Raw genomic sequence first — 72,089 nt, forward strand, 5'->3', positions numbered from 1 at the left:
GCTCCCGGCAAGGGGGCGTGGCCTCGTTAAAATGGGCGTGGTTTTGTTAAGACGGGCGTGGCCTCATCTGATCTCATCATCATGGCCACCACAGGATAAAAAAAAAAAGTCCTCATTTTACACATTACAGCAGGCACGCGACCCCATTTTACACAGCACGGCAGGCAAGTGTCCCCATTTTACACAGCACGGTAGGCAAGTGTCCCCATTTTACACATTGCGGCAGGAAAGTGTCCCCATTTTACACATTGCGGCAGGCACGTGCCCCCATTTTACACATTGCGGCAGGAAAGTGTCCCAATTTTACACATTGCGGCAGGCACGTGCCTCCATTTTACACAGTACGGCAGGCAAGTGTCCCCATTTTACACATTGTGGCAGGCACGTGCCCCGATTTTACACAGTACGGCAGGCACGTGCCCCCATTTTACACAGTACGGCAGGGAAGAGTCCCCATTTTACACAGTACGACAGTTACGCGTCCCCATTTTACACAGTACGCAGGCAGGTGTCCCTATTTTACACAGTACGCAGACAGGTGTCCCCATTTTACACAGTACGCAGACAGGTGTCCCCATTTTACACAGTACGCAGACAGGTGTCCCCATTTTACACAGTACGCAGGCAGGTGTCCCCATTTTACACAGTACGCAGGCAGGTGTCCCCATTTTACACAGTACGCAGACAGGTGTCCCCATTTTACACAGTATGCAGGCAGGTGTCCCCATTTTACACAGTACGCAGGCAGGTGTGCCCATTTTACACAGTACGCAGACAGGTGTCCCCATTTTACACAGTACGCAGGCAGGTGTCCCCATTTTACACAGTACACAGGCAGGTGTGCCCATTTTACACAGTACGCAGACAGGTGTCCCCATTTTACACAGTACGCAGGCAGGTGTGCCCATTTTACACAGTACGCAGACAGGTGTCCCCATTTTACACAGTGCGGCAGGCAGATATCCCCATTTTACACAGTACGCAGACAGGTGTCCCCATTTTACACAGTATGCAGGCAGGTGTCCCCATTTTACACAGTACGCAGGCAGGGGTCCCCATTTTACACAGTACGCAGACAGGTGTCCCCATTTTACACAGTACGCAGACAGGTGTCCCCATTTTACACAGTACGCAGGCAGGTGTCCCCATTTTACACAGTACGCAGGCAGGTGTCCCCATTTTACACAGTACGCAGGCAGGTGTCCCCATTTAACACATTATGGCAGGCAAGTGTCCCCATTTAACATATTATGGCAGGCAAGTGTCCCCATTTAACATATTACGGCAGGCAAGTGTCCCCTTTGTATACATGATGGCAGGTGGCAGAGGGGGGGTAGAGAGAGAGAGAGGGAGAGGCTGACTTACAGTTGAAGCGATTCTTCCCGCTCTTCGCCGCCTCTCCCTCCTCTTCGCGGCGCCGCCGGCTTGGCTCCCCCTCCTCCGTCCTCCCGAGTACCCAGCTCGGGGGGCGGAGTTTTGTGGAATGACGCGATTGCGTCGTGACGTCACGACGCACCGTGTCATTCCACGAAACTCCGCCCCCCAAGCTGGGTACTCGGGAGGACGGAGGAGGTGGGAATGGATTTTAAAGTGTTCAAGAAGTGCCGCGGCGGGCGCCCCGTGCGGTTGCACGGCTCGCCCGCCGCAAGAAACGGCACTGCCCTCAACGTCAATTTCCTCATCAGTCAGGAATGGAAGTAGCCCTGCAGGCCATGTCACTGGCATGACTGATGAATTCTCTCCTATCCGGGATTAATGCAGAGGATCCTTGAGTGGTACACCTACTGCTGCTGCCGCTGCTGTTGTTGCTGCTCGGAGTCGATTGTCATCTCAGAGAGGAAGTCGGAATACCATTTGTACTACTTCAACTAAGCTATTGACTTTGCAAGGAAGATGAAATATGACAGCAGTCACCCTGTTGCAAAGTTGATTACTGAGGCCATAACAACTATGCTGGTGTGTTATACGTGCATCCCTGCAATTAGTGCAGTGGGATTTAGACAGTTGATGGACTTACTGTGTCCCCGGCACCAAATCCCATCTAGATTCCACTTCACTAGGCAAGCGATTCCCGGACTGTACAGGGACATTAAGAAAAGTGTCCTCAGTATCCTGAAAAATGCGGTCGTACCCACTGTCCACTTAACCACGGACATGTGGGCAAACTAAGGACTACCTGACTGTGACATCCCACTGGGTACATATATTTCCTTCCACAGCAACAACAGCAGCCGCACCAGCAGCAGCATCTCACAAACACCAACTCATTCCTAGGCAGGCTATGCTGTATATCACTGGTTTCCGTAAGAGGCACACCACTGACAACCTCTTACGGAAACTATAGGACATCATCGCACAATGGCTTACCCCATTTAGACTCTCCTGGGGATTTGTGATATCGGACAATGCCACCAATATTGTGCGTGCACTGGGCAAATTCCAGCACGTCCCATGTGTCAGGAATCGACTCACCAAGCTGACATCTGTCCGCCGCTGCGGACTCCGTCCTGGGTCCCTGCGTTCATCTGTCATCCGCGTCTCTGCCATCAGACGCCATCCTGGGCCTGGGAGCGCTCCTGTGATAGCGGGCGTGTAGCACGCCGCGTTCCCGCTAGGCCGCGGCATGGGCGCCGCCATGACAGCCTCCAGCAGTCAGCATACGGCGGCCAATCCGGTGCTTGGCCGCACCCACTTTTCCTCACTCCACCAATGACTGTTTAACAAGGGGTATATATGAAGCTGCAGGATCAGTCTGCAGGCATCCTGAACTTTGTGTCACTCCTGCGACTCATGTGTAAGGATCTGGTTCCTGTTTCCTCCGTGTACCTGGATACCTACCTGCTGTTCCGTGTTCCTGGCTTTCTACCTGAGACTTTGTACTCCTGGTTACTTTTCACAGCTCCGTGGAACTTCAAGCCCCAGCAATACCTGCATCCATCTACAGGCTTCACACTCATCACCATCTCTGTGTGCTTCAGCCTAGCAGTAGAGACTGACTCCAGGTGTGTTCCATCTCCCCACCTGTGATGCAGCTTGCTCGCTGCCAGTGCCTCATCACCTGCACTGTGGACATAGTCAGACTCCTGCCTCTGCTACCAGGTTTGCCATACAACACCATCTCTGCTGGTTCCATGTTTTAATCTGTTCTGGTTTCCATACCAGAATATTCTCTGCCAAATTATCACTCATCTGTTATCATCACTACCGGTTATTATTTCATCAGTCACCATTCATTCTGTTACCATAGACTCTCAGCTATTACGCTGTACAATTGACATTTGCATTTCTACTGTTATTTTCTGCTGCCGTTTGTGAATCATCTGTATAATAAATATCATTGCGCTCATGCGCAGAAACATAATCCAGCCTCCTCGTTTTCTCCCATCCACCTCCACTGACCCACTAGCGCCCCCTCCGGGGACACAGACAAAACCAAGTCTGACAGTAAGTTCAGGATCGATGGACTCGGATGGTGGACGGAGTGTGGGGTCAGAGGCCTTGCAAAATCTGGTCTCCCGTCTGGATGGTCAAGAGGCTGCGCAGCAGCAGATGTTCCAGTTCCTGCAAGGGATGTCCTCCCGGATAGATACACTACAGCAATCCCTGCCTAGTGTACACACTTCTACAGTTCCTGTTACTCCAGCACCTGCCAGTACTGTGAGTTCCTCTATGCCGGCTGCATCAGCTCCAGTGTCACGTCTGCACCTGCCCGTGCCAAGCAAGTATGATGGCAGCCCAAAGTTATGTCGCGGGTTTCTCAACCAATGTGAAATCCAGTTTGAATTGTTGTCACATAATTTCCCCACGTCAAGATCCAAGGTTGCCTACATCATCTCTCTACTTTCTGGATCTGCTTTGAGTTGGGTGTCTCCTCTGTGGGAACGTGCCGATCCTCTGATTAACAACTATACAGAATTCGTGTCAACCTTCAGACGGATCTTTGACGAGCCTGGTCGTGCAACATCAGCTTCTGCAGACCTAATCCAACTTCGTCAAGGTACCCGTAGTATGGGACAATATGTCATCCAGTTCCAGACGTTGGCCGCAGAGATTCAGTGGAACAATCAAGCCCTGGTAGCAGCTTTCTGGCATGGACTCTCTGATCGGATCAAGGACGAACTGGCAACCCGCGATCTTCCTGTACAATTGTCTGATTTAATTTCCCTGTGCATCAAGTTGGACTCTCGCATCCGCGAACGCAACAATGAACGTGCTCGGAGTGAGCCACGCAGATCAAGGATGATACCTTCCGTACAGTTCCAGTCTCCACCTTCTGATGAGCCTATGCAAATAAATAGGTCCCGCCTAACTCCTGAGGAACGGTCAAGAAGACTTCGTGAGAGACTTTGTCTTTATTGTGCGGCTGCAGGTCACCAGATTAATTCCTGCACAGTGCGTTCGGGAAACGCCAGATCCTGACTTGTAAAGGAGGAGTCAAGTTGGGATCTTCTAGACAAGCTCCTTCTAATCAAGACCTTATCCTTCCTGTGACTTTAGAGACTTCAGTTGGGCTTCAGTCTGCATCAGCATTAGTGGACTGTGGAGCCGCAGGAAATTTCATCACCCAAGCTGCGGTAAATAAATTTTGCTTGCCTGTATGTGAACTTTCTTACCCAGTCTACATTACCGCCGTGGATGGTAGCCGAATCTCCAAGGGGAATATTTCTCACCAAACTGCACCAGTGGTTTTGGGAGTTGGGTTCCTACACTCAGAATTAATAAAGTTCTTAGTCATTCCTCAAGCCACCCAGGAGATCGTTTTGGGCATGCCCTGGCTCCAGCTACACAATCCACAGTTTGACTGGTCAACGTTACAACTTACTTCATGGGGTTCACATTGCCATCAGTCCTGTTTAGCCCAAGTTTGTCCAATCAAGTCTACTGAAGTAAAAACCCAGTCAAGTCTTCCTGGGGCTTATCAAGATTTCTCTGATGTCTTCAGTGAAAAAGCCGCGGATGTCCTGCCGCCCCATAGAGAATGGGATTGTCCCATCGATCTCCTTCCTGGCAAGAAGCCACCTAGGGGGCGTACCTACCCGTTATCTGTTCCCGAAACTGAAGCGATGAGCGACTACATCAGGGAGAATTTACAGAAGGGATTCATTCGTCCTTCATCATCACCCGCTGGTGCAGGCTTCTTCTTTGTTAAAAAGAAGGATGGAGGACTGCGTCCATGCATTGACTACCGGGGTCTCAATGACATTACCATTAAAAATAGTTATCCATTACCACTCATTACCGAATTATTTGACAGAGTTAAAGGAGCCCGCATCTTCACCAAGCTAGATCTCCGCGGTGCCTACAACCTCATCAGAATCCGGAGTGGTGACGAATGGAAGACAGCTTTTAACACTCGAGATGGTCATTACGAGTACCTGGTAATGCCATTCGGGTTGAGTAATGCCCCAGCAGTGTTCCAACACTTTGTGAACGAAATCTTCCGTGACGTTCTGTATAAATACCTCGTTGTTTATCTGGATGATATCCTCATCTTCTCCCAAGATCTTCCCTCTCATCGTCTACAAGTCCGTGAAGTCCTCCGACGTCTTCGTGAGAACCGGCTCTACGGTAAACTATCCAAGTGTACCTTTGAAGTTTCCTCTATAGCCTTCCTGGGTTATATAATTTCCGGATCGGATCTCCAGATGGACCCGACAAAGTTGGAAGCCATTGCCAATTGGTCCATTCCAAATTCTCTCAAGTCTATTCAGCGGTTCCTGGGATTTGCCAACTACTATAGGAAATTTATTCGGGGATTCTCCACTCTCATCGCTCCTATTACCAACTTAACTCGGAAAGGGGCAGACCATTCCAACTGGTCAGAAGAGGCTTTAGCGGCCTTCCAGAAGATCAAGCTGGCCTTTATGTCTGCTCCAGTTCTGTCCCAGCCAGATGTAAACAGACCGTTCGAGTTGGAGGTGGATGCCTCTACAGTTGGAGTTGGAGCTGTTCTCTCCCAGAAGGGAACCGATGGGAAAATCCACCCCTGTGGATTTTATTCTCGTAAATTCCTCCCTGCAGAAGCTAACTACTCCGTTGGAGATCAAGAACTACTGGCGATTAAGCTGGCCCTCGAGGAATGGAGGTATCTCCTGGAAGGGGCCAAACATCCGTTCAACATCTACACGGATCATAAAAATCTGCTATATTTAAAGGCAGCCCAGTGCCTTAATCCTCGCCAGTCCAGGTGGGCTATGTTTTTCTCACGTTTTAACTTTAAGCTTCATTTCCGCCCAGGTTCGCAGAATGTTAAAGCTGACGCCTTATCCCGATCTATGGAATCCGAAGAGGAAACGCCTGACTCAGTTCCACATTCCATCCTGAGTCCAGTGGTATTTGCTGCATCTCAAGTCTCCCCAGCTCCTCCTCCTGGTAAGACTTTTGTTTCCCCAGAACTCCGTCCCAAGTTGCTGTCTTGGGCCCATCAATCCAAGTTCACTGGTCATCCCGGTGTCCTGAAAACCTTCAAGTTCCTCTCTGAGACATACTGGTGGCCAAAGATGAAAGCTGACATCAAGGATTTCGTAGCATCCTGTCCTAAGTGTGTGCAGCACAAGACTCCTCGTCAGTCTCCAGCAGGTCAGTTACAACCATTGTCTATTCCTAGTCGCCCTTGGTCACACCTGTCCATGGACTTTATCTCCGACCTTCCTCCTTCTCAAGGATACAATACCATCTGGGTTGTAGTGGACAGATTTACCAAGATGGCCCATTTTGTTCCTCTCCAGGGTCTCCCTTCTGCCCCAAAACTCGCCCAAATCTTCCTACGGGAGATTTTCCGCTTACATGGTCTACCCTCAGAAATAATATCCGACCGAGGTGTACAGTTTGTAGCGAGGTTTTGGAGGGCTCTCTGTTCTGCCATGCAGGTTAAACTGAAGTTCTCGTCATCTTACCACCCTCAGACGAATGGGCAGACAGAGAGGGTAAATCAAGAACTAGAGACATTTTTAAGATTGTATGTTTCATCTTCTCAGGATGACTGGTTTGATCTGCTCCCATGGGCCGAGTTTGCCCACAACTTCCGCTACCACACTGCTACTGAGACAACTCCATTCTTTGCAGTATATGGGCAACATCCTCGTGTTCCAGACTTCCAAGAACTCCCTCACATGGATGTTCCTGCCGCCACTACTGCCCTGAGTCAGTTTTCTTCAATCTGGAGGAAGATTCACATTTCTCTCAAAAAGGCCTCCAGCCGGTATAAATACTTTGCTGATCGCAAAAGACGCGCAGTTCCTAGCCTGAAACCTGGGGACAAGGTTTGGCTGTCTACCCGGAACCTCCGTCTTAGGGTCCCGTCTATGAAATTTGCACCACGTTTCATTGGCCCCTTCCCTGTCGAAAGAGTCATCAACCCTGTGGCCTACAAGCTGAAGTTACCACCTTCTCTGCGAATTCCTAATGCTTTTCATGTTTCTCTCCTCAGACCTTTAGTCCTGAATCATTTCCAAAGAGCTCTTCCAGTTGGCCCCAAAGTTCGAACTCAGCGGGGCGTGGAGTTCGAGATTGGCAAGATTCTGGATTCCCGTTGCCGGTATGGACGTCTTCAATACCTTGTCGATTGGTCCGGTTATGGCCCAGAGGAGAGAAGTTGGGTAAATTCGTTGGATGTCCATGCTCCAAGGTTGGTCCGTGTCTTCCATAACACTCATCCTTCCAAGCCACGTGGGTGTTCGGTGCCCACCCTTAAAGGGGGGGGTACTGTCAGGAATCGACTCACCAAGCTGACATCTGTCCGCCGCTGCGGACTCCGTCCTGGGTCCCTGCGTTCATCTGTCATCCGCGTCTCTGCCATCAGACGCCATCCTGGGCCTGGGAGCGCTCCTGTGATAGCGGGCGTGTAGCACGCCGCGTTCCCGCTAGGCCACGGCATGGGCGCCGCCATGACAGCCTCCAGCAGTCAGCATACGGCGGCCAATCCGGTGCTTGGCCGCACCCACTTTTCCTCACTCCACCAATGACTGTTTAACAAGGGGTATATATGAAGCTGCAGGATCAGTCTGCAGGCATCCTGAACTTTGTGTCACTCCTGCGACTCATGTGTAAGGATCTGGTTCCTGTTTCCTCCGTGTACCTGGATACCTACCTGCTGTTCCGTGTTCCTGGCTTTCTACCTGAGACTTTGTACTCCTGGTTACTTTTCACAGCTCCGTGGAACTTCAAGCCCCAGCAATACCTGCATCCATCTACAGGCTTCACACTCATCACCATCTCTGTGTGCTTCAGCCTAGCAGTAGAGACTGACTCCAGGTGTGTTCCATCTCCCCACCTGTGATGCAGCTTGCTCGCTGCCAGTGCCTCATCACCTGCACTGTGGACATAGTCAGACTCCTGCCTCTGCTACCAGGTTTGCCATACAACACCATCTCTGCTGGTTCCATGTTTTAATCTGTTCTGGTTTCCATACCAGAATATTCTCTGCCAAATTATCACTCATCTGTTATCATCACTACCGGTTATTATTTCATCAGTCACCATTCATTCTGTTACCATAGACTCTCAGCTATTACGCTGTACAATTGACATTTGCATTTCTACTGTTATTTTCTGCTGCCGTTTGTGAATCATCTGTATAATAAATATCATTGCGCTCATGCGCAGAAACATAATCCAGCCTCCTCGTTTTCTCCCATCCACCTCCACTGACCCACTAGCGCCCCCTCCGGGGACACAGACAAAACCAAGTCTGACACCATGTTTTGTACATACAATTAATTTGGTGGTGCAGCCTTTTTTGAAAAACTACAGGGGCATGCAGGAGATGCTGTCGGTGACCCGAAAAATTGCGGCCCACTTTTGACATTCAAGGACTGCGTGCCGAAGACTGGAGCGCCAGCAAACACTCCTGAACCTGCCCTGCCATCACCTGAAGTAAGAGGTGGTAATGAGGTTGAATACAACACTCTATATGCTTCAGAGGATGGAGGAGCAGCAAAAGGCCATTCAAGCCTATACATCCACCTATGATATAGGCAAAGGAGGGGGAATGCACCTGACTCAAGTGCAGTGGAGAATGATTTCCGTGTTGTGCAAAGTTCTCCAACCCTACGAACTTGCCACACATGTTCAGACACTGCCAGCTTGAGTCAGGTCATTCCCCTCATCAGGCTTTTGCAGAAGCAGCTGGAGAAATTGAAGGAGGAGCTAAGACAAAGCGATTCTGCTATGTATATAGGACTTGTGGATGGAGCCCTTCATTCACTTTGCCAGGATCAAGGGTGGTCAATCTGTTGAAATCAGAGCACTACATTTTGGCCACCGTGCTCGATCCTAGGTTTAAAGCCTATGTTGTATCTCTTTCTGGCGGACACAAATCTGCAGAGGTGTAAAGATATTAAAATTTCCTAACACACCTGCTGGCGGTGATGCAGGGCAGTCAGGAGCAAGTGTTGACATCTGGTCCGGAATGAAGGAGATGCCAACGATTACTGACAAGTCTACTGTCACTGCATATGATGCTGTCACCATTGAAAGAAAGGTGGAGGATTATATCGATGACAGCATCCAATTAGGCATGTCAGACACTCCGTGTGTATACTGGCAGAAAAAAGAGGCAATTTGGAGGCTCTTGCACACACTGGCTTTATTTTACAGTGTGTACTCCGAAAGAGTGTTTAGTGCAGCCGGTAATCTTGTCAGCGATCGGCGTAGGAGGTTACTTCCACAAAATGTGTAGAAGATGATCTTCATCAAAATGAATGATAAATTCCTCCAGGAAGACGTTTACAAGCAATCAGAGGATGAGGACGACATCTTGCCTCTGTAGAGCCAGTTTGTGCAAGGAGAGATCAATTGCTTCTTTTTTGTGGGGGGATTAATTGCTTATTTTTTCGTGGGGGCCCAAACAAACCAATCATTTCAGCCACAGTTGTGTGGCAGACCCTGTTGCTGAAATGATTGATTTGTTAAAGTGTGCATTTTTTGTTTATACAACATAAGGGTGGGCCCAAGGACAATTCCATCTTGTACCTCCTTTTTTTATTTGCATTATGTGCTCTTTTGGTCTTAGTTTTTAAAACTGCCACTGCAGTGCCACTCCTAGATGGGCTACGTGTTTGTGCCACCCACTTGTGTCGCTTAGCTTAGTCATCCAGCAACCTCGGTGCAACCTTTTGGTCTAAAAACAATATTGTTAGGTGTGAAGCGTTCAGAATAGTTTGGAAATGAGTGGAAATGAATGATTTTGAGGTTAATAATACCATAGGATCGAAATTACCACCAAATTCTGTGATTTTAGCTATATGTGTTTTTCAAAAAACATCCAGATCCAAAACCAAAATCCCGAAAGGGTGGTTTTGGCAAAACCAATCCAGATCCAAAACACGAGATCCAGATCTAAAATCAAAGCACAAACCGAAAAATGTCCGCCACACATCTCTAGTAATAATACAAATCTCAAAAAATCTGAAACAGTCAAAAAACTTCAGTTTTTAATATAATATTTGGACCAAAACACAATTTTTTGCCATTTTTTCAACCTTCAACAAATTGCCAAACATTGGGCCTAATTCATATCTGATCGCTCCTCTGCAATCAAATAGCCACCGCCCATAAAGAGTGAAACCGCCCCCCCCAGTGTAAGTGTGCGAATGTATGCGTACACTATGCGAAAAATTTGCCAGACAGCAGACATCTGCAAATCCCTTTGCAACTCACTCACCATTGATTGATTTTTCCAGTCTGTGCCGTCTGGGTGTAGCCCAAGACTTACTCCTACAGTGCGATACAAACAGGCTGATTGGACTCTGAGCTGATGTCACACATCCTCCCTGAAAACGCTTGGGAACGCCTGCGTTTTTCCTGACACTCCCATACGCATGTGCAGTCATTCGATAATCGCCCGTCATGCGAAATCGCACAACAGGGATCAGGTCTGAATTAGGCCCATTGACAGCAATTTAATAATACACCATCCAAATCACAGTAAAGAATCTAACATTTTCAGTATCAAAATCTCCAACGCTGGTTAGAGTTTTACAGGTGCACTTCAAGAAGCCAAAAGGTGCCCTTTTCATGATTACTGTAGTTTATATCTCGCTCTGTCATATCATTTTATTTTATTTCATTTTGGTTTCTCTTATCTATGGAATTTTGCAGCTATTATTCCTATTAATCAACAGTTTATCAACCATTGATTCTGTGTCATGAATACCAAAGCAGGGAATACATATGTGATCCTGGCAGACGGGATGTCAGCTCTCAGTATACCAACAGCGCCATCCATCCAGCCTGAATCCAAGCAGCGAGTACTTCAGGTTATATTTCAAGTGGAAATAGCGGGATGCGGTTGGTATTCCAGCCGCCACCATTTTACCAGCTGTTGGGATTCCGGCGTCAGTATCCTGAACGCCGGAATCCTGACAGACGGTATATTAACTGCATCCCCAAAGCAGGGCATAGAGAACCAATCAGTGGTCGAAGTGGGGCGGTATACGGCGGTATGGTATACCGCTACTTCTTCCACTGACCCGGAAATGAAATTGCAGCAGGAGGCGAGAGAAGTGGCCATCCTGCTGCACATTGTGCTCCCGTCCCTGCTCGGCGGCCGGTGGCTGTGTAGAGCGCTGTACTAGCTCACAGCCGCCCAGCCGCCAGCTGCCCACCGCCGCCAGCCGCCCAATGCCGCCAGCCCAGCCGCCCACAACTCACCGCCGCCAGCCACCAGCCGCCCGCCGCTCACCGCCACCAGCTGCCCGCCGCTCACTGCCGCCAGCCGCTCACCCGCAACATATGACGGTCAGAGGGACCTCACCGCACCAAAGGCCTCCTTATCACCGCCGCTGCCCATGGGTGCCTCCGACGACCACAGTCAGGTAATGTTCCCCTGCTGTCACCCTCTCTCCCTGTCATTACTGTCCCTGTCCCTACTGTCACTCTCTCTCCCTGCTGTCACTGTCGTCACTCTCTCTCTCCCTGCTGTCACTGTCGTCACTGTCGTCACTCTCTCTCTCCCTGCTGTCACTGTCGTCACTGTCGTCACTCTCTCTCTCCCTGCTGTCACCGTCGTCACTCTCTCTCTCCCTGCTGTCACTGTCGTCACTCTCTCTCTAACTGGTGTCACTGTCATCACTCTCTCCCTGTCATTACTCTCTCTCCCTGTCGTCACTCTCTCTCCCTGTCATCTCTCTCTCTCTCCCTGTCCCTGCTGTCACTCTGGCTGTCCCTGCTGTCACAATTTCAGCTCATTCAGTGTGATATAATGTGAATTTCGGCTCATACAGTGTGCTATAATGTGAATTTTGGCTCATTCAGTGTGCTATAATGTGAATTTCGGCTTATTCAGTGTGCTATAATGTGAATTTTGGCTCACTCAATGTGCTATAATGTGAATTTCGGCTCACTCAGTGTGCTATAATGTGAATTTCGGCTCATTCAGTGTGCTATAATGTGAATTTCGGATCGGATCGTGTGCTGTAATGTGAATTTCGGCTCATACCGTGTGCTATAATGTGAATTTTGGCTCATACCGTGTGCTATAATGACCATGCCCCCCATGATGACCATGCCCCCTTTTCTAAAGGCACGCGCATAATTGCATCCTTGACTTTTGCATACCCCACTTCAAAATTTTCACTTCGACCACTGGAACCAATCTCGAAGAAAGTGCATTCATTTTTCTCAACAAATTCTGTGCACTGATGAAATGATATTGAGTATTTTGTTATAGTTCATAAGTTGAACATTTCTTGAATAATATTAAAATGGCAATATCAAAAAATATATATTTTGGTCTTAAATATATTATTATATTAAATAAGAGCAGGTTTTAACTTTTCAGATGTGATGATACAAAGCTTGTGTATTCACTTAGTATTCAACTTAATACTCAGCCCCTCTGAATCTTTGGCTGTAGATACAGTAGGAGTAGCTGGCAGGGACATATAAACATAGCAGAGCCCCAGCATCCAGCGTTGGCACTGATTATAGCTTATCAATTTCCCGATCAAGAAAATCAATATTTGTAAAAAATATATAGGTATTACTATGAAAGCTAATCTCATAGATCATTTTCATTATAGTGATATATTTGAATGACACCGACATCCCAATGCAGAGGGTGTCAGGGCTCGGGTAAGTATGTTTATCTTTACCCCCTTATCCCTAACCCTACCTTGCCGCAGCCTAACCCTAAACTCCCCCCCCCCTTCCCCTGCAGCCTAACACTAATCCTCCCCGATGGTGCCTAAACCTAAGCCCTACCAGCAGCCGAACCCCAACCCTCCCTTGTACGCAGCCTATCCCTAACCGTCCCTCCGCACCCTAAGCTTAACCCCCCTCTGCGGCTAAAATGTAGGAGACCCCGGCATACTAACGTTCAGGATGCCGGTGGTTGGGATAACGGCGTCGGTATTCTAAGTGTTGTCAGAGTTTCCACACCAGGATTTTGCCTGTGTGTTGGGATTCCGGTGCTGATATTTTGAGCCTGACTGCATCCCTTTTAAACACATAAGAATTTGGTTAATTGGGTGCAAAAAATAGTAGTTGGCTAGTAAATTTTTTTTAGATAAATGAAAAACAATGTAAAAATAGTTTTTGTAGTTGCAAAAATGTAATTTGTTTCTTAGCCATGCTTGTCAAGCTGTGTCTTATCAAGGTTAATCATGTATGCTTTTGCAACTCAGAACCAATTTTGTAGCTGGAAAACAATTTACTGTATGTCAAATCAATCTGTTACTACAAAACTTGTAGAGCACTGTTTAAAAAAAATAATAATTCTAAAATAAAAATAATTTGTTGTGTTTACCAGTTTCAAAAAAAGAGGTGTTTGGTTGCTGTATAGAAAATCAGGAGGTATGGGCATACAGATGTAAGATGCCAGCTGACATTAATAATCCTGGCTGCAAACTGCTTCACACTCACAGACAGTCCAGAGAATGAAAGTAGACTCACAATGCGTCAGTGTCCGGTACTTACTGACTGGCAGTGCCGGTGTAAGGTCTCTCTGCACCATACTTGCCTACTCTCTCAGAATGACCGGGAGGCTCCCGAAAATCAGGTGACCCTCCCGGCCTCCCCCTTCCCCCGGAAGAGCAGGCAAGTCTACCGATTTCAGGGGTCCGCACTGCCCGGCCGCCCACTTAGCGAGTAAAGTGGGCGGTCCGGGCAGGCGCGATGATGCGATTCTTGTTGAATCGCGTCATCATAGCCGCACCCCCTGCTGCATAATGCCGGTAATGCGGCATTACACAGCAGGGGGTGTGGCTTACATGACGCGATCCCACAGCCACACCCCGATCCGCCTCTGCTATGCCCCTGTTCCGCCTCTGGCCCGCCCCTCTCTGCACGTCACGTCACTGCCCGCCCCCTGCTGAGCCGACCTGGCTGCTCTCTCCCGGAGAGAGCAGCCATAAAGTCGGCAAGTATGCTCTGTACCCAAGACAAAGCTTCAGCCTAGTGCCCTCTGACCTGCAAACCCCATTACCTCTCGGAGGGAAGATGCAGGTGGCCACTAGATGAGCTGGGGTGAATTTAATCATTATACATATACGGAGAAAAGGGATAACACTCGACTTTTAAAGTGAAAAAGTATATTGTAAACAAAGTCAAACATTTTGTGACATTGTTCATAATATGCTCTCACTTTCAAATTCTTGAGTGACGAGTGCAACCATTCTTTCTAGAGATAGTTCTAGAGCTGTATTACTGCTGTCGGAAACTCCCGCTAGCTAGCATCAATAGAAATAATGACTGCACTGATGATGAAAACAATACTGCTGTCTTCCAGGTGTTCAGGATTGTTTTGCACTGATTGCTGTAATCAGACTGCAACAAGGGCTACTGAAGGGTACTTTTAAAAAGTTAATATGTTGGGGTTTTACGACTCTCATTTGATGAACATTATTTGTTTATATGTTTGATTTTTTCACTACAAATGTGTTCCAGTGATCTATCAAGCACTGGTATTTACGGGTGGTCTTCAGTATGCCGGCGGTCGGGCTCCCGGCGACCAGCATACCGGCGCCGGGAGCCCGACAGCCGGCATACCGACACTTATTCTCCCTCGTGGGGGTCCACGACCCCCCTGGAGGGAGAATAAAATAGTGTGGCGCGCGTAGCGAGCGCAGCGAGCCCGCAAGGGGCTCATTTGCGCTTGCCACACTGTCGGTAAGCCGGCGGCCGGCCTCCCGGCGCCGGTATGCTGGTCGCCGGGAGGCCGGCCGCCGGCAGATCGTAGTGAACCCGTATTTACTGTGCACTGCTGAAGTTTTGCGGTAAACTTCTGTACTACTTGTTTAATACAGCTACTCTATACAGCTCTCTAAAATCAAACAGCAGTTAAAGGAGAGCTCTTTGGAACTGTTGCACTGAGACCCAGAAATCTCTCCAATCTTTTACTATAAACTTTGAATGATTTATACACATGCATAAGCTTGTACTTTCATTATCCTAAGGGTTATTTAACAACTGGGCCACTGAGCATCTAAAAGGCTTTGCAGTAAGAACATTGCAAATTTCTGGCTAGATCTCCAGTGAAGAGAATATTTGAGAGAAAACACATTATAGTGTCTTGTTTCAGTAATTTATTGGAAGTCTTCTGACTCTTGACGTACTTGTACCTGACCTACATGTCTTGCACGTGTTAATTGATGCACTTCTGCTGTTGTGCCTGTGTTTCCACTTGATTTATCTTGTTCCACTTTTTCTTGTGCTCCTATATTTTCTCTGCTTTGATTTCCTGCTCTGGTCATTAGAAAGTATAGCAGATATGCCCAGTTTTGTACCCAAATGGGTAATCGTTAAAGAGTTAGTAACCTTGTAATGAAAATAGTTCTCTGAAACATCACAACACGCATAGCTTGTGGTTTACAGTGAAGCCTCTTAGCTGGCACTGTTCCTAGTGCTTATGATGGAATTGTATCAAACTGGTTAGAAAGTCCTGGAGATGTATGAAATGATTACTATCCAATATAAACATCTATAAAATGGCACATTCTTGTTGATATCTACTTTGGCTGATAGTGTTTTAAATGCAACTGTTTAATTGATTTTATTGAAGTGAACGATACAGCAATTTGCAGCTTTCTCCAGAAGCTCTATCACAGACAACACAGACAAGTACTGTGCCCCTCCTTGATTCCTTGTGTGGCGTAATCTCTTTTCATTTTAGCACTAATTTTAGAAAAACAAAACCTCTTCCTCTGACAATTAATTTAATGCTGGTGGGTGGATGCCTACCACATAATGTCATTCATCTAGAGATTTTAATGCCCTCAGGAGAAGCAGCCAGTAGCTTCTTCCATGGAAAGTTGCTGGCTACTGCTTCTCCATGTTACAGTGGGAGTGAGGTGTTAGCTTTGATGTCACAGCCAAGCGACTACTGGTCTGAGGAGCCCAGGAGCGTGGGTCCCACTTTGGAATGTAAGGGGGCACCTCCGAGTCTTACACCATTAAGAACAATTTTACTGTGTGAGCCAACTTTTATTAAATATTCCTACCATATGATGCCTTCAGCCAGGGGCGTAACTATAGTGGGTTCAGATTGTGCCATTGTTATGGGACCCAGAGTCTTATTGGACCCTCTTCCCATGCACTCAGCTCATGCCTTGTATCAGTGCTTATTCCGAATGTTGCTGGGAGAGACCATGATGTTCCATGAGGTGACATCTGCTGACAGCTCCTCCTATTTGCCTCTACACTGAGTCTCAAGTGGTTATGTCAGCAGCAGTGAGGAGATGGACAGAGGAGCCGCTAGCTGTAGAGGCAGCCCCCTCTAGGCAGATGTGTGTAACAGTGTGTGTGTGTGTGTGTGTGTTTTGGACTGAGAACCGGCTTGCTCACCCGACTCATGGATAAATTAATGACCAGGTGAAAAAGGAAAAATAGAAGCATTTTTTGGCAGCATACCCTTCTGTTTCAGATGCTTCTTCTCCATTTGTTAGAGGCTAAAAAAATGTAAGATACTGCTATCAACAGAAATACTCAAGTTATTGTGATCCTGATAATGCATACACACTGTCACAAAATAGAGCTCTGCTCTGCCTTACCGGGTCCAGTGGTGTTGGGGTCTACCCCTGTCGCATCTCCTGCTGCCTTCATCTGATCCACCTAGCCTGTTTGTGACAACCTCATTGTAAACAAGAGCAGAGCCACTGACACACTTATAAATAATGATCAAGTTCAAACTTGCAGAAAGTGATATTTTAAATATTGAAGTCATGGGGGGATATTCAATTGTTTGAAAATTCAGTTGGGCGTCTGTTTTTTCCTATCTAATAGACAGACACCCAACCGACTTTTCAAACATTTGAGTTACCCCCTCGAAATGTATATTTAATGCGGTAAACCATCTTGGAAAACCAGGATTGCCCCTGAAACTAATGAGTCGTTCTAAAATCATAACAACAGGAGAATTATCTTACTGTTATCTCATTATGATGTCTCATTAAAAAATTACTTTGAATCACATGTTTACTGTAGGTCTAAAACAAGAGGCGGACTGACTGCCCCTAAATTGGGATTTCATCAATTTGCCAGTCTATTGGCCCAACTCTCTTACTTGTTTGATTTTCCCTCACCTAAACCCTGGGTGGATATTGAACATTGCTTGTCCCCTGGTGGATTCTATATGTTTGATCATAAACAAAGGGCGTTCTCCCGTCTTATTTTTACTAAGCTAGTAAAGGTAAAGGCCTCTGGGGATATTGCTCTTAAATTGGCTTGGTTCTTATTGAAAGCGGTTTCTAAGTTAATACCAGATTTATCACTGTCAAAGTGGTTAGGTATTATTAGAATTATGTATTATCACATTCCAAGACTTATTTCAGACTACTACTTTTAAATGATTTACCAGTTACAGAATAAATTCAGTTACAGAATAAATTTGAAGTGCTATGCAAGACTTTTCTAAGAATTTAAATGTGATATACTGGTTTCACTCAATATAGGTTCTCAGGTTCTTCTCCCTACTAGTTTCTAAGTACTCCTCTCCTTCTTTAAGGAGTAGTATTTCGCTATGGTGTAAAAAGCTCATGTCCCAGTTTGAAAACAATAAGTGGTTTAATATAAATGGGAAATGTAACTGTATGTCTCCTTATAACTTACCCCAGATCATCCTCATAAGATGTGGCCTGATGTTTCCCAGCTATGTTGGAAGACTTATGGTGAGGTTGGTACGTTGCTCCATATTTTTTGGTCCTGTCCCATCATATAGAATGTGTCAGAGGACATTTGTTTTTGCTTCTAGGGTTATTGGAATTAATCTTTTTTTACTCCCAGAGTTAGCACTCTTCCATCACTACCCTGCCTTTCTACAATCATATTGCAGATATGTAACGAGTCACATGCTTGTTGCCCGATTTTGGAAGAATTTGTGCACTCCGTCACTCTCTAGGATCATTTCCAATATTCAAAAGAGTTACTATTGGTTTTAGAGTTTCCTTTTTAACCCCCTCACCTCTAGTACAATGTAGTTTCTGGTCTATTACTGCTCAGCTCCCCTGTTCTCACTGAGTTCCTTCTCCAGGATCCATAGTCAGTAACTATTTGGTGTATTTGACATTACATTAGATGTTTTGTTGCCTTTTCTATCTCCCAGTTTCTTATGTTTTACTTTATCGCTATGTTATTGACTACATATATATTTATTTTTTCATTTTTAAAATGTACCATTGTCTCTGGATATTGCCTCTTCCCTTTTCTACCCCTGTTCCCTCTTGTATGTTTCCCCATGTCCATATGTTTTAGTCTGCTTAATTATTACCTAAAAATGCATCTTGTATATCTGCCAATGTTGGTTGTATTCTAATAATCCCAAAATAAATATATATATATATATATATATATATATATACAGGTTGAGTATCCCTTATCCAAAATGCTTGGGACCAGAGGTATTTTGGATATGGGATTTTTCCGTATTTTGGAATTATTGCGTACCATGATGAGATATCATGGCGATGGGACCTAAGTCTAAGCACAGAATGCATTTATGTTTAATATACACCTTATACACACAAGGTCATTTTAGCTAACATTTTTAATAAATTTGTGCAATAAAACAAAGTGTGTGTACATTCACACAATTCATTTATGTTTCATACACATCTTATACACACAGCCTGAAGGTCATTTAATACAATATTTTTAATAACTTTGTGTATTAAATAAAGTTTGTAAACATTGAGCCATCAGAAAACAAAGGTTTTACTATCTCACTCTCACTCAAAAAATTCCATATTTCGGAATATTCCGTATTTTGGAATATTTGGATATGGGATACTCAACCTGTATACATATCAAGTTTTAAAAAAAAATACTTTGAACATTGTATTCAAGAGAGTGAAAAAAAGAAAAAATGTTTGCAAGAAACTGGAAAACAGGCACTTAGCCAAGGAAGTCTAATGACCTCTTTATCATTCAAGACCGTAAATTGGGTATGGCAATTGTTTCTCATAATAAGTAAATAATAATGTTGGAAAATGATGCAAAGAGATTAAGTATACAAATTGATTCCACACAAGATTGTGGAATAGTAGACCAAGACACAGTTGTCATTATGTGTATGAAAAAAACAGAAGAGAATCAAGAATGAGTCATCTCTGTTGTCCCAGTTACTGAAGATGCATCAGGTCAAACATTCAATGAGCTATTGATGGCTACATTTGGAGTGCATGGGCTTGTCTATCATAAAACTGCTGGTGAGTCATTTTATGATGAGGCAAATATGAGGTGTTCATAAGTAGGCTTACAAGCACAAATTGCTAAAGAATTGTTTGATTTCATCTGTTTTTGGTGTTATAGTCATATCCTCTCAATTTATGTATCTCTGATTGTTGTCAAGTGTTGAAGTAAAAAAAAACTTCCATTTAATTTCCTGGCATCCTTTATTGGCGATTCCTGTAAATGTATAAACATATGAACAGAACAACTTCAGAAAAGAAAGGGACAAGAAAAACTTGTTGAGACAAGGTGGTAGGCAAAGGACAGTGGCAAACGCAGGATTTGCATGGGGGGGGGGGGGTTCCAGAAATGGGAGGAGCCAAGCACGAGGGTGGGGACTGAGGTGACCCAGTATATGATGGGTCCGTAAAAACTACTGTGTCCCTGTGTATGTATGTATACATATATCTACACACATATATATACTGTATATACACCGCTCTCTCTCTCTCTCTATATATATATATATATACATATACATAGCATATTAAACATGCATATATATACAGTACACATATATATACACACATGTATATATATCATATGTGTGTGTGTTTATATGTATGTATATACATGTGTATATATGTATGCACATGGATATATATGTACTATAATTAAAGTAAAGTAAACTTTTTGTAAGTACTTATAAGTACCACCAGGAAGACAGCAGGCATAATAATAGTCAAGGACAAAAAACTAAAAAATAAAATAAAAAATTGTTTTCGTTTTTTTTTTAGTGAGGGGGGGTTTCTGGGTGCTCGGAACCCCCCCCCCCCCTGCGTGCGCCACTGAAGGAGAAGCCCTAAATTGGTTATTTTGAGAAAAGCAATCTCTGTATTTATATACTATTGAGATTTAAATTTTAATCTCGCCATTGGGCAACTGGAGTTCAAGGACCACTTCTGAGGCTGGTGTATGAAAAGCTGTGTGATTTCACAACCATTCTAATATCAAATATATTCAGTTTCATTCTTGATGTGATTGGTCCAGTTTCAAAATATTTACAAACTAGCAGTCTTGACATTCTCATGGCAAGGAAAATGGTTAAGAATGCCATTGAAAATGAAGTTTGATCACATTAAAAATAAATGATCTGATATCCAACAATGAAAACATTTCTTTCCTGGAGAAACTAAGGTCCCAGTTAGAAGAGTTGCCAGAAAGAAATGAATGGCAGGTCAGTGCTCTGTTTTTTGGAAAGTATTCCATGATTCACAACTACTTGATAAGGACACTCTTAAAAGGATTTTTGGAATAGTAAATAAATAAAAAATTAGGGAAGTTTTTTATTAGTAAACTTTTACTCGTTTTGAAAACCTTTTCTTTCCTAAACTGACAGGACACTTTCTATGAACTAAGAAGACAGAATTTACTTCCAGCTGGTAAGGATAAGGATAAATGGGGTGTAATCTGCTGAAATCAAGGATGACAAAACAAAGTGAAAATCATATAAAAATGCTTCCTCTGCTGTCACAAATTACTTTTGAAGTCAGATGCTTAGTTATCTGTGTCATACAAGTATCTACTATCTTTTACACAACTGATATATGAAAGAGCATTCAGCGAACTGGTACTCCTAATTACAAGATTGCGTGTTGCGATGGGACAAGACATGCTATATAGTGGCCCTCATTCCGAGTTGTTCGCTCGCTAGCTGCTTTTAGCAGCATTGCACACGCTAGGCCGCCGCCCCCCTGGAAGTGTATCTTAGCTTAGCAGAATAGCGAACGAAAGATTAGCAGAACTGCTACTAAATAATTCTTTGCAGTTTCTGAGTAGCTCCAGACCTACTCACAGACTGCGATCAGCTCAGTCCGTTTAGTTCCTGGTTTGACGTCACAAACACGCCCTGCGTTCGGCCAGCCACTCCCCCGTTTCTCCAGACACTCCCGCGTTTTTCCCTGACACGCCTGCGTTTTTTAGCACACTCCCGGAAAACGCTCAGTTACCACCCACAAACGCCCCTTTCCTGTCAATCATTCACGATCAGCAGTGCGACTGAAAAGCGTTGCAGGATCCACAGCAAAACTGCTAAGTTTTTAGTTAAATAACTAAGCGCATGCGCCCTGCGTGCCTTGCACATGCGCAATTAGCAACAAATTGCAGCATAGCGAAAATCGGCAACGAGCGAACAACTCGGAATGTAGTTCAGCTTCAAGATGTGCTGAAAATTATCCGTGAAAGTTCTCCACCAATGAGATCTTTATTAACCGTGTGAGCAATCTTCACTGTTTTAGGATATTTAATTTGGCTGCAGTTTCCCTCCTTCTTTTAGATTGTTGTTTTTCACAGGATAAAATGGAAAAAGCTGCAGTTTTCTAATGTTTTTGATAGTGATGAGCGGGTTCGGTTTCTCGGAAACCGAACCCCCCGAACTTCACCCTTTTTACACGGGTCCGAGGCATACTCGGATTCTACCGTATGGCTCGGTTAACCCGAGCGCGCCCGAACGTCATCATCCCGCTGTCGGATTCTCGCGAGATTCGGATTCTATATAAGCAGCCGTATGTCGCCGCCATTTTCACTCGTGCATTGGCTTGCTTAGTTATATCTTAATTGTGGGGACTGGGGAGCAGCTGTATATTAATATAGGAGGAGTACAGTGCAGAGTTTTGCTGATCAGTGACCACCAGTTTTATCCGTTCTCTGCCTGAAAAAAATGCTCCTTATCTGTGCTCAGTGTGCTGCATATATCTGTGCTCACACTGCTTAATTGTGGGGACTGGGGAGCAGCTGTATTATATAGCAGGAGTACAGTGCAGAGTTTTGCTGACAGTGACCACCAGTATACGTTGTCTGCCTGAAAAACACTCCATATCTGTGCTCAGTGTGCTGCTTTATTGTGGGGACTGGGGACCACCAGTATAGTATTATATAGGAGGAGTACAGTGCAGAGTTTTGCTGACCAGTGACCACCAGTATACGTTGTCTGCCTGAAAAATAATCCATATCTGTGCTGCATTGTAGACAGTATATAGTAGGAGTACAGTGCATAATTTTGCTGACCACCAGTATATAATATATAGGAGTACGGTACAGAAGGCCACTGCTGTACCTACCTCTGTGTCGTCAAGTATATTATCCATCCATACCTGTGGTGCATTTCAGTTTTGCACAGTTTGCTGACCACCAGTATATAATATATAGCAGTACGGTACAGTAGGCCACTGCTGTACCTACCTCTGTGTCATCAAGTGTACTATCCATCCATACCTGTGGTGCATTTCAGTTTTGCACAGTTTGCTGACAACCAGTATATTATATATAGCATTACGGTACAGTAGGCCACTGCTGTACCTACCTCTGTGTCGTCAAGTATACTATTCATCCATACCTGTGGTGCATTTCAGTTTTGCACAGTTTGCTGACCACCAGTATATAATATCTAGCAGTACGGTACAGTAGGCCACTGCTGTACCCACCTCTGTGTCATCAAGTATACTATCCATCCATACCTGTGGCGCATTTCAGTTTTGCACAGTTTGCTGACCACCAGTATATAATATATAGCAGTACGGTACAGTAGGCCACTGCTGTACCTACCTCTGTGTCGTCAAGTATACTATCCATCCATACCTGTGGTGCATTTCAGATTTGCACAGTTTGCTGACCACCAGTATATAATATATAGCAGTACGGTACAGTAGGCCACTGCTGTACCTACCTCTGTGTCGTCAAGTATACTATCCATCCATACCTGTGGTGCATTTCAGTTTTGCACAGTTTGCTGACCACCAGTATATAATATATAGCATTACGGTACAGTAGGCCACTGCTGTACCTACCTCTGTGTCATCAAGTATACTATCCATCCATACTTGTGGTGCATTTCATTTGTGCGCAGTATATATAGTAGTAGGCCATTGCTATTGATACTGTCATATAATTCCACACATTAAAAAATGGAGAACAACAATGTGGAGGTTAAAATAGGGAAAGATCAAGATCCACTTCCACCTCGTGCTGAAGCTACTGCCACTAGTCATGGCCGAGGCGATGAAATGCCATCAACGTCGTCTGCCAAGGCCGATGCCCAATGTCATAGTAGAGAGCATGTAAAATCCAAAAAACAAAAGTTCAGTAAAATGACCCAAAAATCAAAATTGAAAGCGTCTGATGAGAAGCGTAAACTTGCCAATATGCCATTTACGGCACAGAGTGGCAAGGAACGGCTGAGGCCCTGGCCTATGTTCATGGCTAGTGGTTCAGCTTCACATGAGGATGGAAGCACTCATCCTGTCGCTAGAAAAATGAAAAGACTTAAGCTGGCAAAAGCACAGCAAAGAACTGTGTTCTTCTAAATCACAAATCCCCAAGGAGAGTCCAATTGTGTCGGTTGCGATGCCTGACCTTCCCAACACTGGACGGGAAGAGCTTGCGCCTTCCACCATTTGCACGCCCCCTGCAAGTGCTGGAAGGAGCACCCGCAGTCCGGTTCCTGATAGTCAAATTGAAGATGTCACTGTTGAAGTACACCAGGATGAGGATATGGGTGTTGCTGGCGCTGGGGAGGAAATTGACAAGGAGGATTCTGATGGTGAGGTGGTTTGTTTAAGTCAGGCACCCGGGGAGACACCTGTTGTCCGTGGGATGAATATGGCCAATGACATGCCTGGTCAAAATACAAAAAAAATCAGCTCTTCGTTTGGAATTATTTCAACACAAATGCGGACAACAGGTGTCAAGCCGTGTGTTGCCTTTGTCAAGCTGTAATAAGTAGGGGTAAGGACGTTAACCAGCTAGGAACATCCTCCCTTATACGTCACCTGGACCGCATTCATCAGAAGTCAGTGACAAGTTCAAAAACTTTGGGTGATAGCGGAAGGAGTCCACTGACAACTAAATCCCTTCCTCTTGTAACCAAGCTCCTGCAAACCACACCACCAACTCCCTCAGTGTCAATTTTCTCCTTACACAGGAAAGCCAATAGTTCTGCAGGCCATGTCACTGGCAAGTCTGACGAGTCCTCTCCTGCCTGGGATTCCTCCGATGCATCCTTGAGTGTAACGCCTACTGCTGCTGGCGCTGCTGTTGTTGCTGCTGGGAGTCGATCGTCATCCCAGAGGGGAAGTTGGAAGCCACTTGTACTACTTCCAGTAAGCAATTGACTGTCCAACAGTCCTTTGCGAGGAAGATGAAATATCACAGCAGTCATTCTGCTGCAAAGCGGATAACTCAGGCCTTGGCAGCCTGGGTGGTGAGAAACGTGGTTCCGGTATCCACCGTTAATTCAGAGGCAACTAGAAACTTGATTGAGGTACTGTGTCCCCGGTACCAAATACCATCTAGGTTCCATTTCTCTAGGCAGGCGATACCAAAAATGTACACAGACCTCAGAAAAAGAGTCACCAGTGTCCTAAATAATGCAGTTGTACCCAATGTCCACTTAACCATGGACATGTGGACAAGTGGAGCAGGGCAGACTCAGGACTATATGACTGTGACAGCCCACTGGGTAGATGTATTGCCTCCCGCAGCAAGAAGAGCAGCGGCGGCACTAGTAGCAGCATCTCGCAAACGCCATCTCGTTCCTAGGCAGGCTACGCTTTGTATTACCGCTTTCCAGAAGAGGCACACAGCTGACAACCTCTTACGGAAACTGAGGAACATCATTGCAGAATGGCTTACCCCAATTGGACTCTCCTGGGGATTTGTGACATCGGACAACGCCACCAATATTGTGCGTGCATTACATCTGGGCAAATTCCAGCACGTCCCATGTTTTGCACATACATTGAATTTGGTGGTGCAAAATTATTTAAAAAACGACAGGGGCGTGCAAGAGATGCTGTCAGTGGCCCGAAGAATTGCGGGCCACTTTCGGCATTCAGACACCGCGTGCCGAAGACTGAAGCACCACCAAACATTCCTGAACCTGCCCTGCCATCATCTGAAGCAAGAGGTGGTAACGAGGTGGAATTCAACCCTCTATATGCTTCAGAGGATGGAGGAGCAGCAAAAGGCCATTCAAGCCTATACATCTGCCCATGATATAGGCAAAGGAGGGGGAATGCACCTGACTCAAGCGCAGTGGAGAATGATTTCAACGTTGTGCAAGGTTCTGCAACCCTTTGAACTTGCCACACGTGAAGTCAGTTCAGACACTGCCAGCCTGAGTCAGGTCATTCCCCTCATCAGGCTTTTGCAGAAGAAGCTGGAGACATTGAAGGAGGAGCTAAAACAGAGCGATTCCGCTAGGTATGTGGGACTTGTGGATGGAGCCCTTAATTCGCTTAACCAGGATTCACGGGTGGTCAATCTGTTGAAATCAGAGCACTACATTTTGGCCACCGTGCTCGATCCTAGATTTAAAACCTACGTTGTATCTCTCTTTCCGGCAGACACAAGTCTGCAGAGGTTCAAAGACCTGCTGGTGAGAAAATTGTCAAGTCAAGCGGAACGTGACCCGTCAACAGCTCCTCCTTCACATTCTCCCGCAACTGGGGGTGCAAGGAAAAGGCTAAGAATTCCGAGCCCACCCGCTGGCGGTGATGCAGGGCAGTCTGGAGCGAGTGCTGACATCTGGTCCGGACTGAAGGACCTGCCAACGATTACTGACATGTTGTCTACTGTCACTGCATATGATTCTCTCACCATTGAAAGAATGGTGGAGGATTATATGAGTGACCGCATCCAAGTAGGCACGTCAGACAGTCCGTACGTATACTGGCAGGAAAAAGAGGCAATTTGGAGGCCCTTGCACAAACTGGCTTTATTCTACCTAAGTTGCCCTCCCTCCAGTGTGTACTCCGAAAGAGTGTTTAGTGCAGTCGCTCACCTTGTCAGCAATCGGCGTACGAGGTTACTTCCAGAAAATGTGGAGAAGATGATGTTCATCAAAATGAATTGTAATCAAATCCTCCGTGGAGACATTCACCAGCAGCAATTGCCTCCAGAAAGTACACAGGGACCTGAGATGGTGGATTCCAGTGGGGACGAATTAATAATCTGTGAGGAGGGGGATGTACACAGTGAAAGGGGTGAGGAATCGGACGATGATGATGAGGTGGACATCTTGCCTCTGTAGAGCCAGTTTGTGCAAGGAGAGATTGATTGGTTCTTTTTTTGGTGAGGGCCCAAACCAACCAGTCATTTCAGTCACAGTCGTGTGGCAGACCCTGTCACTGAAATGATGGGTTCGTTAAAGTGTGCATGTCCTGTTTATACAACATAAGGGTGGGTGGGAGGGCCCAAGGACAATTCCATCTTGCACCTCTTTTTTCTTTCATTTTTCTTTGCATCATGTGCTGTTTGGGGACTATTTTTTTGAAGTGCCATCCTGCCTGACACTGCAGTGCCACTCCTAGATGGGCCAGGTGCTTGTGTCGGCCACTTGTGTCACTTAGCTTAGTCACACAGCGACCTTGGTGCGCCTCTTTTTTTCTTTGCATCATGTGCTGTTTGGGGAGTATTTTTTTGAAGTGCCATCCTGCCTGATACTGCAGTGCCACTCCTAGATGGGCCAGGTGTTTGTGTCGGCCACTTGGGTCGCTTAGCTTAGTCACACAGCGACCTTGGTGCGCCTCTTTTTTTCTTTGCATCATGTGCTGTTTGGGGACAATTTTTTTGAAGTGCCATCCTGCCTGACACTGCAGTGCCACTCCTAGATGGGCCAGGTGTTTGTGTCGGCCACTTGTGTTGCTTAGCTTAGTCACACAGCGACCTTGGTGCGCCTCTTTTTTTCTTTGCATCATGTGCTGTTTGGGGACAATTTTTTTTGAAGTGCCATCCTGCCTGACACTGCAGTGCCACTCCTAGATGGGCCAGGTGTTTGTGTAGGCCACTTGGGTCGCTTAGCTTAGTCACACAGCGACCTTGGTGCGCCTCTTTTTTTCTTTGCATCATGTGCTGTTTGGGGACAATTTTTTTGAAGTGCCATCCTGCCTGACACTGCAGTGCCACTCCTAGATGGGCCAGGTGTTTGTGTCGGCCACTTGGGTCGCTTAGCTTAGTCACACAGCGACCTTGGTGCGCCTCTTTTTTTCTTTGCATCATGTGCTGTTTGGGGACAATTTTTTTGAAGTGCCATCCTGCCTGACACTGCAGTGCCACTCCTAGATGGGCCAGGTGTTTGTGTCGGCCACTTATGTCGCTTAGCTTAGTCACACAGCGACCTTGGTGCGCCTCTTTTTTTCTTTGCATCATGTGCTGTTTGGGGACTAATTTTTTGAAGTTCCATCCTGCCTGACACTGCAGTGCCACTCCTAGATGGGCCAAGTGTTTGTGTCGGCCACTTGGGTCGCTTAGCTTAGTCACACAGCGACCTTGGTGCGCCTCTTTTTTTCTTTGCATCATGTGCTGTTTGGGGACTATTTTTTTGAAGTGCCATCCTGCCTGACACTGCAGTGCCACTCCTAGATGGGCCAGGTGCTTGTGTCGGCCACTTGTGTCACTTAGCTTAGTCACACAGCGACCTTGGTGCGCCTCTTTTTTTCTTTGCATCATGTGCTGTTTGGGGACTATTTTTTTGAAGTGCCATCCTGCCTGACACTGCAGTGCCACTCCTAGATGGGCCAGGTGTTTGTGTCGGCCACTTGGGTCGCTTAGCTTAGTCACACAGCGACCTTGGTGCGCCTCTTTTTTTCTTTGCATCATGTGCTGTTTGGGGACAATTTTTTTGAAGTGCCATCCTGCCTGACACTGCAGTGCCACTCCTAGATGGGCCAGGTGTTTGTGTCGGCCACTTGTGTTGCTTAGCTTAGTCACACAGCGACCTTGGTGCGCCTCTTTTTTTCTTTGCATCATGTGCTGTTTGGGGACAATTTTTTTGAAGTGCCATCCTGCCTGACACTGCAGTGCCACTCCTAGATGGGCCAGGTGTTTGTGTAGGCCACTTGGGTCGCTTAGCTTAGTCACACAGCGACCTTGGTGCGCCTCTTTTTTTCTTTGCATCATGTGCTGTTTGGGGACAATTTTTTTGAAGTGCCATCCTGCCTGACACTGCAGTGCCAGCCCTAGATGGGCCAGGTGTTTGTGTCGGCCACTTGGGTCGCTTAGCTTAGTCACACAGCGACCTTGGTGCGCCTCTTTTTTTCTTTGCATCATGTGCTGTTTGGGGACAATTTTTTTGAAGTGCCATCCTTCCTGACACTGCAGTGCCACTCCTAGATGGGCCAGGTGTTTGTGTCGGCCACTTATGTCGCTTAGCTTAGTCACACAGCAACCTTGGTGCGCCTCTTTTTTTCTTTGCATCATGTGCTGTTTGGGGACTAATTTTTTGAAGTTCCATCCTGCCTGACACTGCAGTGCCACTCCTAGATGGGCCAGGTGTTTGTGTCGGCCACTTGGGTCGCTTAGCTTAGTCACACAGCGACCTTGGTGCGCCTCTTTTTTTCTTTGCATCATGTGCTATTTGGGGACTATTTTTTTGAAGTGCCATCCTGCCTGATACTGCAGTGCCACTCCTAGATGGGCCAGGTATTTGTGTCGGCCACTTGTGTCGCTTAGCTTAGCCATCCAGCGACCTCGGTGCAAATTTTAGGACTAAAAATAATATTGTGAGGTGTGAGGTGTTCAGAATAGACTGAAAATTAGTGTAAATTATGGTTATTGAGGTTAATAATACTATGGGATCAAAATGACCCCCAAATTCTATGATTTAAGCTGTTTTTGAGGGTTTTTTGTAAAAAAAACACCCAAATCCAAAACACACCCGAATCCGACAAAAAAATTTCAGGGAGGTTTTGCCAAAACGCGTCCGATTCCAAAACACGGCCGCGGAACCGAATCCAAAACCAAAACACAAAACCCAAAAAATATCCAGTGCACATTTTTTTATCATTCTGTCTGAAGTTATTTTATTGTATTAATTTTTGTAAAGGTTATTTATTCTTTTCTTTTAATTATGGTTCAATATTTTAAAATATGACAATTTATAATAAAGTATGTTTAGGGTAAGCAACACCAAAATAGACTTCATATCATTGATAAACATTTATAGCAGTGGTTCCCAAACTTTTTTGAGTCACTGCGCCCCAGAGTAACAGAATTTTTTTCACAGCACCCCTAGGCCAATAGTCCCTAACTGAGAAATTCTGAAAAAAATATAAAATTAAGTACATTTGTTTGTATGGCACACAGTTTGGGAACCACTGATTTATAGTATCAAAATTTTCACTTTAAAGATGACTTGCTACTTTTGTGTCTCTCAGGGTTAAACTTGCCTGTCGCCCAGTCATATAATATTGGTTAGTTAAGTTTTGCTAGGTAACAGAAATTGTAATGCAGCTTTAGAATTGTTTGGCCTACCCATTACCACCCCTAAATGGCTGCTGTAACAGCAAGATTGTTGCTAACAGCACAGGGGAGAGGTGTGTGGTATGAAATGTCGACGTGGGTGTTATTTCGACATGCACAATGTTGACATGGTAATAATATAGACATTGCACATGTCAACAGTCAGTCTGCTGACATATCATTTTTGCAGTGTTAGAACCCTAATCACAGCCTAACCCTAAACCTAAATCTAACACTGATATGTACTGTTAGTTAACATACAGAGGGGTCTATTTACTAAGCCTTGGATGTAGATAAAGTGAACGGAGATAAAGTACCAGCCAATCAGCTCCTAACTGTCATGTCACAGGCTGGGTTTGAAAAATGGCAGTTAGGAGCTGGTTGGCTGGTACTTTATCTCCGTCCAAGGCTTAGTAAATAGACCCCACAGTATTGATGTAATGATATTACGTCCATGTTGACATTTTTTCTGTCGACATTACAGCCATGATGACATTCAGAATGTTGCCATAGTAGGTGTAGTTTCCTTTCCACCATGCTCAGCTCAGGTGATGTCACTGCAGACTGCATTTCCCTCAACAATATATCAACAATATAGAGTTTTGAAAAGAAAAATGTTATAACACCATCACTGGTATTCATAAAAGCATCTTCGATACTGCATTTCTGTTTTGTTTTTGTAACAAAATTTTTATTGAGACATCATGGACATCACAGTATAGGATAAAACGTACATAGAAATATATGTAATAATACAAGGGGGTTATGACTGGAAGTTGTACATCAAATTGCTTGTTTTCTAACAATAAAGACTTTAGCATTGTGAGTAATCAATCATTCAGTACATTAATGATATTATACAAAGTATAGGTGACCGTGAGGGAAGCCGCCACAATCGTCCGTTCTTAGACCAAAGATATAGGTTGTAGCCAATCTAGTTAGGTACCACGTTGAGTTCTTGAGACTGTTATGAATGTGTAGTCGCGTATTAAGGGGCAAAGTGGAGATATAGGATTCCCAGAGATTAAAAAATCGATCCACTTGTTTACCTCTATCTACAATAGCCTCCACCCATTCCATCCTGAAAATATGATGTAGTTTATTCAAAAATAATGGTATCTGTGGTGGCGTACTATCTATCCATCCCTGTAGTATCGTCTTTTTTTCCTGCCGCACTTAAGGCTATCAGCACTTTTTTACATTCTGATGGCATGTGAAGAGTAGGATTAGTGATACCCAAAACTGCCCATTCGGGGGTAAAGGGCACATAGGTTATTAAGTTAGCCTCCGCGTATCTCCTAATGAGATGCCAAAAATATTGCACAATCGGACATGCCCACAAGCAATGGAAAGTATCAGCCTCACTCTGGTGGCATTTTGGGCAAGAATGTATTTCCGTTGCTCCCACATGGAAGCGTCGCAATGGGGATAGATAAGTGTTATGATACACATTAAGAAATAATTCAGTATACATGCTTGCTGGGAGGACCTTTTGGGAGTAAAGTAGTGCATTTTCCATAGTTGGTATGGTCAGTTCAGGAAAATGAGCTAACCATGTGGACATGCCACCTGTCACAGTAGCGTGATCTAATATTTTTCTCAAGAAAGTATAGTGTATGGAAATGGCCTTGTGGCTCGATATAGGGTGTAGTAAGAGGCTATCTAGAGGGTTGGTCCAGTCCCCTTCCGCAAAATGTGTAAGAACATGCCTGACGTAGAATTGTGTTTGCAGAAATGGAAGGGGAGACGAAGAGACCATTGCATGTCTCGTTGAAACTTCTGAAAGAGTGAGCAGACGGTCGTCTTCCACAGATACCAGTAAATGAATCGATGTTATACCATCCTCCCTCCACATTTTGAAGGGGTGGGCAGCCATGCCATCTAAAAATTCTGGGTTTTTAATTAGGGGTAGGTGTAAGGAGTGGTATGGATTAAATTTCGTACCATGATGCAGTATGTGCCACATTTCCCTAGTAGACCACAGGAGAGGGTTAGACCTAACATGCTCAGGTATTTCCCAGTCATGTTGGTGAAGAAAACACGTCAAAGCTACAGTCGATAGGAAGCCGTGTTCGAGGGATGTATTCGTATAGATAGAACTGTTTTGCAGCCAATCTCTTAAATGTCTCAGAAGTGCAGCATGATTATAGACTACTACATCTGGAAAGTTGATACCTCCATTAGATTTAGGTTGAGCAAGTTTACGCAAAGCAATACATGCTCGGCCCCCCTTCCATATAAAGGTTCTAATAAGTTTGTTAATCTGTTGTGTGTCCTGCTTAGTCAGCAGTATGGGAAGCGTTTGCAATGGGTATAGTATTCGTGGTATAGCCACCATTTTTAGCAGGTTAGCCCTGCCTAGATATGACAGTGGAAGACGTTCTCATCTCTTAATATCATCAATTAAAGTGTGTATGGCCTTATTTACGTTGAGTTTATATAGTTCAGAAATATAGCGTGGCACCATAATACCCAAATATATAATATATGTGGACACCCAGTGTAGGGGAAAGTGTGAGGTCCAGCTCGGAGACGTCACATTGCCATATAGTAATAAAGCTTTAGATTTGTCCATATTAATACTAAAACCCAAAATGTGGCCAAATAATTGGATCTTGTCTAGTATCAAAGTAAGGGAATGTTCGGGGTCAGATATATAAAGGAGGATATCGTCAGTGAAAGCAGATAATTTGATTTCCCGACCACCCACTTTTATACCCCTAAAAACAGACCAACCCTGTAGTGTCCTAAGCAACGGGTCGAGGGCCAAATGAAATAGCAGTGGCGATAGAGGGCATCCTTGATGGGTGCCCCTTTCTAAAAAGAACCGTTGGCCCCTGATCCCATTAATTAACAGAGAGGCAGATGGATTATTGTAGATATATCGTATATAGTTGTGACAGGACGGTACCGTACGAAAGCACTCGCCGCTTTCGCGTCCCGTTTGCTGCGCACAGAATGGAAGGTCAAGCCGCACGAGGCCTGAGCACATAGGGGATTCCCGCTTACCGTCAGTAACCGCCTGTTACTGACTCCACCCACTGCGCTGTGGGCGGGTTCTCGCTGCCACCACCAAACTCCTAACCTGCCATGGCGTTTGGAACCACGGTTCTGCTCTGTATGTGCCGACGCACTGCCTTACCACAGCTGTGTGGTGCTGACGAATCCCCACTAGCCACTTGCTAGGCCTCTACCGGTAGCTGGCGGAAGGCGGAGCTTGGAGACGTTAGGTGCTTCCCTGGACAGCCGGAGGACGGGGCTAGGTTTGGCCTAACCCTGTTGGTCACAAGATGAAGCAGTCTTCTTGAGGCAAAGATGTTTATTGCTCAATAACCTTTAAAAAGGCTCCTCCCTATTGCTAGGGGTAACAGCATACAATCAGATGTTTTCAGCAGAATAAGATAGAATAATACTATTCCTATGGGCCAACTGCCCTCCTTTTATCCCTCTCCAAGACCCATTACCACAGGGGGTAAGCCCGCCCTGTGGTGCACAGCCAATCAATGTTTACCCATGAGCTGTGCATGCCTTGGTCTCATGCACAGCTAACATTGTCCCCTATGGACAGTGGGGAGTGGTCAGTCTCCTTTGACTCTCCCATCTTGGAGAATCAGGATACTCCCCGGTGCCGTTCAGTCTGGCTGGGGGAAAGTTTTCCCTCCTAAACTGACTTCCAGAAACCTGCCCGGGACCCAGCCCACTGGCTGCAGCCTGGATTTGGGCTCCAGAGCTGGGCAGCCTGGCTCCCCGGTCCAGGTTTCTAGGCCACTACGGCTGATCTCCATGGAGCTCCAAGAAACCACTCAGCTTGTTTCATAGCTGAGCTGCTTCTCTCTCTCCCTGTGCCCCTTGGAAGTGTGAGGCTGGATGGGAAAGCATTCCGTTTTTGGGGAAAAGGTCTGGGAGAATCCATTAGCCTGCACAGCCATGGATTCCCCCCTCCTGGGACACACAACCAAGTAAGTGCAATTTACCTTGAAATACATTACATTTAAATCACACTGTACATGTTATACATTTAAATACACTCTGAGCCTGCACAGGCTCCACATACCTAGGCACTGCAGTGCCTTACAACACACTGTACTTTCTACATTTAAACAATGTCTGGTTTGTGGAATACTGTGTCCTTGTCCTGCAGCCTGGCTGCTAGGACCCTGTCTGTGCTGGCTCCCCTAGCCCTGCAGCCTGGCTGCTAGGGCTCTCTCAGTGCTGGAGGTATGGGGCTGGCTTCCCCCACCCTCCAGCCTGCCTGCCTGCCTGCCACTGGGGTCCAGGGAGCTGGCTCTCCCTGTCCCCCCAGTGTGGCACTAACTTCGTGGCCTCGCCGCACGCAGCAGCGCACCCCCCTGTACTGAAGCCCGGCGGCCCGGGACACTTGTCCCGGCCGCCGTGACTCTGGCTCTTTTGTAGCACTGAGGCGCCGGGAGCGTAGCTCCCGGACCCCAGCGCTCATCAGCCTAACTGCACCCACGCCGCTAGGGAGCCGGCTAGCCCGGTCCCCCATGAGCGGCGCCTGTCTTGTAGCCTCGCCGCAGCGTCCGGCGGGGAGCCGGGGCTGCGGTGCACCCCCCTCGCTGCCCAGCAGCCCGGGACGTTCGTCCCGGCTGCCGCGTCTGGCCACCTCCGACGGGCTGAGGCGCCGGGAGCAGAGCTCCCGGCCCCCAGCGGTGGCTCTCCCTTCTCCCCGGCGCGCACACTCCAGTGCGCCCGGGGCTGCACCGACCGCTGCCGGGAGCGGAGCTCCCGGACTCCGGCGGTCAGCGGCTGCCCCCTCCCCCGGCGCGCACACTCTGCTGAGCGCGCCGGGGGCTGTACTCACTGCCGTGGTCTCCGGAGGGGTCCGGGACCACGGCACAGTTAAAAATAAATTTTTTAACATTAATAAAACACGGCGCCTAGCGCCCACAATATGTTTTTAAATCTGGTGCCAAGCGCCCATTGTCTTTTGAAATGGCGCCGGGCACTAGGGGTTAACCCCTTCAGTGCTACGGCGGCCATTTCCCTCGTGGCTGGGGCTCTCCGGCCACAATAGTTAATAAAGCCTGTGTCAAACCCCCTTCTCCCCAACACAGCAAACAAATGTGGCCACAAGACCATATCAAAGGCCTTATTGGCATCGAGGCTAAGAAGCATATTTGAGTCTGTACATGGAGACTGGGACGCCGCCACCGCCGCTAGTGCCATGCGGATTGCTTTAACCGCATGTCTGCCAGTCACAAAACCCATTTGTGTCGTAGTGAGGATATCAGGGAGAATGGATTGAAGCCGCGTCGCCATTATCTTGGCCAATAGTTTATAGTCGACATTTAAGAGACTAATTGGTCTGTATGAGGAAAGAAAATTGGTGTCCCTACCAGGTTTAGGGATAAGTGTAATAAACGCTTCATTAAAGAGAGGAGATGGAGAACTCCTCTCATGTATGGCATGAAACAATTCCATTAAGGCGGGAACAATATGGGCCTGTAACATGCGGTAGTAATCTCCCGACAGGCCATCTGGGCCTGGAGACTTACCATGAGGTAAACTGGAGATAGCAGTGTTAATTTCCTCCGCCGTTATGTGTTGCATTTCTGTTTTTAAAGCAATACACCTCACAAGTTTCTTGGACAAAGGGTAGCTTTATTACAAATCCTGTTTATACAAAGAATCATACAGTACTTTTACTTTTTTTAAATGTCAAAATTAGTATTTTCTACTGTAGTAGAACTAATACTGGCTAAACCAAAGATGGTGGTCTTATGAAGAGAATACTACTATGTAAATGCATTATGTAACATTATAGTGACCCCATTCCTATTGAAAAAATACTTAAATTTTTTATATTCAATTAATTGCTCATTCATTTAGCCAGTCATGGCATGTAGAGCTTTATCCCCAAACGTTTCTTCTTAAGTCTTGATGCTAAATACTGTACATAAGCAAATATGAGATTAAAAAAGTAAAAATCATGATTATTCTGATACATTAAACTACATCCACAGATTACTTAAACAAAAAAAACAAAAACAAAAAAGCTAGGATCAAATTCATCACGGATTTGAAAATCATTTTCTTTCCATGGTATTTTTCAGACAACTATATTATACTCCTTAATATATTGTATTATTAAAACGCCCTTCAATACACTGTACAATGCTGAACTGGCTGTCCTGTCAGTTGAAGATCACATACTCCACTGCTGTTAATTATGGTCATACAGATAGAGAAAGCAGCTCTTCATCTCTGGACAGTGTGTAGTTTAGGGTGAATAAGGTTATGCCCCACAGAAAGACAGTAGACAATTTGCATTGTTATAACTTGCAAGCAGAAGCAACTACTGTACCTGAGAAATATTTATGAATTCATTAGTCTGCAAGTCAAGTCTGCATCATTTACGGGAAAATATTTTATTAATCTATAAGAACAACAGATAAAATGAGTAGGTGTATCCGACAAACCGCAGTGGGCTGACAAGCTGGGAAGCAGACAGGGTCGGACTGGCCCACAGGGGTACCAGGGAAACCACCGGTAGGCCCCACTGCCTGAGGGCCCACTCCTTCCTCTAGGGATCAGGTTCCAGACTGTGCACTTGTATTATACATGGTAGATATGATGCATTACACTGCACTAAACTATTGTGTATTTCAAGCCTCTGTGGAGGCTGGCCACACCCCCTTTGTATGCTGGCCACACCCCTAAGTATGGGCCCCCATAACGGTATTCTCCCGGTGGGCCCTTCATGCCCCAGTCCGACACTGGAAGCAGACGATATCCTCCGTGGCCCTGCTTCTTCGGAACTCTGACAAAAAGCTCAGGGGAATGTGGGGCAGGGGATTCTAGGCCGATATCCACGTAAACGGATAAAGTATTTCTTTCTCTGAATCACACCGCTCATGCATCCTGATTTTGCATATACTGTACATGGTCACAGTACAGATTTGGATGCACGGAAGACTGTTAGGCGTGTTTCTGGATGGGGGCTGGTTAATAAGAAGCTTAGCGATGTGGTGTCATGCGAGATTGTTGCTGCCCTGTCTCTGAAAGCCATTCTGTACAAAGACACTGAACCGCTCTCATAGGAGGCCATACTCTGACAGAGAAACTGCACATGTCATAGGGCTTGTGCAAGTTTGGTGGTATTACTGGGTTGAAATCAGTCTGATTCTGTGCTTAGTGAAGCATATTTACAGATGTAGCCAAGCTCATTGTGGCTGCGCCTAAGTGCGGACGCATCTTGTTTGCCGTGATGCGTGCGCACGCCATCATACACGTGCATCTTCGTTGTGCCTGTGCCCATTAACATTGTATTGAGTGTCAAAAGCCACAGCCAGCATGGCCAGTCGCTTCATAGCCACAATGTCATGGCTACATCTGTACGTGTGGTATCTGGAAGATCTGCCAGCATGTGGCTCCACAGTTCAACTAATCTGTTCTATTCTGATAACCTGTTACCTGTGAGCATTTCTTCACTCTGCAAGTTACTGTACCTGTGTTATTTGGAAGATCCGCCTCGCATAGCTCTGTTTTGCAATTATCTTTGCTATTTAGTAAACCTGCTAGCATACTTTTCAGTGTAAATTTCCAGTGCTATTTTGGAGACAGGTTTAGGACCTTATTCAGAAAGGACTGCAGATTCTGCTTTTTAGCTTGGTTGCCACCCAACCGCCCCACCCCGCAAATGCCTCTGCCCGTCAATCTGTCAGGCAGACTGCATTAACTGTGCATGCACATGCAGGACGGAACATGCGTACGTGGGTTCCATCGCTGAAATTGCAGTCACATCTCCTTTGCGATGTGACCTGAATTAGGCTCTTAGATGTTTTTATATATAGCTTTAGTATTACTTAGTTATTCCTATTTACTTGGCATATTCATATAGTGCCATTCAGTTAAATGGTACATTTAGCTAGGGCTTTTATTTTCTTATGCCATTCAGTTTTTCCAAAGTGTGTAGTTCACTTTAAATATATGTGTATGTGATTTTGAGCCTGCACTACTAGGTGAAAAAGTCCTGACGGCAGCCAAATACCAATGAACAATAGGTGCAAGATGGTTCTACAGGCTCAGGATTATGGTAGGCATGCATAACGCTGTTACACTTCACCAGTGAGTCCTTGTGGAACCAGCCCTGCAGGGCAGCCACCATATTGGATTTCAGATGGTACAGCTTCCACCTGCGGTGCTCCTCCTACTGTATAGCCTCTACACTGCCTGGTGTATTGAGTGCATTATTTTCTGGTCTTTCTGCTCCTGCCTGCCCACCTCTTAAATTCTACTCCCTCTCTACTCCCAAGAATCAAGATATGCAGGGTTTCTCAGCACCCTAGGCAAAACTTCAGTCTCTTGCCCCCCTGAAGGGATGGAGGAGCCTGGTGAAGCTGTGGGCACATGAGGGGTGACATGGGGACATGACGGGGGAAGGAGGGGATGGAGGGACACAGCACCTGGGGACATGAGGGGGGTAACACAAGACATGGTGGCGTGACACAGAACATGGGGACATGTGGGGTGACACCGGACCTGGGCACATGAGTGGGAGGAGGTGACACAGGACCTAGGGACATCGCGGGAGGGGGGGTGTTACGAAGGACCTGGGGGGGGGGGGGGGGCGACACGGGGCATGTACACATGGGGAGGAAGAGGTGACACAGGACCTGGGGACATAAGGGTGGAGAGTGAAAGAGGGGGGGGCACAGCACCTCGGGACATGGGGGAAGGTGACATAGGACATGTACAGTACACATGAGGTGGAGATGATACAGGACTTAGGGACATGACGGTAGAGAGAGGGAGAGGAGGGACAGTACCTGGGGACATGAGGGGGTGTGATGCAGGAAATGGAGTGGGGGGATGACACAAGCCCGGGAACATGAGTGGGAGGGGGTGACACAGGACATGGGCACAAGACGGGGGAATGGGGAGGTGGGACACAGGACCTGGGGACATGGAGGAGGCGACACTGGACATGTACACATGAGGGGGAGAAGGTGACACATGAGGGTGGAGAGAGGGATAGGAGGGACACAGTACCTGGGGACATGGGGGGTGACACTGGATATGGGGGGGTGATACAAGCCCTGGACACATGAGGGGGATGGGATGACACAGCACCTGGGAACATGAGTGGGAGAGGGTGACACTGGACATGGCCAAAAGATGGGGGAAGGACCTAAGGGACACAGGACCTAAGGATATCAGGGGTGACATCTCCTGGAGACATGGGGGAGGTGACACAGGGCATGTAAACATGAGGGGGAGAAGGTGACACAGGACCTGGGCACATGAGTATGGAGAGTGTTAGAGAAGGGATATAGGAACAAAGGACATGTACACACGAGGAGAAGGTGACACAGTACCTGGGGACATGAGGGTGGAGAGAGGAAGAGGAGGGACAAAGGAACTGGAGATATGGGGTAGGTGACACGGGATATGTACAGTACACATAAGGGGAGAAGGTGACACAGGACCTGAGGACATATGGGTGGAGAGTGTTAGAGGAGGAACACAGGACATGGGGGGAGGTGACACAGGACATGTACACATGAGGGGGAGAAGGTGACACAGTACCTGGGCGCATGAGGGTGGAAAAAGGAAGAGGAGGGACACACGAACTGGGGACATGGCGGAGGTGATACAAGATATGTACAGTACACATAAGGGGTAGGAGGTGACACAGGACCTGGGGACATGGGGGGGTGACACAAGCCCTGGACACATGAGGGCGATGGGGTGACACAGTACCTGGGTGTCACATGCCAGAGGCGACGTTCGCCGCGCTTACCCCTGCGTGCCTGCTGGTCTGTGTTGCGGCCTCCGCCTTCGGTGGGCCACGGGCTCCGGCGTCTGGCTGGCGCGGCTCCCGGCGGTTCTCCGGGGCAAGGGCGCCGCCATGACACCCGGCATCACGTGGGCGGGGGGCAGGTGACGTCATCAGACTGTTCCGCCAATCCAGCGGTGGCGGGAGATTCAAAGTCAGACGCCAGACAGAGCCTCGGCGCCTGAGTATCGTCTTTCCCCTGAAGTGGATGCCAGCGCTCTTGTTCCCGGCGAGAATCTCTGAAGCTGTACTCCAGTGTCTCTGGCATTTCCAGGTGCCAGTTCGCTGCACAGGTTCCAGCGTTCCCAGCGGCTGGTGTGTCTCTCTGCGGTCCAGTCACCAGTGCTCCTAGGAATCAGCGTGGGCTGCGGGCCCTAATCACCGTTCTCAAGTTCTGCAAATCATCAGCGACTTAAACCACTGCACTTAAGTTCTACGAATCATCAGCGTCTCAGTCACCGTTCTCAAGTTCTACGAATCATCAGCGTCTTAAACCACTGCACTTAAGTTCTTCAACTCATCAGCGTCTCAGTCACCGTTCTCAAGTTCTACAAATCATCAGCATCTCAGTCACCGTTCTCAAGTTCTACAAATCATCAGCGTCTTAAACCACTGCACTTAAGTTCTACGAATCATCAGCATCTCAGTCACCGTTCTCAAGTTCTACGAATCATCAGCGTCTTAAACCACTGCACTTAAGTTCTTCAAATCATCAGCGTCTCAGTCACCGTTCTCAAGTTCTACAAATCATCAGCGTCTCAGTCACCGTTCTCAAGTTCTACAAATCATCAGCGTCTTAAACCACTGCACTTAAGTTCTTCAAATCATCAGCGTCTCAGTCACCGTTCTCAAGTTCTACAAATCATCAGCGTCTTAAACCACTGCACTTAAGTTCTTCAAATCATCAGCGTCTCAGTCATCGTTTTCAAGTTCTACAAATCATCAGCGTCCTAAACCACTGCACTTAAGCTCTTCAAATCACCGGCGTCCTAATCTCCGTTCTCAAGTTCTACAAGTCATCTGTGTCTTTAACCACCGTTTACAAGTTCTTCAAATCATCAGTGTCTTTTAAAAATTACTCACAATTTCTTCAGTCACCAGTATCTTTAACATTGCTCACAAACCCTTCAATGGGCCTGGACATTCCCTCATAAGCTCCCTTTATGCTATATGACTTTGAGTTGTTCTTTTCCTGCAATAAAGCTCTTCAATATTTCACCAAACCTTACTGTCAGAGTCCTGTATGAGGAAATCCTATATCAGGCCACCCCTGTTCCGGCCCAGTTGTGGTTCCTCTTCCCAATCATCGGAAGAATCCCCGAGTTCACAACACCCTCAATCTAGGTCAGTGACAGTATACTCAGGCCCCATGGACCCGGGGAATCGGAACCCAGAGGCAAGCACCATGCAGGACCTGGTTTCCCAAGTACAGAGTCAGGAAGCAGCACAGAATCAGGTGATGCATTATCTCCAGGAATTATCTGGCCGTCTGGATCAAATCCAGACTTCTCTGGCTTCAGTGGTTTCAACTCCAGTTCCAGTATCCGCTCCAGTGGTTGTCTCTAGCAATGTTCCATCCTTGTCTGGAACCAGGTCACGCCTTCAGCTTCCTACTCCTCCTCGTTATAACGGGAATCCAAAGAATTGCCGTGGTTTCCTCAATCAGTGTGAGGTACATTTCGAACTCCTTTCACATAACTTTCCTACTGATCGGTCTAAAGTGGCATACATTATCTCTTTGCTTGAGGGTTCAGCGTTGGAGTGAGTGTCACCGTTATGGGAGCGATCAGATCCGTTGGTTTCTAGTTATACCAACTTCATCACGTCATTCCGAAGGATCTTTGATGAGCCCGGCAGGACGACCGCTGCCTCTGCTGACTTGCTCCGTGTTCGACAAGGCTCTCGTTCAGTGGGACAGTATGTGATTCATTTTCAAACCATAGCTTCAGAACTGTGCTGGAATAATGATGCCCTTCGGGCTGCTTTTTGGAATGGGCTCTTGAATGGGCACTAGAGATCTGCCAGATTCCTTGGAACAGTTGATCTCACTCTGTGTAAAGGTGGATCTTCGTATGCAGGAACGAGGTGGTGAACGTAGTCGGTCAGATCGGTCAATATTCCGATCTCTTCCGTCTAAGCAAACAGTTATTCCGAGTCCAGACGAACCCATGCAGATTAATCGGTCTCGGCTGTCCCCAGAAGAAAGTCAGCGTCGTCGTGAGGGTAGACTCTGCCTCTACTGTGGAGCTGCGGATCATTTTCTCAAGTTTTGCAAGTCTCGCCCGGGAAACGGGCAGTCCTAGCTTGTTCTCGAGAAGTCGAGCTAGGGGTTTCTTCTCAATCTTCTCCGGCAGTGGACTGTTTACTCTCCGTGTCTCTGTTTTCTGAGTCAGTAGTCAAAACCGTTAAGGCACTGTTGGACTCAGGGGCTGCGGGGAATTTTATTTCCCTTTCCTGTGCCCAGAATCTGGGTTTACAGTTACCGTGCGGTCGAACGAACTATTACGTTAACTGCTATTAATGGTACACAAATTTCTAATGGTCTGATTTCAAGTTGTACAATGCCAACCAAGCTGCAAGTGGGAGCTTTGCATCAAGAACATCTGGAATTCCTTGTGATTCGGGAGATGCCTCACGATCTCGTTCTTGGTCTTCCTTGGCTCAAACTTCACAACCCTCACGTCGACTGGAGGTCGACACAGATAATTTCTTGGAGTCCATTTTGTCATTCAAATTGTCTCACTCCTTTCTACCCGCTCCGTGTATCTTCCAAGTCGGATGAAGGGCTTAATCCAGAGGCTTATCGGGAGTTTTCAGATGTGTTCTCGGAACAGGCGGCCGATCAGTTACCACTGCATAGACCCTGGGACTGTCCTATTGAGCTCATTCCGGGGAAAATGCCACCTCAGGGTCGCACTTATCCTTTATCAGTACCCGAGACTCAAGCTATGTCGGAATATATCAAGTCTAATCTGCAGAAGGGATTCATCCGCCCCTCTACTTCCCCGGCGGGAGCAGGTTTCTTTTTTGTGAAGAAAAAGGACGGAGGCCTGAGGCCATGTATCGACTATCGTGGTCTAAATTATGTCACCATTAAGAATAAGTATCCTTTGCCGCTCATCACGGAGCTTTTTGATAGAGTTTGCGGAGCCCGAGTCTTCACCAAGCTCGATTTAAGGGGAGCTTATAACTTGATATGTATCCGACAGGGGGACGAATAGAAGACGGCCTTCAATACTAGGGACGGGCATTATGAGTATATGGTAATGCCGTTCGGCCTCAGCAACGCCCCCGCCGTCTTCCAGGGATTCATTAATGAAATCTTTCAGGATATGTTATACCTAAATGTAGTGGTATATTTGGATGACATTCTGATATTTTCTAAGAATCTCACTGAGCACAGAGTACAGGTTAAAGAGGTACTTCTTCGATTGCGAGAGAACCATCTATACGGCAAGATTTCCAAGTGTACCTTTGAGGTCCCTTCTATTCCATTTCTTGGTTACATCATTTCGGGCACGGAGCTTCGTATGGATCCGGAGAAACTCTCTGCCATTCGGGACTGGACTCAGCCTCTTCCTTGAAAGCGGTGCAACGATTTCTGGGGTTTGCAAATTACTACCGGAAATTCATAAGGGGTTTCTCTACCATTGTGGCGCCTATTACTGCCCTAACCAAGAAGGGGGCTGACCCAAGCCATTGGTCCTCTGAAGCTGTAGCAGCGTTCGCTCAGTTGAAGGCAGCCTTTATGACCGCTCCGGTACTTCAGCAACCAGACTTTTTAAAACCATTCTTTTTGGAGGTTGATGCTTCTACGGTAGGCATTGGTGCCGTGCTTTCGCAGTACGCTCCAGATGGGAAGTTACATCCATGTGGTTTCCATTCTCGCAAATTCTCTCCTGCTGAACGAAAATTACACCATTGGAGACAAAGAGATTTTAGCAATAAAATCTGCCTTGGAAGAATGGAGATATCTTTTGGAAGGTGCTAAACACCTAATTACGATTTTCACTGATCACAAGAATTTGCTGTATCTCAAGACGGCCCAGTGCTTGAATCCCCGTCAAGCTAGATGGGCGTTCTTCTTTGCCCGATTTTCGTTTGTCATTAAGTACCGGGCTGGAACTTTTAACACCAAGGCTGATGCCCTATCCCGTTCCTTAACGGCTTCGGATGAGGAGAATTCCGTTGAAAAGGCTTTGATTCTCAGTCTGTTTCAGCACAGGTGCTGGCAATCATAAATTAAGAGGGAAGTCCAGAACCAGAGCATTCTGTCCCTCCTGGAGAGGGTCATGTCGGGAGGTATCCTGTTGTCAGGGGCAGTAGCAGATCTTGCCACGGGCAAGCAGGACTTTTGCCTGGGGCGCCGCCTTCCGGAGGCGCATGGCGTCTTCCAGAGGGCGCCGCACCAGAGCAAGATCCGCTGCTGCTGTGTGCCCCCCGCTGGCCGCTGCCCCCCTGCTGCCGCTGGCCACTGCCCCCCCCCGTCTGCCGCTATGAAGGGAAACTAGACGCGTACGCATCTAGTTTCCCTTCGTGGAGAGGTCTTTTACTGTGCGGTGCGCGATGACGTCATCGCGCACCGCACAGCAAAGGTCCTCTCCACGAAGGGAACTAGATGCTACGCGTCTAGTTTCCCTTCGTGGAGAGGACCTTTGCTGAGCGGTGCGCGATGACGTCATCGCACACCGCACATAATTTCAGTCTGTACATGGGGCGGAAATGACCACGCCCCCTGTACGAAGCCATGCCCCTATTGCCGCCCGGGGCGCACAGAGCGCCAGAACCGGCCCTGGTCAGGGGTGTATCTAGGGGTCTGAGCGCCCCTGGCAAAGTAAGGAACTGGCCCCCCGTCTCCCCCACCCAGGGACACAGAGGGGGGAGTTACAGGCTGAGGTCAGGGACACTGAGGGAGAATTACAGGGAGGGTGCAAGTAGGGACAATGAGTTGGAGGGCTTACAGGGAGGCTGAGGTCAGGGACACTGAGGGGCAATTACAGGGAAGGTGCAGGCAGGGACCCTGAGGGGGAATTATGGGGAGGCTACGGGCAGGGACTCTGAGGTGGAATTACAGGAGGGTGTGAGCAGGGACACTGAGGGGGAAATACAGGGAGGATACGGGCAGGGACACTGAGTTGGAATTACAGGAGGGTATGCCTGTGGGCAGGGACACTGAGGGGGAAGTCACAGGGAGGCTGAGGTCAGGGACACTAAGGTGGAATTACAGGGAGGGTTCGGGTAGGGAAAATGAGAGGGAGGGGCTACAGGGAGGCTGAGGTCAAGGACACTGAGGGGCAATTACAGGGAGGGTACGGGAAGGGACACTGAGAGGGAATTACAGGATTGTACTGGCAGAGACACTGAGGGGTGATTCACAGGGAGGCTGAGGTCAGGAACACTGAGGGAGAATTACAGGGAGGGTGCAGGCAGGGACACTGAGGAGGAATTACGGGGAGGGTGCGGGCAGGGACACAGATGGAATTACGGTGAGGGTGCAGGCAGGGACACTGAGGGGGAATTACGGTTAGGGTGCAGGTAGGGACACTGACAGGGAAATACGGGGAGGGTGCGTGCAGGGATACTGAGATGGAATTACGTGGAGGGTACGGGCAGGGATACTGAAGGGGTATTATGGGAAGGGTGCGGGCAGGGACACTGAGAGGGAATTACAGGAGTGTATGGGCAGGGTCACTGAGCGGGCAGTTACAGGGATGGTGCGGGCAGGGACACAGAGGGGGAATTACAAGGAGGGGGCAGGCAGGGACACCATGGGGATATATGCACACATACATACAGTTAAAAACCCCTCTCTAGGTGTTATGGCACTACATTTCCCAGCAAATCCAGGTGACAAGGTGTGCTGGGACTTGTAGTCTCAACACAGCTGGACAGGCAGTCACTGGTCTAGATACCTCTCCATACTGAGCTCTTTGTCAGCTGTGATCCAGACTGCCAGGATAGACCATGCAGTGCAGCTACGGTACCACATGTACAGGTATGCTCATGCTGCACTGCTGACTGGTGCTGATTGTAGTGGCTGCTGTTTGGTGACAGATCGCGTGTGACCAATGAGAAGGGGAGCGGATGAGGAAGAGGAGGTGCCTCGCCCCTCCCCATACCTGGAAGTGCCCCGCTCCCCGGCTATATTCACCATCAATGTGACTGTAGTCACAGAGAGTGTCAGAGTGCAATACTCTTCTGAGAGTCTGGCAGTGGATGAGCACTGCTCCGGGATGTACTCAGCGAGAACTACTATGTCATTCTACCCCCTGGTGCGTGTGGCACTGCCGGGCGGCGCCCCTCCCTTGGCCGGCGCCCCTGGCAAGTGCCATTTTGGCCAATAGGAAGATACACCCCTGCCTGTTGTGCAACTCCCCTACCGCCACACATAAAAGGGACAGACACAAATCATTTTTGTTACAGTCTATTTATCAGCAGCATGTAGTTGAATTTCAGTAGTTTTGGCTTTTGTGTACTGAGTTTGCTCGCCAACCATATTTCACCTTGCCTTCCTGTGCTGCTGATTCATTAGCTTTGCTGGGCTCCTTGCTGCTCATCAATCACAGCTGATCAGCAGCACTTGCAGTCATGTTTTGCTCACATGATTTCTAGAAGAAGGTTGGGGTGTGGACTCTGCACAGGACCAGATTGTGAGTGCAACATTATTAGTAGATGATAATAGTATTGTATCAATGGGTATATGATATTGTACAAACCAACGTGAAGCAACTATTAAAGGGTTCTTATGTAGTTGTGACTGGTTGGTGGTGCTCCCAGAAGATAGTTCAGGAAACTACATTTCGTGGGGTTTTGCAGAGAAGCAAAAGAAGACTGCTTGGTCTATCTGGGGCACGCTTAACAATAATTACGGAAAGTATATAGATGTAATTAAAACTTAACTTTTAATATTATTCACAATAAACATATATTCAGACGACTGGAGGCGTCGAAAAAAGTGGTTAAAAAGCATATTAAATTGTTTGCTCTCTACTACTCTATTGAATAAAATTCCTAAGAGTATGTAAATATTGGAGAGTGAGCGAATATGAAAGGAGATATTTAGGGAGCGAACATTTCTATTTGTCTGTTCTCTTTAACAGATTTCAAATATAATTAGTATATTAACAATTTAAGAGAACAGGAGTGGGCTGAGTGAATCCAGGCACCCGAAGAGTATACGGATAAGATGTGGGCATAAATTACAGATCTATTTGTCTAGAATTGTCTCTAATAGGAAATAGGTCCCAAAAAGAATCAGGAAAAATAGTGCGGACCAGTCACTTCTGCTTTTGCCCATCTGTTGCCATCGAATGGGCAATGAGAGAGTGAGGAGCCTGGTCAAGAAGAAAGAAAAGTACACTTCTGCTTTCCAATGTGAGTTGAATGATTAAACTGCCCTGTGTTCCTACAGTACCAGGTATTCCCAGGGGGTCTTCCTTTCTGGTACTGACCCGGCACAACACTGCTTGGCTTCCAAGATCAGATGAGATTGGGTATGTCCAGTGTGGTGTGACCAGTGGTCGAAGTGGAAATTTTTAAGTGGGGGTATGCAAAAGTCAAGCGCGCGTGCTCCAGAAAAGGAGGTGTGGTCACCCAAAAGGGGGCATGTCCAGTGTAGTAGAACCCTTTATACTATCTAGTACTGGTGCCCCTTTCACCTTATAGCACACGGTACGAGCTGAAATTCACATTATAGCACACGATACGAGCCGAAATTCTCATTATAACACACGGTACGAGCCGAAATTCACATTATAGCACACAGTATGAGCCGAAATTCACATTATAGCACACGGTACGAGCCAAAATTCACATTATAGCACACGGTACGAACCGCAATTCACATTATAGCACACGGTACGAGCCGCAATTCACATTATAGCACATTGAATGGGCCGAAATTCACATTATAGCACACTGAATGAGCTGAAATTTACATTATAGCACACTGAATGAGCTGAAATTTACATTATAGCACACTGAATGAGTCGAAAGTCACATTATAGCACACTGAATGAGCCGAAATTCACATTATAGCAAACTGAATGAGCCGAAATTCACATTATAGCACACAGAATGAGCCGAAATTCACATTATAGCACACTGAATGATCCGAAATTCACATTATAGCACACGGTATGAGCCAAAATTCACATTATAGCACATGATACGAGCCGAAATTCACATTATAGCACATGATACGAGCCGAAATTCACATTATAGCACACAGTACGAGCCGAAATTCACATTATAGCACACTGAATGAGCCGAAATTCACATTATAGCACACTGAATGAGCTGAAATTCACATTATTGCACACGGTACGAGCCAAAATTCACATTATAGCACACTGAATAAGCCAAAATTCACATTATAGCACACGGTACGAGCCGAAATTCACATTATAGCACACTGAATAAGCCGAAATTCACATTATAGCACACTGAATGAGCCGAAATTCACATTATAGCACACTGAATGAGCCGAAATTCACATTATAGCACACTGAATGAGCCGATATTCACATTATAGCACACGGTCTGAGCCAAAATTCACATTATAGCACACTGAATAAGCCAAAATTCACATTATAGCACACTGAATGAGCCGAAATTCACATTATAGCACACGGTATGAGCCAAAATTCACATTATAGCACACTGAATAAGCCGAAATTCACATTATAGCGCACTGAATGAGCCGAAATTCACATTAAAGCACACGGTATGAACCAAAATGCACATTATAGCACACTGAATAAGCCGAAATTCACATTATAGCACACTGAATGAGCTGAAATTCACATTATGCACAACGAATGAGCCGAAATTCACATTATAGCACACTGAATGAGCTGAAATTGTGACAGCAGGGAATGCCAGAGTGACGACAGGGAGAGAGAGTGACGACAGGGAGAGAGAGTTACGACAGGGAGAGAGAGTGACGACAGGGAGAGAGAGTGACGGCAGAGAGAGAGAGTGACAACAGTGACAGCAGGGAGAGAGAGTGACAACAGTGACAGCAGGGAGAGAGAGAGTGATGACAGTGACAGCAGGGAGAGAGAGTGATGACAGTGACAGCAGGGAGAGAGAGAGAGTGACGACAGTGACAGCAGGGAGAGAGTGACGACAGTGACAGCTGGGAGAGAGAGAGTGACAGTAGGGACAGGGACAGTAACGACAGGGAGAGAGGGTGACAGCAGGGGAACATTACCTGACTCATTTGTTGTGGGTCAGCAACGGGCGGCTGGTGGCTGGCGGCGGTGGGCGCCTGGCGGCGGTGAGCGGCTGGCTGCGGTGAGCAGTGGGCGGCTGGCGGCGGGGAGCGGCTGGCGGCCGTGAGCTGCATGCAGTGAGCGGCTGGCGGCAGTGAGCGGCTGTGAGATAGTACAGCTCTCTACACAGCCACCGGCCGCCAAGCAGGGACGGGAGCACCATGTGCAGCAGGATGGCCACTTCCCTCGCCTCCTGCTGCACTTTCATTTCCTCATTTCTGCATCAGTGGAAGAAGTGGCGGTATACCATAGCACCGTATACCGCCCCACTTCGACCACTGGGTGTGACTGTAGATTATGGGTAGTTAACCTGGAGTTCCATGAGGATCTTAATCCGTTCTGGATGAGATAGTGTATCAGATTCAAGCAAGATAGGTATGTAGGTTGAGAAAGAGAAAGAATAAAGTTCAGAAATAAGGTAAGTATTACACTTCTGCTGTCCACACAGGAGCCTCTGTTGCCTTAGGTTAGTATTGCAGAGTGCTCCCAATTTTGTGGATGAGAGAGTGTACCGAAAAGAGAATCATGATTTAGCCAAAAATAAAGGAGAGCATTCCTTTCTCCTAGAAAATGCTAGTCACATTCATTGAGATTATTTAAATGCATATAGAGATGTACCATACACGAAACACTGATTTTTCCTTTCTGAGAGACTCACTTGAATCATTCGCAATGTGAAAGAATGGTCTCTGAGGCTGTTATATAATTTGGTAATCTTGGTACCCACTGTATAGGTCATTGGTACGGCCTCATCTAGAATACTGTGTTTAATTCTGGAGGCCATATCTTCAAAAGGATATTAATACATTAGAAACTGTACAAAGAGGGGCAACTAAAATGGTGCATGGCCTACATCACAAAACATACCCAGAAAGACTAAGAAATCTCAATATGTATAGTTTGGAAAAGGGGAGACATGATAGAAACTATATCAAGGGAGGGAAACAATCTCCAAACGAAGAGAAGCAATAGGACATGCACTGAGACTGGAGGGGGGGAGGTTCAGGGGAAATTTGAGGAAAAATTACTTCACAGAAAGGGTAGTGGACAAGTGGAATAGCCTCCCATCAGAGGTGGTAGAGGCTAAGACAGTGGAGCAATTTAAACACGCATGGGATAGACATAAGGATATCCTTACAAAGAAATAAGGATCAAATAAGGTTTGAGATAAAAATATGGTAAAAAAAAAAGAAGGGGGCAGACTAGATGGGCCAAGTGGTTCTTATCTGCCGTCAAATTCTCTGTTACCAGAGTGGAATGTTGTGGACTGTGAACTGAGCGACATTCGGGTAGAAGCAGCAGCCTACGAGGTGGAGACAAGTAGTGACAGTGCTGAGGAAATACGCAACACCCTCACTGCTAACTTATACCCCTTTTCCACCACTGTAGCACGGGTCGCAGCCGTGTCGTCTGACACGGCTGCGACCCGTGCTACAGCCCCCTTCAGACAGCGCTCACCAACCCGGCAATTGCCGGGTTGGTGAAACGGCTAGTGACGCGGCAGGGGCGGCGCTGGGAGATCACATGATCTCCCAGCGCCACCCTCCCATACACTGTGAACGGGAGCCGTGTCGCCTCGATGCGGCTCCCGTTCACACTAGACAGCTTACCGGTAGGATTCCCGGATCACTTGATCCGGGAATTTGCAGGGAGACCCTTTTCCTTTAGGGAAAAACACGGGTAAATGCGCGCCCCCGCGCATTTAACCGTGTTTTAGAAAGTTAGTGGAAAATGGGTATTAACTACTATGACACAGTAGAGGACACAAGAGATATGTTGCAAAAAAGTTTTGGTTGTATTGTTTTTTAAAAAGTTATGTACATGTTACCTCACATGTATAATTTTAAATATAACATCTTTTAAAGTTTAAAATGCTTCTTACATTTTTGAACATAAATAGGCCATAATGGGGGGAACATAAATAGTAGGCATAATGGGGGTAATTCAGAGTTGATCACAGCAGCAAATTTCTTAGCAGTTGGGCAAAACCATGGGGGTCATTTCGACCCGTTCGCACGCTGCAGTTTGTCGCAGCAGTGAGAACGGGTCAGAACTGCGCATGCACGGTGGACGCATTGTGCACGCACATCGTTGCTCGGGCAGCGATGCCGCCAGCGTAAAAAGTGATCACAGCGGCGATCGCAAGAAGACTGACAGGCGGGAGGCGTTCTGGGGCGTCAACTGACCATTTTCCAGGCGTGGTGAGGCGAACGCAGGCGTGTCCAGGCATTTGTAGGGCGGATGTCTGACGTCCATTCCAGGACCTTCGTCGCTGGATCCGTCGCACAGGATAAGTAAGGCTGACCCTGGTCTTGTTTTGCTGGAAACTTTTTTAGCATAGCAGGGCGATCGCAGCCCTGCTATGCTAAAATACACTCCCCCATAGGCAGAGCCGGCCCTAACCAATATGACGCCCTAGGCAAGATTTTGGCTGGTGCCCCCTAGCACCACCACTGGTTCCGCCTCTGACCTTGCACCTCTTTCCCAGCACCATCACCCCTCATCCATAGCAGTCCTTATTTTTGTGTTTGTACCCCCTATATTTTAAATAGGAACAATTCGCAAATTTGGAGCACAGCCCAAAAAGGGATGTGTTTTTGCTGGCAAGGGGCATGGCCACACAATAGTAACCCCAATTCCAATTACGTCACACAGTACTGCAACTTTATTCACATTTGATCATGCGATAGTGTCCATAATTCATATTACATCCCACAGTAGTATCACTTTACCTTATAAACGTTATGCCTCACAGTAAAGCCCCTTATTCACATTACATCACACTGAATTGCTCCTTATTCACATTACACCACACCCTATTGCTCTTTATTCACATTAGATGACACAGTAGTGCCCTTTCTATACGCAACGCCACATAGTAGAGCACCTTATACACATAATGCCACACAGTAATGCCCCTTACACATGAGACACATTATTAATGTCCTTATAAACATAATAGGCCTTACACATTATGACAACCTTTATTAATGCCCTTTTACAGATAATGTCCCTTACACATATGCCGCACATTATTAATGCCCTTATACACATAATGACACACATAGTGCCCCTTACACATATGTTGCACATTATTAATGCACTTTTACATGACACACATAATGCTCCTTACACATATTCTGAACACTACTGCACAACCAACCCACTCACATGCACACAGCACTCACACTGCCACTAACGCTGTGACCTCTGCCTCTGCTTGCATACAGATGTGTCCTCATAAATCTTGTCTCAATGCTAAGGTCGGGCACTTTTTTTTTTAATGAAAATGCATCTTATTTGCATTGCTATGTGGCTAGGATGCACAAGCAGCTTCTGCTGATTAAAAGGATATGCAGCATGCCTATACAGTATACTGTGTGAGACTGTGGCTGTATCTGCATATGAAATGCTACACACAGAATATAGGCATGCTGCATATCATTTTAATCAGCAGGAGCTGCTGATGCCCCTAGGCATATCAAATGTCCTAGGCAATTGCCTAGTATGCCTATGCCTATGGCCGGCTCTGCCCATAGGCGGCGTCAAGTTGATCGCACGAGCAGCAAAAAGTTGCTACGTGCAATCAACTCAGAATGAGGGCCAATGTGCACTGCAAGTGTGGCAGATATAACATTTGCAGAGAGAGTTAGATTTGGGTGGGTTATATTGTTTCTGTGCAGGGTAAATACTGTCTGCTTTATTTTTACACTGCAATTTAGATTTCAGTTTGAACACACCCCACCCATATCTAACTCTCCTTGCACATGTTATATCTGCCCCCCCACCCTGCAGTGCACATGGGGGGTCATTCCAAGTTGATCGCTAGCTGCAATTGTTCACAGCGCAGTGATCAGGCTAAAAAAATGGCAATTCTGTGCATGCGTATGCAGCGCAATGCGCACGCGTGGGGTACGGGCACAACGAATGATGCAGTTTTGCACAGGGTCTAGCGATGCATGTCAATCGCACTAGTTGCCGCAAATTATACATTTTATGTCAATGTTGATTGGTTGCCATGGGCAACTTCTCTACTGGCTCACTTCTCCACTTTTATTACATGTCCCCCTAATTCATTAATGCCCAGTAACAAGAGAGTTAAAACTAGAGATGAGCGGGTTCGGTTCCTCGGAATCCAAACCCGCCCGAACGTAATTTTTTTTTACACAGGGCTGAGCGACTCGGATCTTCCCGCCTTGCTCGGTTAACCCGAGCGCGCCCGAACGTCATCATCCCGCTGTCGGATTCTCGCGAGGCTCGGATTCTATCGCGAGACTCGGATTCTATATAAGGAGCCGCGCGTCGCCGCCATTTTCACACGTGCATTGAGATTCATAGGGAGAGGACGTGGCTGGCGTCCTCTCCGTTTATAGAGAAGAGAGTGAGACTAGAGTAGAGAGAGACAAAATAGTAATTTTGGGGAGCATTAGGAGGAGTACTACTACTTGCTGAAGTGATAGATAGATAGTGTGACTGTATAATGTATATCTGACTTGTGGGGGAGACACTGACAGTGGGTAGCAGTTAGAGTCTGAGAGCAGGACTCAGGAGTACATATAACGTACAGTGCACACTTTTGCTGCCAGAGTGCCACACTGCCATTGTGACCACACTGACCACCAGTATAATATATATTGTGATTGTCTGCTTAGGAGTACTACTTGCAAGTTGCTGATAGTGTGACCAGTGACCTGACCACCAGTTTAATAATCACCACCAGTTTAATATATATATATATATATATATATATATATAATTGTATATAATATATATATAATATTGTATACCACCTACCCGTTTTTTTTTTCTTTCTTCTTCTTTATACATACTACTATAGTAGCTTACTGTAGCAGTCTGCGGTGCTGCTGAGCTGACAGTGTCCAGCAGGTCCGTCATCAGTCATTACATAATAAATATATATACCTGTCCGGCTGCAGTACTAGTGTGATATTATATATATATATATATTGATTTCATCTCATTATCATCCAGTCTATATTAGCAGCAGACACAGGCCCTCATTCCGAGTTGATCGGTCGCAAGGCGAATTTATCAGAGTTACACACGCTAAGCCTACGCCTACTGGGAGTGTATCTTAGCTTCTTAAAATTGCGACCGATGTATTCGCAATATTGCGATTACAAACTTCTTAGCAGTTTCTGAGTAACTTCAACCTTACTCTGCCTGTGCGATCAGTTCAGTGCTTGTCGTTCCTGGTTTGACGTCACAAACACACCCAGCGTTCGCCCAGCCACTCCTCCGTTTCTCCAGCCACTCCTGCGTTTTTTCCGGAAACGGTAGCGTTTTCAACCACACGCCCATAAAACGCCGTGTTTCCGCCCAGTAACACCCATTTCCTGTCAATCACATTACGATCGCCGGAGCGATGAAAAAGCCGTGAGTAAAAATACTATCTTCATTGTTAAATTACTTGGCGCAGTCGCAGTGCGAATATTGCGCATGCGTACTAAGCGGATTTTCATTGCGATGCGATGAAAAATACCGACCGATCAACTCGGAATGAGGGCCACAGTACGGTAGTCCACGGCTGTAGCTACCTCTGTGTCGGCAGTCGCTCGTCCATCCATAATTGTATACCACCTACCCGTGGTTTTTTCTTTTCTTTCTTCTTTATACATACTACTATAGTAGCTTACTGTAGCAGTCTGCGGTGCTGCTGAGCTGACAGTGTCCAGCAGGTCCGTCATCAGTCATTACATAATAAATATATCTACCTGTCCGGCTGCAGTACTAGTGTGATATTATATATATATATATTGATTTCATCTCATTATCATCCAGTCTATATTAGCAGCAGACACAGTACGGTAGTCCACGGCTGTAGCTACCTCTGTGTCGGCAGTCGCTCGTCCATCCATAATTGTATACCACCTACCCGTGGTTTTTTTTTTTCTTTCTTCTTTATACATACTTTTATAGTAGCTTACTGTAGCAGTCTGCGGTGCTGCTGAGCTGACAGTGTCCAGCAGGTCCGTCATCAGTCATTACATAATAAATATATCTACCTGTCCGGCTGCAGTACTAGTGTGATATTATATATATATATATATATATATTGATTTCATCTCATTATCATCCAGTCTATATTAGCAGCAGACACAGTACGGTAGTCCACGGCTGTAGCTACCTCTGTGTCGGCAGTCGCTCGTCTATCCATAATTGTATACCACCTACCCGTGTTTTTTTTTTTTTCTTTCTTCTTTATACATACTTTTATAGTAGCTTACTGTAGCAGTCTGCGGTGCTGCTGAGCTGACAGTGTCCAGCAGGTCCGTCATCAGTCATTACATAATAAATATATCTACCTGTCCGGCTGCAGTACTAGTGTGATATTATATATATATATATATATTGATTTCATCTCATTATCATCCAGTCTATATTAGCAGCAGACACAGAACGGTAGTCCACGGCTGTAGCTACCTCTGTGTCGGCAGTCGCTCGTCCATCCATAATTGTATACCACCCACCCGTGGTTTTTTTTTTCTTTCTTCTTTATACATACTACTATAGTAGCTTACTGTAGCAGTCTGCGGTGCTGCTGAGCTGACAGTGTCCAGCAGGTCCGTCATCAGTCATTACATAATAAATATATCTACCTGTCCGGCTGCAGTACTAGTGTGATATTATATATATATATATATATTGATTTCATCTCATTATCATCCAGTCTATATTAGCAGCAGACACAGTACGGTAGTCCACGGCTGTAGCTACCTCTGTGTCGGCAGTCGCTCGTCCATCCATAATTGTATACCACCTACCCGTGGTTTTTTTTTTTCTTTCTTCTTTATACATACTACTATAGTAGCTTACTGTAGCAGTCTGCGGTGCTGCTGAGCTGACAGTGTCCAGCAGGTCCGTCATCAGTCATTACATAATAAATATATATACCTGTCCGGCTGCAGTACTAGTGTGATATTATATATATATATTGATTTCATCTCATTATCATCCAGTCTATATTAGCAGCAGACACAGGCCCTCATTCCGAGTTGATCGGTCGCAAGGCGAATTTATCAGAGTTACACACGCTAAGCCTACGCCTACTGGGAGTGTATCTTAGCTTCTTAAAATTGCGACCGATGTATTCGCAATATTGCGATTACAAACTTCTTAGCAGTTTCTGAGTAACTTCAACCTTACTCTGCCTGTGCGATCAGTTCAGTGCTTGTCGTTCCTGGTTTGACGTCACAAACACACCCAGCGTTCGCCCAGCCACTCCTCCGTTTCTCCAGCCACTCCTGCGTTTTTTCCGGAAACGGTAGCGTTTTCAACCACACGCCCATAAAACGCCGTGTTTCCGCCCAGTAACACCCATTTCCTGTCAATCACATTACGATCGCCGGAGCGATGAAAAAGCCGTGAGTAAAAATACTATCTTCATTGTTAAATTACTTGGCGCAGTCGCAGTGCGAATATTGCGCATGCGTACTAAGCGGATTTTCATTGCGATGCGATGAAAAATACCGACCGATCAACTCGGAATGAGGGCCACAGTACGGTAGTCCACGGCTGTAGCTACCTCTGTGTCGGCAGTCGCTCGTCCATCCATAATTGTATACCACCTACCCGTGGTTTTTTTTTTCTTTCTTCTTTATACATACTACTATAGTAGCTTACTGTAGCAGTCTGCGGTGCTGCTGAGCTGACAGTGTCCAGCAGGTCCGTCATCAGTCATTACATAATAAATATATCTACCTGTCCGGCTGCAGTACTAGTGTGATATTATATATATATATATTGATTTCATCTCATTATCATCCAGTCTATATTAGCAGCAGACACAGTACGGTAGTCCACGGCTGTAGCTACCTCTGTGTCGGCAGTCGCTCGTCCATCCATAATTGTATACCACCTACCCGTGGTTTTTTTTTTTCTTTCTTCTTTATACATACTTTTATAGTAGCTTACTGTAGCAGTCTGCGGTGCTGCTGAGCTGACAGTGTCCAGCAGGTCCGTCATCAGTCATTACATAATAAATATATCTACCTGTCCGGCTGCAGTACTAGTGTGATATTATATATATATATATATATATATATTGATTTCATCTCATTATCATCCAGTCTATATTAGCAGCAGACACAGTACGGTAGTCCACGGCTGTAGCTACCTCTGTGTCGGCAGTCGCTCGTCTATCCATAATTGTATACCACCTACCCGTGGTTTTTTTTTTTTCTTTCTTCTTTATACATACTTTTATAGTAGCTTACTGTAGCAGTCTGCGGTGCTGCTGAGCTGACAGTGTCCAGCAGGTCCGTCATCAGTCATTACATAATAAATATATCTACCTGTCCGGCTGCAGTACTAGTGTGATATTATATATATATATATATATTGATTTCATCTCATTATCATCCAGTCTATATTAGCAGCAGACACAGTACGGTAGTCCACGGCTGTAGCTACCTCTGTGTCGGCAGTCGCTCGTCCATCCATAATTGTATACCACCCACCCGTGGTTTTTTTTTTTCTTTCTTCTTTATACATACTACTATAGTAGCTTACTGTAGCAGTCTGCGGTGCTGCTGAGCTGACAGTGTCCAGCAGGTCCGTCATCAGTCATTACATAATAAATATATCTACCTGTCCGGCTGCAGTACTAGTGTGATATTATATATATATATATTGATTTCATCTCATTATCATCCAGTCTATATTAGCAGCAGACACAGTACGGTAGTCCACGGCTGTAGCTACCTCTGTGTCGGCAGTCGCTCGTCCATCCATAATTGTATACCACCTACCCGTGGTTTTTTTTTTTCTTTCTTCTTTATACATACTACTATAGTAGCTTACTGTAGCAGTCTGCGGTGCTGCTGAGCTGACAGTGTCCAGCAGGTCCGTCATCAGTCATTACATAATAAATATATCTACCTGTCCGGCTGCAGTACTAGTGTGATATTATATATATATATATATATATATATATATATTGATTTCATCTCATTATCATCCAGTCTATATTAGCAGCAGACACAGTACGGTAGTCCACGGCTGTAGCTACCTCTGTGTCGGCAGTCGCTCGTCCATCCATAATTGTATACCACCTACCCGTGGTTTTTTTTTTTCTTTCTTCTTTATACATACTACTATAGTAGCTTACTGTAGCAGTCTGCGGTGCTGCTGAGCTGACAGTGTCCAGCAGGTCCGTCATCAGTCATTACATAATAAATATATATACCTGTCCGGCTGCAGTACTAGTGTGATATTATATATATATATATATTGATTTCATCTCATTATCATCCAGTCTATATTAGCAGCAGACACAGTATGGTAGTCCACGGCTGTAGCTACCTCTGTGGCGGCAGTCGCTCGTCCATCCATAAGTATACTAGTATCCATCCATCTCCATTGTTTACCTGAGGTGCCTTTTAGTTGTGCCTATTAAAATATGGAGAACAAAAATGTTGAGGTTCCAAAATTAGGGAAAGATCAAGATCCACTTCCACCTCGTGCTGAAGCTGCTGCCACTAGTCATGGCCGAGACGATTAAATGCCAGCAACGTCGTCTGCCAAGGCCGATGCCCAATGTCATAGTACAGAGCATGTAAAATCCAAAACACCAAATATCAGTAAAAAAAGGACTCCAAAATCTAAAATAAAATTGTCGGAGGAGAAGCGTAAACTTGCCAATATGCCATTTACCACACGGAGTGGCAAGGAACGGCTGAGGCCCTGGCCTATGTTCATGGCTAGTGGTTCAGCTTCACATGAGGATGGAAGCACTCAGCCTCTCGCTAGAAAAATGAAAAGACTCAAGCTGGCAAAAGCACCGCAAAGAACTGTGCGTTCTTCGAAATCCCAAATCCACAAGGAGAGTCCAATTGTGTCGGTTGCGATGCCTGACCTTCCCAACACTGGACGTGAAGAACATGCGCCTTCCACCATTTGCACGCCCCCTGCAAGTGCTGGAAGGAGCACCCGCAGTCCAGTTCCTGATAGTCAGATTGAAGATGTCAGTGTTGAAGTACACCAGGATGAGGAGGATATGGGTGTTGCTGGCGCTGGGGAGGAAATTGACAAGGAGGATTCTGATGGTGAGGTGGTTTGTTTAAGTCAGGCACCCGGGGAGACACCTGTTGTCCGTGGGAGGAATATGGCCGTTGACATGCCTGGTGAAAATACCAAAAAAATCAGCTCTTCGGTGTGGAAGTATTTCAACAGAAATGCGGACAACATTTGTCAAGCCGTGTGTTGCCTTTGTCAAGCTGTAATAAGTAGGGGTAAGGACGTTAACCACCTCGGAACATCCTCCCTTATACGTCACCTGCAGCGCATTCATAATAAGTCAGTGACAAGTTCAAAAACTTTGGGCGACAGCGGAAGCAGTCCACTGACCAGTAAATCCCTTCCTCTTGTAACCAAGCTCACGCAAACCACCCCACCAACTCCCTCAGTGTCAATTTCCTCCTTCCCCAGGAATGCCAATAGTCCTGCAGGCCATGTCACTGGCAATTCTGACGATTCCTCTCCTGCCTGGGATTCCTCCGATGCATCCTTGCGTGTAACGCCTACTGCTGCTGGCGCTGCTGTTGTTGCTGCTGGGAGTCGATGGTCATCCCAGAGGGGAAATCGTAAGACCACTTTTACTACTTCCACCAAGCAATTGACTGTCCAACAGTCCTTTGCGAGGAAGATGAAATATCACAGCAGTCATCCTGCTGCAAAGCGGATAACTGAGGCCTTGGCATCCTGGGTGGTGAGAAACGTGGTTCCGGTATCCATCATTACTGCAGAGCCAACTAGAGACTTGTTGGAGGTACTGTGTCCCCGGTACCAAATACCATCTAGGTTCCATTTCTCTAGGCAGGCGATACCGAAAATGTCCTAAAAAATGCAGCTGTACCCAATGTCCACTTAACCACGGACATGTGGACAAGTGGAGCAGGGCAGGGTCAGGACTATATGACTGTGACAGCCCACTGGGTAGATGTATGGACTCCCGCCGCAAGAACAGCAGCGGCGGCACCAGTAGCAGCATCTCGCAAACGCCAACTCTTTCCTAGGCAGGCTACGCTTTGTATCACCGGTTTCCAGAATACGCACACAGCTGAAAACCTCTTACGGCAACTGAGGAAGATCATCGCGGAATGGCTTACCCCAATTGGACTCTCCTGTGGATTTGTGGCATCGGACAACGCCAGCAATATTGTGTGTGCATTAAATCTGGGCAAATTCCAGCACGTCCCATGTTTTGCACATACCTTGAATTTGGTGGTGCAGAATTTTTTAAAAAATGACAGGGGCGTGCAAGAGATGCTGTCGGTGGCCAGAAGAATTGCGGGACACTTTCGGCGTACAGGCACCGCGTACAGAAGACTGGAGCAACACCAAAAACGCCTGAACCTGCCCTGCCATCATCTGAAGCAAGAAGTGGTAACGAGGTGGAATTCAACCCTATATATGCTTCAGAGGTTGGAGGAGCAGCAAAAGGCCATTCAAGCCTATACAATTCAGCACGATATAGGAGGTGGAATGCACCTGTCTCAAGCGCAGTGGAGAATGATTTCAACGTTGTGCAAGGTTCTGCTGCCCTTTGAACTTGCCACACGTGAAGTCAGTTCAGACACTGCCAGCCTGAGTCAGGTCATTCCCCTCATCAGGCTTTTGCAGAAGAAGCTGGAGACATTGAAGGAGGAGCTAACATGGAGCGATTCCGCTAGGCATGTGGGACTTGTGGATGGAGCCCTTAATTCGCTTAACAAGGATTCACGGGTGGTCAATCTGTTGAAATCAGAGCACTACATTTTGGCCACCGTGCTCGATCCTAGATTTAAAACCTACCTTGGATCTCTCTTTCCGGCAGACACAAGTCTGCTGGGGTTCAAAGACCTGCTGGTGAGAAAATTGTCAAGTCAAGCGGAACGCGACCTGTCAACATCTCCTCCTTCACATTCTCCCGCAACTGGGGGTGCGAGGAAAAGGCTCAGAATTCCGAGCCCACCCGCTGGCGGTGATGCAGGGCAGTCTGGAGCGACTGCTGATGCTGACATCTGGTCCGGACTGAAGGACCTGTCAACGATTACGGACATGTCGTCTACTGTCACTGCATATGATTCTCTCCCCATTGAAAGAATGGTGGAGGATTATATGAGTGACCGCATCCAAGTAGGCACGTCACACAGTCCGTACTTATACTGGCAGGAAAAAGAGGCAATTTGGAGGCCCTTGCACAAACTGGCTTTATTCTACCTAAGTTGCCCTCCCACAAGTGTGTACTCCGAAAGAGTGTTTAGTGCCGCCGCTCACCTTGTCAGCAATCGGCGTACGAGGTTACTTCCAGAAAATGTGGAGAAGATGATGTTCATTAAAATGAATTATAATCAATTCCTCCGTGGAGACATTGACCAGCAGCAATTGCCTCCACAAAGTACACAGGGAGCTGAGATGGTGGATTCCAGTGGGGACGAATTGATAATCTGTGAGGAGGGGGATGTACACGGTGATATATCGGAGGATGATGATGAGGTGGACATCTTGCCTCTGTAGAGCCAGTTTGTGCAAGGAGAGATTAATTGCTTCTTTTTTGGTGGGGGTCCAAACCAACCCGTCATTTCAGTCACAGTCGTGTGGCAGACCCTGTCACTGAAATGATGGGTTGGTTAAAGTGTGCATGTCCTGTTTGTACAACATAAGGGTGGGTGGTAGGGCCCAAGGACAATTCCATCTTGCACCTCTTTTTTCTTTAATTTTTCTTTGCGTCATGTGCTGTTTGGGGAGTGTTTTTTGGAAGGGCCATCCTGCGTGACACTGCAGTGCCACTCCTAGATGGGCCAGGAGTTTGTGTCGGCCACTAGGGTCGCTTATCTTACTCACACAGCTACCTCATTGCGCCTCTTTTTTTCTTTGCGTCATGTGCTGTTTGGGGAGTGTTTTTTGGAAGGGCCATCCTGCGTGACACTGCAGTGCCACTCCTAGATGGGCCCGGTGTTTGTGTCGGCCACTAGGGTCGCTTATCTTACTCACACAGCTACCTCATTGCGCCTCTTTTTTTCTTTGCGTCATGTGCTGTTTGGGGAGTGTTTTTTGGAAGGGCCATCCTGCGTGACACTGCAGTGCCACTCCTAGATGGGCCCGGTGTTTGTGTCGGCCACTAGGGTCGCTTATCTTACTCACACAGCTACCTCATTGCGCCTCTTTTTTTCTTTGCGTCATGTGCTGTTTGGGGAGGGTTTTTTGGAAGGGCCATCCTGCGTGACACTGCAGTGCCACTCCTAGATGGGCCAGGTGTTTGTGTCGGCCACTAGGGTCGCTTATCTTACTCACACAGCTACCTCATTGCGCCTCTTTTTTTCTTTGCGTCATGTGCTGTTTGGGGAGTGTTTTTTGGAAGGGCCACCCTGCGTGACACTGCAGTGCCACTCCTAGATGGGCCCGGTGTTTGTGTCGGCCACTAGGGTCGCTTATCTTACTCACACAGCTACCTCATTGCGCCTCTTTTTTTCTTTGCGTCATGTGCTGTTTGGGGAGTGTTTTTTGGAAGGGCCATCCTGCGTGACACTGCAGTGCCACTCCTAGATGGGCTAGGTGTTTGTGTCGGCCACTAGGGTCGCTTATCTTACTCACACAGCTACCTCATTGCGCCTCTTTTTTTCTTTGCGTCATGTGCTGTTTGGGGAGTGTTTTTTAGAAGGGCCATCCTGCGTGACACTGCAGTGCCACTCCTAGATGGGCCAGGTGTTTGTGTCGGCCACTAGGGTCGCTTATCTTACTCACACAGCTACCTCATTGCGCCTCTTTTTTTCTTCGCGTCATGTGCTGTTTGGGGAGTGTTTTTTGGAAGGGCCATCCTGCGTGACACTGCAGTGCCACTCCTAGATGGGCCCGGTGTTTGTGTCGGCCACTAGGGTCGCTTATCTTACTCACACAGCTACCTCATTGCGCCTCTTTTTTTCTTTGCGTCATGTGCTGTTTGGGGAGTGTTTTTTGGAAGGGCCATCCTGCGTGACACTGCAGTGCCACTCCTAGATGGGCCCGGTGTTTGTGTCGGCCACTAGGGTCGCTTAGTTTAGTCATCCAGCGACCTCGGTGCAAATTTTAGGACTAAAAATAATATTGTGAGGTGTGAGGTATTCAGAATAGACTGAAAATGAGTGGAAATTATGGTTTTTGAGGTTAATAATACTTTGGGATCAAAATGACCCCCAAATTCTATGATTTAAGCTGTTTTTTAGTGTTTTTTGAAAAAAACACCCGAATCCAAAACACACCCGAATCCGACAAAAAAAATTCGGTGAGGTTTTGCCAAAACGCGGTCGAACCCAAAACACGGCCGCGGAACCGAACCCAAAACCAAAACACAAAACCCGAAAAATTTCAAGTGCACATCTCTAGTTAAAACCCAAGGGCTTTTTCTTTGGAGTAGCTGCAGGGAATACGAATGAGCTGACAACGGCATCAAGTGTTCACTACCTAGAGAGAAGTCAAATATGACTGAGACATGCACCCTTATTTTCTTTGCTCTCTCCCACGGTAAGAAACCAGGTCTTAAGCAAATTTAAATCTTGTTTCCCTATTTCTGAAAACAATGCATTATAATCTGTTGTCCATATTTTGTAATTATTTTTTTCTATGTCCAAAAACACTTTAAATATTTATTGGATTAAAATATTGCTTAGTGTATTCTTTATGTCTTTTGTCAAACTCGCAAGCCTGTGAGGTCAAAAGCTACGCACCTATATGTAAGTGAATGTGTGGAGAACCGAAAGACTGCTGTAATTTCTTTGGTGGGGGCAGAGGTAATTTGTATTTATCCTGAGGGACCGAAGTGTGCACCCGTCACGACCCAGCTGTCTTAGATTGCGGTATCTGAGGACAGGCTGGATATCAGGACACTATTGTATGCTTAAAGTCGCTACCTACAGATGGGTCCATGGTTATTTTGACTAGTTTTCTGCACCTAGGCACAACATGATTTATTAGCATAAACCCTTCATCTATTGTTCTCAGCTGCAATACATTACAGAGAACAATACAGCAGGGGATTAAGTAATTACAGCAGGGGATTAAGTCCGACTGGCCAGTCTCAGTTAATCCTATTAAAGGTCAAGATAAATCTGGACCCATCTGTATGAAAAGATGTACACTGACAGGCATCATTGGTTAGAATGTGCACATGAATCAGTGTCCTTTGTTCCTGGTTCTGAGTCTCTGATTAATTTTATCTACTATAGCTGGAATGTTTGGGCAGACATTGTGTTCTCCACAGTTGCGTTAAATCAGTGCACGTTACTGAATTAATAGACACCTGTGGTACTAAAGGTGCACATGAGACTTCCGGTTCCGGGTGCATGGAGTGAGCAGCGCGTCTCACAGCTCTCCTCCGTCCTCGGCTATTTTGCCGCTTTTACAAGGCTATTTAGCCTCCACTCTCCCCCACACCTCTCCTTGTACTGCCTGCACCTCGGGATGGACAAATTGTCACATCCAGCCAGCCGGCGCGCTTGCAGCATCAAACGCTGTGCCAAGTGAAATGGAGCCCAGACCCTGTAATGGCGCCGGACACGAAGACGCAAGCGGCTTCGCCGTTATCAAAGAAACCAGCAACCGAGTCCCAGGATGCTGACAAGGCTCCCCCACAGAGACACCATGACTCCCCCCTTTGTTATGGGGATCTAGTGGACGCAATTTCCTCAACTGTAGGCCCGCTTCTCTCTAAAGCGGTAAGTGACATTTCTACTCAAATACATCAGCTAAATATCAGGGTTTCCACCGCTGAAAATAGAATAGGCTCAATAACCCATAAATTGGCTGATTATCAAGGCGCTGTTAAAAGGCTGGAAAAGGAAAACTATGCTATTACTAATCGCCTAGAAGAAATCGAAAATCGCTCTAAGCGTAACAATATCAGGGTGGCGGGGCTCCCTGAGTCATTTAAGGGCCCGTCCCTGGAAAACTTTGTGAAATCTACTCTCTCTCAGCTCTTGGGGATACAAGATCTATGTTACGACATGGTTATTGAATGAGTTCACCGCATAGGCCCTCCCCCTCGCTCTACGGATACCCGACCTAGGGTCACCATATTCAAGTGCCTAAGCTACACGCATAAATTGGAAATCTGGAAAGCCTCCAGGAAACAGCCGGTTATTAAATGGGAAGGCAAAACGCTGTGGCTTTTCCAAGACTTCTCCGTAGAGTTAACCAAAGCACGAAGAGCCTTCTCTCCGATATGTACACGCCTAATTGCTGACAAGCAGAAGTTCGCCCTGATTTATCCAGCCAAATTGTGCATTTTCGATAAGGACAAGCACTTTGACTTTCTGTCCCCTGACGATGCAGCTGATTTCCTTTGTGACAAAACAAAAGTCTCTGAGGATGATATTTCTGATCGGCCTTAAGAGTTTCTTTCTTTATCCACATACAAGTTGCCTCAGAGTGTTATCCCTCTTCTTCGGGGAATGATATGTATATGTTTATGGAATATACATTCCATCCCTGCCCAGTATTGGGGAGAATTTGTGGCTCTATGGCCGGGGACGTTGGGAGTTATGCTCTGGGTTATAGTGGTTATAGTTTTGTTACCACATTGTTTGTTCAGATACATTTTGATATTGTCTGGAAGTGGCATGATAATTCCGCACTTGCATTTGACGTGCACTGCATGTCACGTTTATTTTTTCTTGTTTTCTGTATGTATGTCTCCCCCTTCCCCCTGTGTTCTTTCCTCCCCCCCTGTCCTTCTCTTTCTCTCACAGCAACCTTGCAATTTGGTACCTGGACCGGTTATATATTTTTGCTCCATATTCTCGATGACCTCACTTAAGGTAGGATCCCTGAATGTGGGTGGATTCAATTCCCTTGCAAAACGCAGGAAAATACTGGTATATTGTAACAAACTGAAATTAGACCTGGTTTTTATTCAGGAGGCACATTTAATTAATTCGGAATTGTTAAAACTTCAAATGTTAGGCTGGAAACTGCTAGCATCTTCCTCGTATACCTCTAAGGCCAGGGGAGTTGTGATTTTAATTAAACGTAGTATACCCCATACAATATCAAAGATAATTACAGATCCAGAGGGAAGATTTGTTATAGCTCATGTCTCATTATTTTCTTCCCCCTATGTCCTCTGTAATGTATATGCACCCACAGTCTATAAAAACTATTTTTCTTTCAGCTGATTTCCACATTTACACCGTTTCTCCATGAACCCCTGATGGTATGTGGTGATTTTAACCTTATTTCGGATAGACACCAAGATAGATCCTCTACTTCCAATCACTCCTGCTCTCTACCCAAATTTGGCGTGCCCTACTTGATTTCCAGAATGCTGTTGGTAGATATATATGGCGGGCTTTGAATCCTACTGTAAAAGAATATACGTGTCTATCAGCCGCTCACCACTCCCTGTCTAGGATAGATTATTTGCTGCTCTCACAGACCCTGTTCACTAGAGCTTCCTCAGTTCATATAGAACCGATTTCTGTGTCTGATCATTCCCTACCTACTGAGATTTCAGTTACACATCTCTTCGGAGAGGTCGACTAAGATCTCCTGGCGCTTTCCCTCTCACCTCCACGCTTCCCCTGATTTTAAGGAGCTGTAAAAGATTCTCAAGTAATAACGACGCACAAGCTGCTTCAGACCCACCCCTTTTTTGGAAAACAGCCAAAGCAGTACTAAGAGGTGATATAATCTCCTATGTGACTAAACTTAATAAGTCCTATACTGCTTCTTATCTCCTCCTTCAGCAGAGCCTGTCTGCGGCCTACAGAGAACTTAGTAGAACCCCTACTACAGATAACAAATTAAAATATGACATAGCCAAAACGCATTTTGATGAATATCTCATAAGACAAGGTAATAAATATTTTTATAGTATTAATTTTAAATATCATAGATTTGGGAACAAATCTAGAAAATTGCTTACAAATATTTTGAAGGGCGCAAGATCTTCCGCAGCAGTCCAACCCTTACGATATCCGGACAGCTCCTACAAGTCCACCAATAAACAGATAGCGCAGTTTATGAAGGATTTTTATTCCACCCTTTACTCCCCTCCGATTGTGGAGGAATCAAATATCCACGACCCACCCTCCTCTAACACCCCCCCCACCTGGCATGATATCCCTTTCCCCCTTCTTTCGGCTGACATGCAAGCTAATCTGGTCTTGCCTGTCACTCATGAAGAAGTTTCCGCTGTTATTAAATCTTTGCAGACAACAAAAGCCCCGGGTCTTTGGTGGGAGCTTTTACAAACTGATGCATTCTGACATTTTGGATTCGCTTGTACTTGCTTTTAATCACATGCTGAAATCCACGTCTATACCTTTGTACTTTAACGCAGCGTATATTCGAATCTTACCTAAACCAAACAGAGACCTATGCCAACCTACTTCTTACAGGCCTATCTCCTTACTTGATTCAGATTACAAGATACTGGCTAAAATTCTGGCGGATAGACTCAAGAAAGTCCTGCCTCTAATTATTCACCCTGACCAAACCGGATTTATAGCTGGAAGGCATTCGGTCCTTAATGTCAGAAAAGTTTTGTCAGCGGTCCAACATCTCCAACAATCCTCAGGCAGTAGATGCAGAAAAGGCCTTTGACCTTGTTCTTTGGCCCCATTTATACCACACAATGGAACGTTTTGGATTTCCCCCCACGTTCCTCTCCTATATTAAGATGCTGTACAAAAATCCAATTTCCCAAATCATGTGTAACGGCCAATTCTCTGACCGGTTCACTTTGCATAGAGGGACGAGACAGGGATGCCCCCTGTCTCCCCTCCTCTTTGCAATAGCTATAGAGCCCCTGGCTATCATGCTACGAAACTCCTCAGGCTTTCGGGGTATACGCATCTCCGATTATGAGTTGAAAGTGTCTCTTTTCGCGGATGACATGCTCCTCTTTATTTTAGACCCTTTGAACTCCATTCCTGTAATCATGTCTCTAATTACTAGTTTTGATCTTATATCGGGTTACAAGGTAAATGTAGACAAATCAGAAATTTTACCCTTGGGCACATATTCCCTAGACCTCTCCTCTTCCCCAGTGTTCTCTGAATTTAAAATTAATTCCACCCGATTAAAATACCTGGGAATTTATATTTCTAATACAATAGATAAATTATACCAAGCAAACTTCTCCCCCCTCGTAAGCAAAATTACTATGTTAATGACTTCTTGGAACTCTCTCCCTCTTTCGCTGCTATGTAGGGCTGCTGCGGTCAAGACTGTTTTCTTTCCTAAATTATTATACGCAATTCAAATGCTCCCTATTGCTCTGAGCAACAGAGACATTCTTACGGTGAATGCCTCTATTTCAAATTTTCTGTGAAATGGCAAAAGACCCAGAATTGCACTCTCCAAACTCATATTGTCTAAATCCCAAGGGGTCCTTGGCATCCCAGATTTTGCTGCCTACACGTTAGTAGTATTCTTTCGATATGCCAGCGACTGGCTGCTTGATACTTCCACATTTACAGACGTAAGCTTGGATAACGCTTTGTTCTACCCCTATTCCCCCTCAGCGTTGTTTCACCTTAAATTTAGTGACATTCCTAAAAATTTATACTCCCATGTGATATTTCATGACACTTACATTTCCTGGTTGAGCTTACATAAAAAACTTCACAGAGACTATAGGTTTTCCCCTTACCTTCCCCTATGGGGTAACCCTAAATTTCCTCCCTCCCTTCATAACCCTTCTTTTCAGGTATGGAAACATAAAGGGATTGCTCTAGTGAACAGGGTCTTCGACCCGGGAGGCAATATCCTCTCTTTTGCAGAATTACAGCATCAATACTCTCTACCTAATACTCTGTTCTACTTATATCTCCAAGTCAGACACTACATACAGTCTCTCCCAATTGTTTTCCCGTTAATCAGTGACTCCCATGTACTACTCAGATTACTACGCTCTAGACCCATTATTCAATATAGGATAAGACATCTTTACCCTCTACTCATGGAATCTAAGGTTAAGACACCGGAGCACTCTCAAAAAGTTTTCTCCGGGTGGGCTGCGGATATGCCAAGGCTACGTGGGTCAGAGGTGTTATTGCTTCAAAACTATTGCAAATACACTGAATATCTGCAATCCGCATATCTACAGGAAACTCATCTACGCCTTCTGCATAGAGCTTATGTTTCTCCAGCTCAGAGAAAATATATGCTTTCTGGGGAATCTGGGAATTGTGTTAAATGTAATATGTCTAATGCAAAACTATTTCATTGCTTTTGGGACTGCTCCAAGGTGCGCAGGTTCTGGATGAAAATAATATGCTATCTTAATGCCACACTAAGGCTTTCCTAATCACCCTCCCCGGAGGCTTGTCTACTTTTGGACTTCAGGGAATGGACTTTTGGTGCTGTCACCTCTCGTTATATCCCATTTGTTGTCACGGTATTAACTTTGGTAAAAAGCTGATATTAATTAATTGGATCAAGAAAACGGCACCTACCATACATGAGCTCAAATCCCGTCTCTTATACCTACTGTACTTTGATATGAGATCTTTCCTACTCACCGAGGCCCATCCTTCTTCTAATTTTGTAAAAAAATGGGACTTTTATATAAACTCTGGGTGATGAAAGCAAATCCATCATATCAACATTTTTTGTCTCTCAACAATGGACAAGGGCTCGAATGCTGCTAACGCCCCCTGTGTGATTTCATTATATCATCAATGAAGTTTTGTTGCATTATATTTATTATGTATTGCTTGCTGTAACCTCCCCCATACAGGTCAGAATGTTTTCTATGTTTTAGAGGTGAATCGAAATCCCTTTCTACTATTCTCATTGAAATACCAGGCCCATGCCTATCCTTTCTTCCTTAGGTATCTCTTCTTTATCCACTATTCTTTCTTCTCCCCTCTCCCCATTTCATCTAATTTTCACCCTTTTACCTCCTACACCACCTCTCAACCTTCCCCGTTTTGTGTCTGTCTTGTCAGGTTTGAGAGTTTCTATGACAAAGATGAAGTTACACTGAAGGTGAAATGTTGTAGTTCTTTCATTGCTTAAATTTCTGCAGCCTTGTTTCTGTATACGTGCAATGTGTCTCACACATATGACTTGTATTTTCCATTCCATGTTAAAACCTTAATAAAACGTATTTAAAAAAAAAAAAAAAAAGTGCACATGAATAGATGCAGTTGCCAGTCGAGGCGGTTGTACAAAACTCTGTCTGGTGCCTTTTACTGGCTGACCAATCATTACTGGCCCAGATTTATTTACGTGCTCACCTTTGATCTATATCCCATGAACCTGTGCAGCTTGTTCAACCCTTAACATGTCCTAGTCTCTTTGGCTGCATCTTGGCATACAGTATCTTTCATTAAGGGCTGGTTCTAGATCTTGTGGTGCCCAGGTCAATAGTTTCCTTTGGCACTCAAAGACAACAATATAATCAAAAGCAGTGTTTTCCCATCAGTCAACATTTCGGGGCTCCAAACCCAGTCGTCAGGACCAAACAGCAGTTTATTGGTCCTGACGACGGGGTTTGGAGCCCTGAAACGTTGACTGATGGGAATACATTTCTTTTGATTATATTGTTGTCTTTGACTGCCATTTTTTTTATGGAATATCTATAGCTATATCTCTATATCTATATATAGAAAATGCAGCTAGACACAGTGCTGTGTTTGTATACTATATAGGTTTATAGGTGTCACGATCCGGGTATCTGGACGCCATTACTTGCCTTTCAGATGCCTCCTGAGGCTGGCTCAGCGTTCCAGGGCCGGATTTCATCTGTGATACTGATGTCCACATTCTGCGTATCTTCGACGAGCCAGGCCGGGTAACTTCAGCTTCATCTGAGATTCTCCGTTTACGCCAGGGATCGCGTACTGTAGGGCAGTATCTTATACAGTTCAAGATCCTGGCATCCGAACTGGCATTGAACGACGAGGCCCTGTATGCTGCATTCTGGCATGGCTTATCAGAGCGCATTAAGGATGAGTTAGCTACCAGAGACTTGCCTACTTAGTTAGATGAGCTAATCTCACTATGCACGAAAGTTGATCTACGGTTCAGAGAAAGAGCAACTGAGCGTGAAAGATCATCTGCTCCAAAATCTTCTGCTCCTCCTCCTCGTCAACCGTCTCCATCCAAAGATGAGCCCATGCAAATTGGTTGTTCCCGTCTATCTCCTGCTGAGCGCCGAAGACGTCTTTCTGAGTCTCTCTGTCTTTACTGTGCAGCTCCGTCTCACACCATCAATGCCTGTCCCAAACGTCCGGGAAACTTCAAATCCTAGCTCGCCAGGGAGAGGGCCGGCTAGGAGTAATGATCTCCTCTCCATCTCCTCATGATTGTAATCTCCCAGTCTCGCTTCAAATTGCTCAACGTTATAGGAACGTCATTGCCCTCCTAGATTCCGGAGCAGCTGGGAATTTCATGACTGAAGCCTATGTTAAACGGTGGTCCCTACCCACCGAGAGACTTCCCTCGTCCATTTCCTTGACTGCCGTGGATGGCAGTAAGATTTTTGACGCAGTTATTTCTCTAAGGACTCTACCAGTTCGTCTGAGAGTGGGAGTTCTTCATTCAGAATTTATTTATTTTTTAGTGATTCCAAGAGCCACACATCCAGTGGTTTTGGGCCTTCCGTGGCTCCGTCTCCACAATCCATCGATTGACTGGACGACTACGCAAATACTGGCATGGGGTCCTTCCTGTGCTGAGACATGTTTGTTTAAGGTACTTCCTGTTTGTTCTTCCTCCTCCAGGTCGTCTGATGTTCCACCTCCTCCATATCAAGACTTCACGGATGTGTTCAGTAAAGCTTCTGCTGATATCCTTCCTCCTCATAGAGAATGGGACTGAACAATTGATCTCATTCCAGGGAAGGTTCCACCTCGAGGCCGAACTTATCCGTTGTCTCTGCCTGAGACGCACTCCATGGAGGAGTACATCAAAGAGAACCTGGCGAAGGGTTTTATCCGACCTTCCTCTTTTCCAGCTGGCGCAGGCTTCTTTTTCGTAAAGAAGAAAGATGGTGGTCTGCGGCCGTGCATCGACTACAGAGGTTTGAACGACATTACCATCAAGAACCGATATCCTTTACCCCTGATTACAGAGCTCTTCGATAGAGTTAGCGGAGCAACCATCTTTACAAAGTTGGATTTGAGGGGTGC

The 72,089-nt window shown here is 46.1% G+C and overlaps 1 pseudogene; it reads right to left on the reverse strand.

Annotated features, from left to right (window-relative positions):
• Positions 1-47,099: 47,099 nt before the first annotated feature.
• Positions 47,100-47,218, reverse strand: LOC134944977 (5S ribosomal RNA; annotated as a pseudogene).
• Between the last annotated feature and the right edge of the window lie 24,871 nt (positions 47,219-72,089).

This window comes from Pseudophryne corroboree, chromosome 1 (genome assembly GCF_028390025.1).
Source record: "Pseudophryne corroboree isolate aPseCor3 chromosome 1, aPseCor3.hap2, whole genome shotgun sequence".
Lineage (NCBI taxonomy): Eukaryota > Metazoa > Chordata > Amphibia > Anura > Myobatrachidae > Pseudophryne > Pseudophryne corroboree.